The sequence below is a fragment of the Ananas comosus genome, linkage group 21, assembly GCF_001540865.1.
Source record: "Ananas comosus cultivar F153 linkage group 21, ASM154086v1, whole genome shotgun sequence".
Classification (NCBI taxonomy): Eukaryota; Viridiplantae; Streptophyta; class Magnoliopsida; order Poales; family Bromeliaceae; genus Ananas; species Ananas comosus.
In genome coordinates, this window is record NC_033641.1 from 7,647,122 (window position 1) to 7,719,210 (window position 72,089).

At 40.5% G+C, this 72,089-nt stretch overlaps 2 protein-coding genes and 2 long non-coding RNA genes across 5 annotated transcripts in view; all 4 read left to right on the top strand.

Moving 5' to 3' along the window:
- LOC109726330 (salutaridinol 7-O-acetyltransferase-like) lies at window positions 12,312–13,655 on the top strand. The gene has a single exon (XM_020255868.1). It carries the CDS (start codon window positions 12,312–12,314, stop codon window positions 13,653–13,655), a length of 1,344 nt encoding a protein of 447 aa, XP_020111457.1.
- Window positions 43,580–49,826, top strand: LOC109726228. Its single transcript, XR_002220456.1, has 4 exons — window positions 43,580–43,602; window positions 48,931–49,027; window positions 49,184–49,347; window positions 49,663–49,826. It is a non-coding gene; the product is annotated as an uncharacterized LOC109726228 (long non-coding RNA).
- Window positions 43,924–44,573, top strand: LOC109726229. Its single transcript, XR_002220458.1, has 3 exons — window positions 43,924–44,006; window positions 44,232–44,280; window positions 44,379–44,573. It is a non-coding gene; the product is annotated as an uncharacterized LOC109726229 (long non-coding RNA).
- LOC109726875 (E3 ubiquitin-protein ligase MIB2-like) overlaps window positions 69,106–72,089 on the top strand; it is a 3,721-nt gene continuing 737 nt past the window's right edge. The window contains exons 1-3 of one of the 2 annotated variants that reach the window (XM_020256706.1): window positions 69,106–69,436; window positions 69,718–70,460; window positions 71,179–72,089. The exon at window positions 71,179–72,089 is cut by the window's right edge and continues 737 nt beyond it. In XM_020256706.1, coding sequence (XP_020112295.1) covers window positions 69,747–70,460; window positions 71,179–72,089 — 1,625 coding nt within the window. In that variant the 5' untranslated portion in view covers window positions 69,106–69,436; window positions 69,718–69,746. The other variant, XM_020256708.1, reaches the window with a different exon arrangement.

Below are 72,089 nucleotides of genomic sequence, written 5' to 3' on the forward strand. Positions count from 1 at the left end.
CGGGAGCCCGATTGTAAGTGTCTATAAGCAATCGGAAGCGTTGTGAGGTGGGTTGTGCTTCACCGAAGTGATTAGGTCACTTCCATGCCAAAGAGTGAAGTATGATTTTGGTATTATTGTTGATGCATGTAATGGTAGTTTAATTGCAATTATGAATGCATGAGATAGATGCTAAGATACATATTGACTACCATTGGATAAAACTATAGGCATATGGACATATAGGATATGTATATATGTATGTCAAGATGTGAATATTGAACTTGGGTCGATAAACTCTAGGAAGATTAGAGAACTCGACAAGTGTAGCATAAAAATTATGAATCCAAGGTGTGGATGTAACGACCCAGCCCACTAGCAACAATAACTCGTTGGGCCCAACAACCGGCCCAAAATGCTTAAGCCCAGTTATTATTACTAGCGTGTAGGTCTCATATAAACTGATCGGAATCAGCATCCCATCTGATGTGGGACTATTGGGGGCGTTACAAACTCCCCCTGTTTAGACCCTGACGTCCTCGTCGGCTCCAAAGCAGATCACAGACAGACAGACCAGGACCATTACCAAGCGATGTGAGATTCTAGAGGTGGTTCCTATGGGTTCAAGAGGTGGCTCCCACCAAACCCGTTGGTGTAGCACTTTGTCCCACATAGCACTTAGTTCTCACACTTCCGGCTGGTATTCGGCTCTAATACCAATTGCAACGACCCAGCCCACTAGCAACAATAACTCGTTGGGCCCAACAACCGGCCCAAAATGCTTAAGCCCAGTTATTATTACTAGCGTGTAGGTCTCTTATAAACCCAATGACAACCCCTTTCCCATCCGATGTGGGACTATTGGAGTGTCACAGACTCCCCCCGTTAAGACCCTGACGTCCTCGTCAGTCCAATCACACACAGCCCAAGATCACCAGGCGATGTGAGACTCGTCTCGCTAGCCCGTCATCCAGACCCTGGCTCAGCCGAGACTCGCCACACATGTCCAACCGGTGAATCGGCTCTGATACCAAATATAGCGACCCAGCCCACTAGCAACAATAACTCGTTGGGCCCAACAACCGACCCAAAATGCTTAAGCCGAGTTATTATTACTAGTGTCTAAGTCTCTTATAAACCCAATGACAAACCCTTTCCCATCCGATGTGGGACTATTGGGGTGTCACATAGCGCTATCTTTGGTACTCCTTGCGGTAGCATCTCCATTGTCGTCGTCGTTGACGATGAAGTGAAGCTCTCTTTAGCTTTTATTTCTACAGATACAACTAATAAAATAGTTGATTAGTAAAGGAATTAATAGATAATTATCAGAAACACAAAAAATAAGATTAATCAAAAGGCATTTGAAAATCAAAAAATATATTTTTTTACTCTAAAAAGATTCAACTACTAAATAAATGTTCTAATATTATGTATTAGAAAAAGATAAATTCTCTAACTCAAGATTAAAATTAATAGTATTCGAAATGGCAAAATATCACTCACATGAATTAAAAAATATTATTTAATCAGAGAAAAAAGATTAATTAAAAGATTATTATTTTGGGTCGTGCCGGGCCAGAGGGTAGACAATTTGGGCCTGGCACGGCCTGGCCCGAAATTAAATTCGGGCCCTAGCCATTTTTGCCCCGAAAAATGTGGGCCGTGTCGGCACATTACACCCCTAAGTGCAAGTATGTAGACCGAGGGATCTGAAGCAAGTACAGATAATTAATATGTGGCAAGTAGTTTTAACTATAGTTAGTTAATTCAGATTCGGCAAAAATTCAGTATGGGTATAATTCGGATAAAATTCGTCTTTTATGTCACGCCCTGGATTACTATGTTCTCCAGTCTCGCCAACAGATCTGTGGTACACATAGAAATTTTTCGTGTATATGAAGTGATAGCCGTACCTACAAACAAATAGGAGCTACTACAAAAGTATAGAGCCACTAAAACTGAAACATATACATATATATATGCAAGGAAAATGCCCACTGTACATACAAGCTCCAAGCACTACCAACTCTCAGAGCAAAAACTAAAAAAACTCCACTGTATGTAAATGGCACAACCAAAAATACCTCTGATAGTAACTCCTCTAGTATGGTGCACGATAGATAGGGATTTAGCTCACAACTCCCTTATCTTGATCAGGAACAGAAGCAGTAGCAGTAGCCACAGTCGAAGGTTCTGCAAAAAGGTGGCAACAAATGGGTGTGAGAACTACTGCAAAACAGAGTAGTCCTTAGCGGGTACCGTCATCGATCCCAACGGCCTGTCCACTATGCTACAGTACAAGTATGAAACTGATAGATACAGGGTAGTAAAACAAGCTGAAAAAATCTACAGCTATATGTCACTATACTACCGCTATCCAAACCATACTTTCTGTAGACATAGACATACAGCACTAGCTACAACAGCCAGTCCAGCCTGCTCCCAAATTGCACCACACACCACCTACGGGGGTGGTCGGTCCAAGAAAACTGCCAAAACAGAACAGTTGCGACGTTAATGCAAGAAAAGCCTCACTCCGGAGCGGCACTCGTGGGTGCGACCCAACCGAGTATGCAAGTGTGTCTTTGTCGAACTCAATCAGGTTTACACAGGCTATAGTCAGTACACATGGGTCAAACTGGTCTAACACTAAGGCTCAAGTGCCTTCGACACAAACTGATACAAGATATGGGAATCTGGGTCCACCGTCAACGTCGACGGCACACGACAGTACAAAACAGCCTAACTCTATTGTAAAAACAAGCTCGGCCACTCAGCACGAGCATAATCTCAACCTACACTAATCTAAGTATCCACGATACACTAACAGCGGTGATACAACATAAAAATCAGCTCCTGAAACTAATTCTATTAACTTTTCAAAAAGTAAAGTGTGTAGGTTTAATAAGCTAGTTTTCTCCTAAGTCAAATCCCATGTCAATAGATACTAATCATCATAAACTAATTAAGCATGCTCCAAAACTTAGATTTTATCTATAACATGCAAATTTATAGTTTGAGCTATTAAACCAAACGATTATTGTCACGCCCCGGATTACACGTTCCCCGGGCACGCCGACAAATCCACCGTATACAAAGGAATTTTTTCTGTATACGAAGCGACAGCTGTACCTGTAAAACATACAATACTACAAACAGTGGTATAGAGCCGCTAGAAGAACTAGTAAAGTAAAAAAAAACCGAGTTCCATATATATACACTGAATTCCGGAGTACAAAACTACTCGCGCTGGCGAGTTAAAAGTCTGTATGTACATGAACCCAAACCAAAACATCTACCCGCAGTTGGGGTGCCTCTAGCTCTGCTCCTCGGGTACGGCTCTAACTCGCGACGCCTTTGCCTAGATCCTGATCAGCAACAGTAGCAGCCGAAGACGAAGGCTTTGCAAAAACGAGGTAACAACTGGGCGTGAGAACTACTGTAGAAACAAGTAGTCCTCAGTGGGTGCTGCCCTCAACAATCATCGGTCCACCCACTAAGTCTACAGAAGGTAACAAGGCTAGCAGGAAAAGCTAGAAAGAAATCTATAACTACATATCGCTACACTAGCATGATCTACACTAACCAACTGTAGTAAAAGTCACAACTGACTCAATCTCGCTAGGGACTGTGAACACACCCGTCCCGCCTGTCGGATCGAACCCACAACCTACTCCAGGAGTAGCTGGTGGAGAAAACTCTCTAGGAACTGTGAATACACCCATCCCGTCTAATTAGGTGACACCGTAGCTCAAGAGTAACCGGCGGAGAAGACTCTCTAGAGACTGTGAATACACCCGTCTCGTCTACTAGACTACACCGTATCTCAAGAGTAACCGGCGGAGAAAACTCTCTAAAGACTGTGAATACACCCGTCTCGCCTAATTAGACTACACCGTATCTCAAGAGTAGTCGGTTCCAGAAAAGGTCCAACAGGACGGCTAAGACTCCACTCACGTCACAACCTCACTAAAGGTAGGGAAAAAGTGTCACTCACTATCTCACCCGGACTGCCCAAAACGGACCCACCCTGCCTGCATCTAGCTGCGCCGTACACCACCCCGAGGGTAGTCGGCTCAAAAACTGTCCAACAGAAACTGCGACACTCATCGCACTGAAACCTCATTCCGGAATGGCATTCGGGGGCGCGACCTAACCGAGTTTACAAGTGTCTCTGTCAAGTTCGTACTGCTCTCACAGGCTAAGGTCAAGTAACCAACTCTAATTGGTCTAACAACTAACAGATCACGTGCCCTCGGCACAATCCGTCGCCAAAAAGGCGATACGGGTCCACCGTCAACCCCGACGGCCCCCAACAGTTCGGAACAGCCTGAAAGCTACTATAAAATTTCACTCGGTATCCCAGCACGAGCGTAAATACTTTTTAATCTACCTGGGATACTCACTATGATGATACTGCAACAGTATAAAATCATACAACGGCCCCTAGGGCTAAATCAGGTAGTTTAACATATGACGATTAATATCGCAAGTTTTCTCCTAAGTCTTATCCATGTCCAACATGTATGTATATCGATAGATAAATAAACTAAGCTCCAATTCAGATTATTACAAAAATAAATCAATGAACCGAGCAATTGCGACACACAAAAGAATTCCGCTAATACATGTTGACTATATAGGCACTTAGGAGTAAGCCGATGATTAACCCACCTCGGTCGCTAATCCCTGGCAGCACGGAACTCCCTCGGCTGCGGAACAACCTGCTGGATCGACTGAAAATGTCCGAGTTCCGAAATCGAGCTATCTCCAACTATAAACATCGAAAATCCTCAATTCAGTCCAAAATCCACAGCAGCAGAGTAAAATAGAGCTTCGACCAAGCTAACATTCACCAAATCCCACAAGTAAGGGCTTCATAGATTTCGCTCGAAGTCCTGAATCCAGCGAACTAAGTCTCGTCAAAATTCGATGCTCCTGCGTCGAGTACGAGCTGAAATACTAACAGTCGACGATGAATTTCAGCAAAACAGCATCACTTGAGTTCGAAGTAGTAAGAACTTGCCCAAAACAAATGGAAATGCTGAATTACCCACCTCGACAACGCCAAGCACCGATGCGACAGCAAGAACGGCAAAAACCCAAGCTCGCCCGGCCTCCTCGCGCTACCCCGGCGTCAAGAGTGTGCTCGAACGATCCCGCGGCGCGACGTCGGCGACAAACCTTCCAACCGAGCTTCTTCCTTACCTTCAACCGGATGACAATGAGAGAGAGATGAAGATAAAGCGAAAGGACTCCTCTCTCTCTCTACACAAAGCTATATAGAGAGAGTAAGAGCTGGTGACACAAACGAGGCTCGAAAAGACTAAAATGCCCATCTACCTACCCCGGTGTACTGGTACACGGGCCGGTGTACCGGTACAAAGGCTAACCCGAGAGCAACCTGTGCGTAGCCTGATGAAGTGTACCGGTACACCTCAATGGCTGTACCGGTACAGCAAGCAGAAAAACTGCTATTTTGCAGATTTTCTCACCAAATGCTACACTCGCGTCGCAGAGAGTCCGTTTTGCCCCTATTTCACGCCAACGCGACTCGGACTTGTCCTGACACTCTCGAGAGCTGTCGACAAGCCTTCACAGCCGAACACCAGGGATCTCACATCCTTCCCCACTACAAAAAGATTCGTCCTCGAAACTTAGCACAAACCTCAGCTCCGGGCATCGAACAGATAGGGATAGGACTCCCTCATCACCGTCTCAGGCTCCCAAGTCGCCTCCCGCTCTTCATGATTACTCCACTGCACTTTCACATATGGGATGACCCGATTGCGCAATTCTTTCGTCTCTCGAGCAAGAATCCGCAACGGTCGCTCCTCGTATCACAGATCCTCGCCAATCTCGAGTGGAGTAAAGTCAATCACATGAGAGGGGTCGAAAACGTATCTCCTCAATGCTAAGACGTGGAAGACATCGTGAATGCCAGCTAGTCGGGGAGATAGAGCAATCTTGTAGGCAACCGGTCCAACTCACTCCAATACCTCGAAAGGGCCAACAAACGGTGGATTGAGCTTTCCACGTACTCCAAATCGGCGAATCCCTCTGAACGGCGAGACTTTGAGGAAAACATGATCTCCAATCTGAAACTCTAAGTCTCACCTCCTGGTATCGGCGTAATTCCTCTGGCGGCTCTGGGCTGTCAAAAGGTATCGTCGAACAACTCTCACCTTTTCCTCAGCCTCTAGCAAAATCTCAGGCCCTAGTGTCCTCCTCTCTCCCACATCGCTCCAAAACAAAAGGGATCGACATCTGCGTCCATACAACGCCTCAAACGGAGCCATCTGGATGCTCGTTTGATAGCTGTTGTTGTACGCAAACTCAATCAATCCCAAATGTCGATACCACCCTCCTCCAAAGTCCAGGACATATGCTCTCAGCATGTCCTCTAGAGTTTATATGGTCCTCTCCGACTAACCATCTGTCTATGGGTGGAACGTCGTGCTGAAATGCAGCTGAGTGCCCAAGGCTGTCTGTAGACTCCTCCAAAACTGAGATACAAACCTCGGGTCTCTGTCTGACACAATCGACACTGGCACGCCATGCAGCCTGACGATCTTATTCAAGTATAGCTGCGCGAGTCTCTCTCTGGACCAAGTGGTCTGAACCGGTAAGAAGTGAGCAGACTTGGTCAGTCTGTCTACTATCACCCAAATCGTATCAAAGCCACCCTGTGCTTTAGGTAATCCCACGACAAAATCCATCGTAGTCTGCTCCCACTTTCACTCGAGCACTGGCAGACTCTGAAGCTTTCTAGCAGGCACCTGATGCTCGGCCTTCACCTGTTGGCAAGTCAAACACTGAGCCACATATCTGCCAATGTCTCTCATCATTCCATTCCACCAAAACTGTGCCTTTAAATTCTTATACATCTTGGTTCCCCCAGGGTGATCCATATAAGGTGAACAATGAGCCTCTCTTAAAATAGCCTCTCGGATCTCTGAATCCACAGGCACACACAGCCGGTCCCTGAACCGTAGCACTCCCGAACTGTCCACAACAATCCCTCAGCCTGTCCCCTGGCTAACTGCCCTCGAATCCTCAACAGGTACGGATCTCCACTCTGTTTCTCTTGGATCCTATCCAACAGAGTAGGCTGCAAAACCAGAGACATCAGTCTCGCAGTAGATCCAGGGGACACTACCTCAAGCCTCAGCCGTTGGAACTCCTCGAGTAATGGCCTCTGCTCAGTGATTATCAAATTCAGGCTCTGCACTGACTTCCTGCTCAACGCATCTGCCACTACATTCGCCCTGCCGGGATGATACTGAATACTAATGCCATAGTCCTTTAGTAACTCAAACCACCGGCGCTGCCTCAGATTCAATTCCTTTTAAGTGAACAGATACTTGAGACTTTTATGATCGGTGAAAATCTCGCCGTGCTCGCCATACAAGTAATGTTGCCACAGCTTCAAAGCAAAGAGTACCGCGACAAGCTCCAAATCATGCATAGGGTAATTCTTCTCATAATCCTTTAATGCCGTGAAGCATAAGCAATTACCCTACCATGCTGCATCAACACACAACCCAGTCCGCTGTGCGATGCATCACTATAGATCACGAATCCTTTCCCCATCACAGGAAGGGCAAGGATAGGAGCTAACGTCAACCTCAGTCTCAACTCATTAAAGCTCCTCTGACACTCCTCACTCCAGATGAATCTAATCCCTTTTCGCGTCAATCGAGTGAGGGGTGTAGAAAGCTTCGCAAAGCCTTCCACAAACCGACGGTAATATCTTGTCAGTCCCAGGAAACTCCGCATCTCAGTCACCGTCGTCGGTCTAGGCCAATCTCGAATCGCCTTAATCTTCTTCGGGTCCACTGCTACGCCCTCAGCTGAAATCACGTGGCCCAAGAAAGCAACCTCCCGCAACCAGAACTCACACTTCTTCAACTTGGCATACAACTTCTTCTCTCGCAGAAGCTGTAGCACAATTCTCAAGTGCTCCTCATGCTCAGCATCGCTCCGGGAGTAAATTAGGATATCGTCGATGGAGACTACCACAAACCTATCTAAGAACGGCTTGAACACTCTGTTCATCAAATCCATGAATGCGGCAGGGGCATTCGTCAATCCAAAAGACATCACTGTAAACTCATAATGCCCGTACCGAGTCCGAAAAGCCGTCTTGGGAACATCATCGGCCCTCACCCTCAACTGGTGGTAACCAGGCTGGAGATCAATCTTCGAAAAGACATAAGATCCCTGCACCTGATCAAACAAATCATCAATACGCGGCAAGGGATACTTATTCTTGATGGTCACTTTATTCAGCTCCCGGTAATCCACACACAACCTAAGTGAACCATCCTTCTACTTCACAAACAACACGAGCGCTCCCAAAGGCGAAAACACGGGGTCTCACAAACCTTCTATCATCAAATCCTGCAGCTGCGCCTTTAGCTCTCTCAGCTCTGCTGGCGTCATCCTATAAGGTACCTTCGAGATTGGTGCAGTTCCAGAAACTACATCAATCATAAACTCAATCTCCCTCTCCGGCGGCAACGTAGTCAACTCAGGGGAAAACACATCAGGAAACTCGCGGACTATAGGGATTCCTCGAGTCCCGGCGCCGCCGTAGGTACCTCCACAACTGTCGCTAGAAAAGCGATACACCCACTACTCAGCATCTGTCGAGCCCTCGCCGAAGATATCTATGTGGCAAACAACGAACTTCTGCAGCTTCCGAACGTAAACTCCTCCTGGCCTGGCTAGCAGAACGTCACCATCCTCGCTCCACAGTCTATCGTAGCATAGTACCGCGCCAGCCAATCCATACCGAGCACGATGTCGAAGTCCTGCAGCTGCCCTAACACCAACAGGTCTGCGGGCATAAACCACGAATCTAACTGCACCGGACACGACCAACAACACTCTGCAACCTGTAAAACATGGTCGGGGATATGCACCTCTCGTGCCAAAGATAATGACCCTAACTCTAGACCATGCAACAATGCAAATGCTCGGCTAACAAAAGAATGCGAAGCACTGGTACCAACTAAAGTACGAGTACAAATGCCGAAAATCAAAGTGATACCTGCCACTACATGATCGGCTGCTAAAGAGTCCTCCCGGCGGTAACTCGGTGGTGGATCAACAACGCCGACATGATTCATGGACTTCTGTCAATATACATGCAATGTGAGGACGACGACGTCATGCTAACAAAAGTGAGAATGAAGTTGTGCCGACGAGGAGCATAAAGATGTGTCGGTGAAGGTGATGACAACGATGTGCCGGTGCTAGCGAGGACAACGAAAATGTGCAATAAATCATAATAGAGGAGGTGTGGGAGGTATGGGAGAAATAAAAAAAAAATACTTGAGAAAGCAGTAACAAATGCATGGGTGACGGATATTACGTACAAAAATGAATAAAATGAATAAGTATATATAAATTTGGGATAAGAATAAGTAGGCTCGATATCTGAGAAACGCGTAGGTATTAAAATTATGATGAGATGATAGATATCAAGTGTCACTCGTCAGAAAAGAGATTTACAAGATTGGATATATATTTTAATCTAAAAATATCAAAATTTTAATTTATTTTTAATTCAAAATGTCACATCTAATTTTAAATTAAATTTATATTTATATTTTAAATTTTAAATCGTTATTTGTGGCATATGTTTATTATTTTTTTTTAACTTTAATTTATCTCTAAATAAATTTTATATATTTTTAAGTAATTTATACTATAATTATTTTTCATATGTATTTCATAAGATTTGAGAAAACGTGTGCATTATGTGAGAAAAGATTGGCACCTATGTCATAAAGAAAATATTTAAAAAGATATTACTAAAAAAATATATACTTTATATTTGAGAAACGTATAGGTAAAAATAAGAAAATACTAAAAAAAAAAATGGTATAACAGGCACATTAAACAAATTTAGGTGGGATCAAAATACCTGTGGCGAAGGTGATGAAGGCGACAATGTGCCGGCACCGGTAATAACGATGAGGAGGACGATGACCATCTACTGGTGCCGACAACGATGACAAATGAGAAAGGATTTATTAAAAAAAATATTTGAGAATATGTAAGAAAAATGTAGGTAAAAATGAAAAGGAATATTATTAAAAAAATAAATGCTTTATATTTGATGAACGTAGCATTCGTAAAGATGAGAAAATACCAAAAAAATATACTAAAATAGTATAAATGCACATTAAAAAAATAAAAAATTTTCAGGTGGAATCAAAATACTTCTCTAACTATGGCGAAGATGATGAAGGCGACAATGTGCAAGCTCCGTTGATGACGATGATCAGGAGGACGATGACCATCCGCTGGTGCCGGCAACGATGACAAATAAGAAAGGATATACTTAAAAAAAATATTTGAGAATATGTAAGAAAAATATAGATAAAAATAAAAAAGAATATTATTAAAAAAATAAATGCTTTATATTTGATGAACGTAGCATACGTAAAGATGAGAAAAGAGCAAAAAAATATACTAAATAGTATAAATGCACATTAAAAAAATAAAAAAATTTTAGGTGGAATCAAAATACCTCTCTAACTATAACGAAGGTGGCGAAAGTGACAATGTGCCGGTGTCAACGATGACGATGTGCTATGATGCACTGGTGCTAGCAATGGGGACATGAGAAAGGACTGGTGCTAGCAATGGGGACATGAGAAAGGACTGGTGCTAGCAATGGAGATATATGAGAAAGGATATTATTAAAAAATATTTGAGAAAAATATAGATGAAAATTAAAAGGATATTACTAAAAACAATATGTCTCAAAAAAAATATATTCTGTGTATGAATAAATATTATGATTAGATAAAGATTGGATAGTGTAAATATTATATGTAAAGATATGTAGATATTATCTGCAAGTGCATTAAGATGGGCTCTATATTTGAAAAATCCGTAAAATATTTTGGCGGGTATTACTTTTGAATATTTTGCTAAAAAAAATTAAAAAATGTAAAATTATATTTACTTAACAATTTAGTGTTGCTTAGGTGGGTATTAAATCTTTCTAGTAATATTCTACGTGATTGTAAGGTGGGCATTAAATCTTTCTAATAATATTCTATATCATTGGCGCAGGAAAAAATAATTGAGAAACATGTAAATAGGAGATAATGGATATTTTAATTTATAGCGCATTTGAGAAAACGTGTAAATAGGATAAATTTAATTTTATTTATTATGTGATTGGCACTATTACGTGTGAGAAATAAAAATATTTAAAAAACGCCGTAGATAGGATTTAACGGATATTTGAAGTTATGGTGGAAATTACGTTTAAGAAAATGCATGCGTAGATATTTGTAAAACGTGTAGATAAGAGATAATATAGATAGGAGATAACGGATATTGAGGGTCGTAGATATTTGTAAACCGCGTAGATAGAAAATAACGGATATTGAAGGTATTTTTGTCAAGAAAAGCAACAAGATACTTTTATTTTTAATCATTGGATGAGATGAAATAATAAAAACTTAAGATTTATATTTGAAAATAAATTATTATTTGAAAAATTATTTGAAACGAATAGTTGAAAATTACTGGACATTAAAATATTAGTAGAAAAGATAGAAATATTTTTGGAAAGAGAAAAAAATTTGTGACACCCCAATAGTCCCACATCGGATGGGAATGGGGTTGTCATTGGGTTTATAAGAGACTTAGACACTAATAATAATAACTGGGCTTAAGCATCTTGGGCCGGTTGTTGGGCCCAACGAGTTATTGTTGCTAGTGGGCTGGGTCGTTATATTTGGTATCAGAGCCGGTTCACCAGCTAGACATGTGTGGCGAGTCTCGGCTGAGCAAGGATCTGGATGACGGGCTAGCGAGATGAGACTCACATCGCCTGGTGATCTTGGGCTATGTGTGTGATTGGACTGACGAGGACGTCAGGGCCTTAACGGGGGGCCAATAGTCCCACATCGGATAGGAATGGGGCTTAAGCATTTTAGGCCGGTTGTTGGGCCCAACGAGTTATTGTTGCTAGTGGGGTGGGTCGTTATAAAATTTAAAACTCACGCTTTTATAAGTAGTATAGATATAGATAGATTATAATTTTTTTTTATTTTAAACTTATTTATTTATTTTAATTATTTGATTTAGATAATAGTCAACACGCCGTAACTACTAATTATAATAATATCAATCTCCCGCATAGTGTGGATTTCTAACTAATAACTATTATATTTTTAGATGCATATCTTCACCTACCCTGCATATATATTGTTATTATATCAAAAGAAACAGTGACCTAAAAAAGCTCCATGCTCTTGAGTTTCCGCACACCGCGCTTGCTAGTTAGCCCTTTTACGATGGCGATTACCGTAGACATCGTTTCCCGCGAGACCGTGAAGCCCTCCACTCCAACTCCTGCCCAACTTCGATCCTACAAGCTCAGCTGGATCGATCAGAACCACCCCATCTACCACCTCCCCGTCGTCTTCTTCTACTCCGCCACCCCCTCCTCCGCCCCCGCCGACGTCACAATTTTGAAATCTTCGTTGTCGACGGTGCTAGCCAGTTTCTATCCCCTCGCCGGCAGGCTGACCGGCAACTCCCTCGTCGACTGCGGGGATCAGGGGGTCGAGTTCTTCGAAGCCCTCGCACCCGACGCCGACCTCTCGGAGATTCTGAGCTCCGACGAACCCAATCTCGACGAGCTGAAGAAGTTCCTCCCTTGTAGCAAAGGCGAGGCCTCTTGCTGTGACTCCGAGCCGACAGTCATTCTCTCAGTGCAGGCCACCGTATTCCGATGCGGCGGCATTGCTGTCGGCGTCTGCGTCTCGCACAAGATCGCAGACGGCCGATCGCTCTTTTCATTTCTGCAAGGGTGGGCTGCGGCGGCGAGAGGTTCTTTCTCATCTGAGTATTCCCCGTCGTTCGACGGCGCTGCTGTTTTTCCGCCGAACGAGAATGCAGTTCCAAATGCGGCCGAACAACCGCTGGAGAAGCCGCCGCAGGTCCATAAGCGGTTCGTGCTCAGTGGGCCGAAAATTGCGGCGCTGAGGGAGAAGACGGCATCTTCGGCAACGCGATTCCTGGCGGTGGCAGCGCTGGTCTGGCGGTGTGCTGTGCGGATGCGACCCGTCGCCCGGGTAGCGGTGGCGGTGGTGGTGGCGGACACACGGTCGCGGATGGAGCTGCGGTCTCCGAACGGCTCCTTCGGCAACTGCTGTACGGCAATTCTCGTCGGCATTCCGATAGACGAGGTAGAGAATATTGCTAAATCGGACGTGAATGAGAACACAAAATATGTGCTCGAGGAGGAGATGGGAGCGGCGGTGAAGCGAGTCGACACGGAGTATGTGAGGCGGCTGCAGGGCGAGGACGGGTGGCAGAGGGAGTTGGAGCTGGGCTGGGAGGCGGTGCGGAAGTGCGGCGGGGCGACGGAGGCGGGGTTCGAGATGAACGTCTTCAGCAGCTGGCTGCGGCTGCCGGTGTACGGGGTGGACTTCGGGTGGGGCCCTGCAGCGTGGGCCTGCATGACGAGGGTGCGGCCCAGCACCACGGTGGTGATGCCGCGGCCGCCCGCCGCAGGGGACCCGCAGGGGATGGAGGTCTGGGCGTCGCTGGAGAAGGACGAGATGGCGGAACTCCAGCGGGAGCTGGACAAGTTGGTCCCCCTGAACACGGTCCACCACGTCACCCAGCCGTGAACCCGGATCCATGTTGGGCGTGCAGTTCTCTTTTTTTTCTCAATCATCTACTATCAATGCCGCGCTCGTGAGCTTCTTAGTTAGTGTTTCTTAAGTTATGTTTATTTTAAAATTCTATGGGCTTGTTTCAAAATAAAAATTAGCTTTTTGAAAATAAAATATTTTTTTTGAAAGATAGATAGCACGCTACCCGCTTCGTTTTATTTCATTTAGAAATAAATTTAGCTGAAAATGTGAATCAACGATTCTAACTTGGGTCTCTGGTACCAACCATCAAACCTTTTGCCACTTACTCTAGGGACGATCGGTTGAAATAAAATATCAAAGCCATCATCATCTATTTGTACCTATACATTAATCCTCATTGCTACATCCTACATGTACCCCACCTTTTTAATTTGGAAAAAAATAAGACCTATTTTTTTTTCATTTTCTTTTTTTTTCCTCATTTGATTATTGTGTTATAGAAATAATTTTATGATTCATTTTCGTAATATGCGACTTCTTTTGAATATGGTTTAATGATTATTATTATTTTTTATTATAGTTTTATTTTTAAAAAATATTTATCTATAATATAGACTATATTTACTATTTGCGTACTAAACTGATATTTTATTTTTTAACAAATTTTTACTTTAACAGTATCTACTCACCGTAATACGTGGGTCACAAGTCACAACACTAATTGAGCAGAAAATTATGATTTTAAAAAATTACACGGCATTGCTAACTTTATTTAATTTTCTTCCACAAATAAATTAGGGAAGGTCGCTGCATAATTTCTTTCCATCAAGGAAAGTCCTGAATTTAAATAATCTCATTAGACTCTTATTTAATTTTATTTAAATAATTTTATTATAATTTTCGCTCTATTTAATTTTTTTTTTTATCATCAATACATAAGAGACATTATAATGCAAATCGAATTGAAGACTATTATAAAAACCAAATCATAGATATAAATTGATCATATTAATTAAAATTAAAAAAATCATGCATAGTGTAATTTTTCGATTAGATATAATTAATTTCACCAGCTCCCTCAGTCCACATGCACAAACCTGCGATATTTACAAAACCATCGATCTGTAATACACACCAATCATTTGCAATCAACCAACAATATTCACCAAGTTATAATATACACATGCATCCTTGTAAGGACTGAGATTTTTACAGTGCAACTAAACTCTCTGTTAATGATGTTTATGTGTGTAATTTAATTACATAAGCACTCGTCAAGTTTCAGGAGAAAATGAGCTAAAATGGAGAAGTTACGCGATTATTAGTTTTCACTTAAGTGAATAGTAACTCCGATTTTTCGGAGAAGCCACGGAGTAAAGTTGGCTTTCGGCGCGTATCGAACTCCGTTCATAGCGATCTAATAGCTCGTTTTGAACGGTTCAGCTATTCTGGAACCAATGGCACTGACGGATTTCAGATCCGATGCATGATTTTCGAGAAAAAGGAGTTTTAAGAAAAACAGGGTTTCCGCTCTTTGCTATTCGTGCATTTTAAAACTCCTCGTGCTTTGTGCTTGTGACCTGGGGTTAGGTGAGAGTTGTTTCTGGTACCTACTGGTGGTAGGGAATTCAAATACGAGTTTGAATTAAAGGTTTTTGGGCTTTCACATAAGTCTATGTGTGACTTATGGATTAATTAGAGAGCGGAGGGATTCCGTCGCGAATCTGTGACCAAATCTGACGAAACAAGATTGTAGTTTTATTACCCTCGTCATGCTGAATGCGATGGCGCTGTCTGATCGAAAATCCGACGGACGGATTTTCGGAAAACGCAAAATGTTCGCTGAGGGGTCGAATTGGCAAAACCGATAATTTTGCAAAAGTCTTAATATTTTATGTGCCGAATTGCGTGAGATCGGACATGGAGGTGCATATGTGTAAAATACGCGTGCTGTGAGGGACTTGATAGAGAATATTACCCCTGGGAGGACTATTTTGCAAAATGCACTTACCTGTATAGTGGTTGCACTAGGGTTTCATGAGGAAACCCTAACTGTTGGCCTCCCTCTTCCTCCAACTGCGCCCCAGCCGTCACCTGCACCCCTCCTCGACCCCGCCGCACGCGCCCCGGCCGCCGGCGAGCAGCCCCGGTCGCCGGAAAAGCCACCCCGGCCACTTCTCCATCTTTCTCTTTTAACCGATCCACCACCCTCTCGGCCTGAGTACGCAAGGAAGTGCGCGAAGCCCGAGGATCCTTCACCTGTGGCAGAGGGCTACCTCCGGCGCCGATTTCCGCCGGCCTCCGTCGTACACCGCGCCGCCCGCACCCTCCTCGCTCTGCGCGGCCAGCCAGACCCGACCGAGACCGAGCGCAGCCCTAGTTGTGGCCCGCGCGCCGCCGCCCACCCTCGGTCCCGCCGCCCTCGTATGGCCTCCGGCGTGCCCCCGCGCGCCATCGCCGCCGCTCCCGTCGCCGCCGGCCGCCGCTCTCCCTCTCTGCGGCCGCCCAGACCGAGTGCGGGCCGAGCCGGGGCTAGCTCTGCCTCCGCGCGCCGCCGCCGTTCCCCGCCGGCCGATTTGCCCTTCCTCCACCTCCGGCGAGGTGCCGCCGACGCCCCGACCTTTCTCCGGCCGCCGCCATGGCCACCGCCACCTCTGGAGCCCGCATTGAACCCGCGCGGGCTCGGTTTGGTCCAGCACCGCCGCCGCCGTCTTCCGCCGCCGTCCGGCGTGAGCACCGGCTCCGCCTGGCCGGCCGCACTCGTCCGCCGCCGGCGCCCCCACCGCCGGAGCTCCCTGTCAACCGTGGTGAGCCCATGCTCTCCTCGGGTTGTACAACTAGGGCATCAATGCCCGCCGTCGTCGCCGCCTCCCGTCGCCTGTTGACGCGAGCCCCGGCCTCCTCTGACCTGGAGCACCTTCCCCTGGCCGGCCTGCCCGCCGTCCGGCCGCCGCCGGCCACCCCGAGCCCTGCCTAGCTTTGTAAGCTTGATTTCAGCCTTTCTGTGCATAGTCTCCAGTTCTGTTCACTGTTCCGGCGACCCGAGGCTGTTCCGATGCCTCCGGGGGTGAGCACGGTGATAGTCTGTCAGTCCTGATCACAGTGCTCACCTCAATTAGGGTCAGTGAGCCCCTGGTTAGCGAGATAAACATGTTTTTCATGCTGTGCGCGCTGTTCGCAGATTTTCGCGTCACTCCCGCGCTCTCCGCTGTGGCCGAAATTGCTCCAAAAGGTGAGCACGGCCTCCGGCAGGTCGAAACCTGTCAGTGGGTATCTTGGCTAGGCTGATTGACCTCTGGTTTGCATGGAAGGACCATAAAAGCGCTGAAATCGCATGAAATAATGCGATTTCGGGTATTCGGAAGGGCTTTTATGCAACTTTGTCCGTCATGGCTACTGTTGGCAGCAAGTATGGGCTGAGGATAACCTCCGGACTGATTGTCCAAGGCCCCGGACCTTTGCGAAGATCGAAAAGGGCATTCCGGTGCGTTTGTCGGCAAAATCCGCCGACGGAACGCGGTTTCGGTTCGGAATTATTCCGACGGTGTCTCAGGATGATTTATTGTGTCGCTGAGCCTAGTTGGCCGGTCACCCGTGTCATTTCGAGGGTTCGGAAATGACGGGTGAGCGACGGTGGGTTCCGGTGTCGAAATAGACACTTCCGGGAACCCGGTTCGGAACGATTATCCGACGATAATCGTTTTGGAGTGAGTTAAGGTCTTTGCTGCCAAGTCGCATGTAAATTGTATTTAGTGGCAGCGGGTGACTCGTAGTACGAGTCGGTGAGTTCCGGGACAGTCCGTGGGTCCCGGCAGAGTCTCGGTGCGGTTTTCGGGACTTCCGTTTTGTTCGGTAATCGGTTTTGGGAAACCGATCTCCGTGGTTTATTTGTGGGGTTATGCTTTTAGGATTTCTTAGTTGTGGGTTAGACACTAACCCAGTGGACCCTCCTTAGGTCCTGTTGACGTTCTTTTGCAGTTAGGAGACAGGCGCGACAATTGTACAGGTGGGTACTTCGATCCGACGTTGGTACAGTGGTGCATGCTCGGTGATGGTTTCTTACCCTTTCTCTTTTGTTATTATCCATGCATATATTATATGTTGAGCTTTGCACCTCTATCGTTTACATTACACCCATGCGGTTTGATTATACTCTACTCAGACGTTTTCATGCTTAGTATCATGTGTAAGAGTATAGTCTATCTGTATGTGATACCATGTTTCCGTGTTGCTCTACTTAGCTATTCTGCATACCCTGATTCATGTTTATAGTAGAGCGATTTCGTGATTATCTATGAGATCAGCGATCTAGTCGGTCGATTCTAGTATTCAGTATTTGTGACCTATTCGGTGAGTTCCTCAACCTTTGTTGTCTGATGACCGTTAAGGTCGGTATACCCTGAGGGGTGGGATTGTCGGTTAGTTGCCGACGGATGATTATACTTTACTCATATTCACTATTTGACATGTTTGTGACCTAGTCGGTCAGTGCATCATATCCTATACTTGTGACATGATTGGTCGAGTTTCATATCTTATACTTGTGACATGATTGGTCGAGTTTCATATCCTGTACTTGTGACGTGATTGATCGAGTTTCATATCCTAGTTGATCTGAGTGGTCAGTCCTTGTGGTTCATTGAGCAGTATTTGCATATGTCTGAGAGGATGTCGATGTTGTCCCATCCTAGTTGACCTGAGTGGTCGGTTCTTGTGCTTCTTTACAGTTGACGACCTATGCGGTCGATGGGCCCTGGGGGGCAGGATTGTCGGCTGGTTGCCGACGGTTGATCATTGAGCATATTGCATTGATCGCCCGATACTCGTCGCATTTCACGAACACTGGCGGTCTGATCCACCGCAAGGAGTGTTCTTTTTCGGAAAAGTGGTTGAATGGTGACAACCCGTGAGCCCTAGAGGGGTTATATGCACTGGAGAGTAATAGTGGCATTGGCTTGAGGTCTGCGGTGCTGACCAAGAGAGCATTGGTTTTAGATTGGGTACTTTTGGACTGATTGTCCCATTGACGCATACGTCTATAGTAGCAGTTGTTGCATGCATACTTACAGTTCTTTCTATATACTTGTCTTGCTACTATAGTTTGATACCCAGGTATGTTTTATATTCTTCTTACAGTAGTGGTAGTCGTTCTTATACATTCTGTTCATGTTTTATTGTTGCTACTGTATTTAGTATATCTGCTCATTACCTTATACATCTCTTTCGTTTACTATTGCTCCTACTGTATTCCCACTGACCCGTGTTGTTATATAGCTCTTCCTGATCCGGTGAGTACTCCTCGCCTTCTTCGGCTAGCGGTACCCACTGGGAGGGGAGACATGTTTACATGTTCTCACCTCCCCCACCATTTTTCAGGTATCGCGGGCGGCGAATAGTGGGACGAGACGTGAGGTACGCGTGTAGCGGTCGATAGAGTTTCCGACCCAGGTTATTTCGGTATAGTTATTACCCTTATTATTTCAGTTGGTATAGCTTAGATAGTTATATGGTTCAGTATTTTTATTACATTTGAAAATATGAATTTTCGTGAATGTAATAAACGGATTCTAGATTTTGTAAAATAAAAGTTTTCTACCCCTCGTGGTAGCGTTTTTAAAGAATAAAGGTTTCCGTGTAGGAAACAGTTTTCAAAAGGTTTTCTGTGGATTTTGCATCTTAGTTTTCAAAATCTGTTTCTGTGGTTGGAAACATTTTAACTGATAGGTGTGGATTATGCATAAATTGAATCTGTGGTGAATGGTGTATGAATATATATGACGGTTGGTTTTTGTCTGTATGTTATTTGTTGTGGTTGTGCCTGGATGACTTCTTGTACTTGTGCGACGCCGTGCAAATACAGGGGAGACTCTGTCCGTGTGAACAGTGGATTCTCTGTATTGTGGCGGATCTGGATACTCTGGGTCAGGTTTTCAAAAAAAAAAAATTCAGACGCTTTTCCGCTTGTTTTAAACTGAAAATGGACCCGGGGCGTGACAATCCTACAATATGAATAATCAGAATATTTGACAGAAATTAAAACTAGTTTTAGCATATGATATTCAACCAGCCAACACATAAAACCATAAATTCTACATCACACATGACATAATTCCAATATATAAATAAAAGCCAACTTGGAGAACTTTTACATCCAGAATAGAATCTTGTTTTGCATCCATCAATAATTGGTAAATTATTTTGCAGAATCATTTGGTTCCTCAAAGTTGAAATTTAAAAGTCATTTATATTCAGTTGGATTTGATCTTGTAAAAGTAAATGAATTTAATTCATCCGAACTCCTCTCCTCTTCATGCTCTCTGTTATCATTATCGGTGCTTTCGCTACATTGATCTGGATGTTCTTCCCCGTGACATGACCACCATTTATAATTTTTTAATATCCCATACAAGATAAGTGTAAGGAATGAGACTTTTTGACAGTGCTACTAAACTCTCTGTTGATGATGTTATTTGTGTAATTTAATTACATAAGTACTCGTCAAATTTTGGGCGAAATGAGCTAAAATGGAGAAGATACGCGACTTTTAGTTTTCACTTAAGTGAATAGTAACTCGGTTTTCCGGAGAAGCCACGGAGTAGAGTTGGCTTCTGGCGCGTATCGGACTCGTTCATAGCGATCCAATAGCTCGTTTTGAACGGTTCAGCTATTCTGGAACCAATGGCACTGAGCGGATTTCAGATCGATGCACGGTTTTCAAGAAAAAGGAGTTTTAAGAAAAGAGGGTTTCCGCTCTTTGCTATTCGTGCATTTTAAAACTCCTCGTGCTTTGTACAAGTGATCTGGAGATGGGTGAGAGTGTTTCAAAGTACCTACTGGTGGTAGGGAAATCAAATTACGGGTTTGAATTAAAGGATTTCAGGTTTCCACCAAGGCCTATGCATGATATCTGGATTAGTTGGGAGAGAGGTTGGATTTTGTCGCAAATCGGCAAGTAAATCGGATGAAACGAAATCGTAGTTTCGATGTCCTCGTCGTGCTGAACGCAATGGTACTGTCGGATCGAAAATCCGACAGACGGATCTCTGGTAATTGCGAAGTTTTCGTTAAGAGGCGAAGGTGACAATTCGGAAAATTCGCGAAAGCGCGACATTTATGTATCGAATCGCGTGAGATCGGACGTGGAGTATGTACGCGCAAATTGTACGCCCTGGCAGGGGCTGAGGTTTAAATATTCTGGGTTAGAAGGGTTTTCTGCAAATTGTCCTCTGTGTATATAATTAGCATCTAGGTTCTTTGCACGCAAACCCTAGATCTAGCCGACCTTGTCTCGCCATTGTGCCCTAACCAGCTTTCAGCAGGTCCCTGCCCAAACATTTGCCGCACCCGGCTCCGCGGCAGTTCCCACGGTCGCCGAAAAACTAGAACCGGCCACTCCTCCATCCTTCTCTCTCAACCAACCCATCAACCTCCTCCATTTCTGTCCGAGGCAACCCAGAGTGTCATCTCGGTCGGGCACCACCTCTGCAGCGGCCCCGACCTCCGCTCCCGCCAATGCCGGCCGCCGCCCATCCCACGCCGCCCCGTCGCGGCTGGAACGCCCTGGCCGAGCCTGGTCCCGCACCGCCTCCATGGCGCGCCGCCGGCTATGGACTTACTTTGCCGCCTTCCCCGGCGTCGTCACAGCCGGCCCTGCGCGCTCCTTGTGGCGCCCCCGGCGCCGCCTCTGCTCCCTGCGGCCACACGTCTCAGCCCAGACCGACACGGGTGGGCTCGAGGCCGAGCGCCGCGCCACTCCAACCGGCCGCCGTCATTCCTCACCCTCCGGCTACCTCCGGCGCGCGTCCCCGGCCATCCCCGACCACCGCCGGCCCCGCCCGAAACTCTGTAGCCGCCCAGACGCCATGCGGGCGGCTGAGTCTTCGTTGCCTCGCGCGTGCACCGCTATGGTGGGGAGCACCACTCCCCTCGGCCTCCGCCGCCGTTCTCGCCGCCCGACCTTGCTCCGGCCGCCGCCATGCCACCGCCACTCTGGAGCCGCATTGAACCGCGCGGCGTCGGTTTGGTCAGCACCGCCGCCGCCATCTTCCGCCGCCGTCCGGTGTGCAGCACCGGCTCCATCTCGCCGGCCGCACTCGTCCGCCGCCGACGCCCCACCGCCGGAGATCCCTGTCAACCGTGTGTGAGAGCCTATGCTCTCCTGGTTGTACATTCAGGGCATCAATGCCCGCCGTCGTCGCCGCCTCCCGTCGCCTGTTAACGCGCCCCGGCCTCCTCTGAACCTGGAGCACCTTCCCCTGGCGCGGTCTTCCCGCGTGTCCGGCCGCCGCCCGGCCACCCGAGCCCTGCCTGCTCAGAGCTTGTATTGCTATTATTGTGCACTGTGTGGGTTGTGGTGTACTTTTCGCAACCCGAATGGTTCTTTTTTGACCCTCGGGAAGTGAGCACGATGATCCTTTAGGTCGTGCTGAACATCGTGTGCTTACTTCCGTCGAGCCCTGAGATGCCTTAGTTGCTCGGGCAACGCCGATCTTCTCTGCGTGCGCGCTGCTTCGCTGACTTTCGCGTCGCGTGCGCGCACCCGCAGTCGCGAATGTGCTCCGAATGGTGAGCACGGTCTCCGCACGCTGAACCTATCAGGAGTGCGACGGTTGACCCAGCGAACACTCGATCTTTCGCAAGATCGGCTATAAAACTGCCGAAACGCATAAAAATGATAGATTTTGGGTTCTTGTTGTGCTTCCTTGCAAATAAGTTCGACTCGGTCGCTGTGGACAGCGTGTAATGCTGAGGGTAACCTCTGGACTAATCGTCCAAGCCCCAAGCCACTTCGCGGGGATCGAAAAGCCTTATTCGGGGCGTTTCGCCGGCGAAATTCGTCGACGGAACGCGATCTTAGTTCGCGTTTTTATCCGACGGTGCCTCGGGATCAGTTGTGATGTCGGCTAAGCCTTCTTGGCAGTCACCGTGTCGTTTCGGCTGGTTCAGAAACGACGGTGTGAGCGAACTGGTGGGTCCCGTGTCAAAAACGACACTTTCGGGAACCCGGTTCGAGACGTTTAGTCAACGATGTCTGTTCCGAGGCGAAGTGTGGTGTTTGCTGCCAATTGGGTTATTATAGAGTATTAGTGCCAGCGGTTGACTCCCAGTTGGAGTGGGAGTTCCGGGATAATTATGTGACCCCGACGGAGCCCGCGGCGCGATATTCGGGACTCCCGATGCGGCAATCGTCTTGGGAAACGATTCCCGTTGTTCCTTGTCTGGGATTTTATATTGGTTGTTGACATTAGGGTCTCCTTCTGATCTTGTGGACCTTCGTAGGTCCGGTTGCCTGTTTTCCCCCCGTCGTGAGATCTTGATCCAGACTTGTATAGGTGGGTACTTCGATCCGACGTCTTACAGTGGTGCACGCTCGTGATGCGTTTCTTACCTTTGTTCTCTCTGTTATTATCTGGCATATATATATATATATATTATATATAATATTATATTATATCTTGATATATAGTATTGAGCTTGCATCCCCTTGTTTTTATTATACTCTAATTATATGTTTCTTTGCTTAGTATCATGTGTAGGAGTACAGTGTTTATCCATATGTGCATCCCGGTGACCTGATGGTCGGTTCTTCGTACTTTATCCCGTTGACCTGGTGGTCGGTTGTTGCATTATGTATTGGGTTGTCTATTTCTTTGACTTTCTGTCGTTCGATTGACCTTTGAGGTCGTGTACCCTGAGGGGTAGGATTGTCGGCTGGTGCTGACGGTAGTTCTGGACTATATCGAATACACTCCTGTGGACCTATCGCGTCGGTTCTTGCCTTCGTACTTTTAGTTGACATCGAGCAGTATCTACATACTATCTTTATTTACTCTGCCTGATTGTTCTAGATGTAGTATCCTGTTATAGGGTAGAGTAGATGGCATTCGTATATACTTTACTTGTGACCTGGTTTGGTCGTTCTCCTATTTGCATCGGTGACCTGGTTGGTCGTTCGTTACTTTCCGGTACATTGACCTATTCTCGGTCGATTCACGTTGTTACTTGATGACCTACACGGTCGGTATGCCAGAGGGGCAGTGATTGTCGGCTGATTGCCGATGTTGGCTATTGATTCATATCCGCATTGATCGCCACAGTTCGAGTGCATTCACGTACACCAGCGGGTTTGATCCCCCAGGAGGGTGTTCTTTTCCGGAAAAGTGGTCGTACATCTACCGACCCTGAGCCCAGCCGGTGTCTCTTTGTGCTTAGGGGTTACATGCCAGGTGTGAGCCAGGTAGTGGCTTTTGCCTGAGGTCCTTAGACCGACACGGCGGTTTAGATTTGGTACTTTTGGACTTCTCGTCCGGTTGACGCAATATAGCTATAAGGCGTTGTTGCATATATACTTCTAGTTCTTTCTTTTACAGTTGTCTTACTACTATAGTTTGAGATCCTTGTATGCTTGCAGTTGTACCTTACAGTAGCGGTAGTTGTCTTTTCTATATATCTCATTCGTTCATGATCGTTGCTACTGTATTCCACTTACCCTTATATACTATTGTTCATCTTTCCTGATCCGGGAGTACTCCTCGCCTTCTTCGGCTTGGTACCCACTGGAGGGAGACATGTTTACATGTTCTCACCTCCCCCACTGTTTTTCAGGGTATTGCAGGCATTGGGTTTTGGGACGAGACGTGAGGTACGTTTGTAGCGTCGATTAGAGCTTCCGACCCAGGTTATCGGCTTAGTTTTATCCCTACTATTCTGTTGTTATAGCTAGTCAGTTTTTATGGTTCAGTATTTTTATTACATTGGAATATGTGGACTTTCATGAATGTAATAAAAGAATTTCTGGATTTGTTAAAATAAAAGATTTTTCTACCCCTCGTGGTAGCTTTTATAAAAGATAAAAGTTTTCGCGCATGGAACAGTTTTCAAAAGATTTTCGTGGACTTTTGTTTAAACATTGAATGTAAAACTACGGTGTGAATGGTGAATGTATGAATGTATGAATGTATAGTTATCTGTATATTCATTTAGTTGTGGTTGTATGCTGTTTGTACTTTTGTACTTGTGTGACGCCGTGCAAATACAGGGGAGACTCTGTCCGTGTGAACAGTGGATTCCCTGTATTTGTGGCGGATCTGGCATACTCTAGGGTCAGGTTTTCAAAAAAAAAAAAATTTAAACGCTTTTCCGCTGTGTTTCAAACAAAAAGGGGACCCCGGGGCGTGACAATAAGATGCCCAAATACAACTTGCCGAGTATGAAAAGCACCGTTGACACATTTATAACAGGGACACCGAATTTTATCTCCTCTCGCCGCATGTGCAAATACGAAGTCAAGAAAACTATTCACTCTGGTTATGTATTTCGAATGTTGTCTATTATCAACATCCATCCAAGTCTTATCCATCTTGATTCTTATATATATATATATATCTGCAGTATATTTGGATATTAAAAATATGATAATACTACTTGTAAAAAAAATATGCACTTATTTTTCTTCAGCAATCGCAATCGGTGCGAGTTATAAGTATCTTACCACTTATTAAAGGATCTTGGAACAATTTAATTATTTATATATATAAAAAATAAAAAATTAAACTACGACATCATATAATTATCATATGCATGTTAATGAGTCTTGCATTTTACCAAGTCAATAATCTTTTATTCATCTAAAATATTACATTTATTTATCGACTTATCAAGAAAAAAATAAAAAAGATAATAATAAACCCTATAATTGCTGACAGACGGAATTAAATCAAACTTCTATATATTAAGTAGACTAGGTGTAAATCAAGTAAAAAGAAAGTTAAGGGGTTAATTTCAAAACATGCCAAAGTTTATGGGATGTCTATATATTTTAACCAAAAATACACTTAAGCATGAGAGCAGTTTTACATGTTAGTTAGAGGACATCAAACATTCTAGAAGCTTAATGAAATACAAAATAAAATACTAATTTTAAAATCAACTATAGAATAGCTTAATCAATTAGCAAAAAAAAAAAAAAAAAAAAAAAAAAAATCAATTACAAAAGCTATAAAAGATTTTTTTTCACCTTCCTGATTGGAATATATTTTTTTTGTAATTTAGTGTCAAGATTAGTTGCATGATAATTAGGAAGGCTAACATATATAATAATGTGAATCTGAGTACAAGATTTCTTTTGTTTTATGATGTAGTAAAATTAGATATCAATAAGTTAACAAAACTTACCTAAACTTGATATTTATATATTTAATCTAAAATTTCAAATTTCAAATTTAAATTTAGAACTTTACATTTTTTAATTTGAGATTTGAAAATTTAAATTTAATTTTATATTTTTTAAATTTAAAAATTATATATTTAAATTTTAAATTTTAAATTTTTATAACATAAGGTCAAATATCATTATTTTTTATATATAACTACCCACTATTCTTCTTATTCCATCTTATCTATCCAAATGTTATTTTTCTTATTTCTGAAAACAACTCAATTTTCATCCAAATTGACCTATCCCAGATTTACACCTGAACTTATAACTATTCCTAAAAGAGCCAGTTTTTACTTATACCCAAACCAAAGAGTCAAACGTAGAATATGCACGTACTTCTAAAAAAAGATAAAAAATCAAGATGTGAGTAAAGCAAATTTTCATGGTGTAATAATATCTAAAGAAATCAACAGATACTACAAATATTGATAGATTTGCTGTCTCATAATAAAAAAATTATTTGATTTCTTCTAATAAATGAAATAAATGGACAAAATGACAGTCATCACCATTAAGAAGGATAATACGTAGCATCTATGCAACTATAACAACTAATTAATTAATTAATTACACAATTAAGTAGCGGCGAGCACCTTATTAAAACCTGAAGGAGCACCAAAATCTTAGCTTCTTTCTTGCTATACTAGTTAAGTAACCCGTGCTACGCAACGGAACTTTTTTTTTCAAATAATTTATAAATAATAAAATATTTTTGTTTATAAATTAAATTCTTTAAATGTGAAGAAAATCACAGAAGAGAAGCACAATTATAAAGTAAATATTTTAAGACAACATACTTGACTTTATGAAATAAGAAAATTTTAAGGCCTTTTTCATCACAAAGTATTGTGCTTTTACTATATATTTTTGTAATTCCCACAAGGGGGGAAAAGATCTGAACCATTAAGGCATTAGAAAAATAACTACTGCATTAGAAAAGCTTTTTTTAAAACAAATTGAGTACTACATGATGTACTCATGTAGCACATAGTTGGTGTATTACACAAACTGATGTATTAAGTGGGACTTCTTTATTGCCTAACCCTATCAACATGTCAATAAAACATGAAGGCGACACTCAAACAGATAACCGAGTAGATTTAGAAACATGAGCAACAAAATTTCTGCATTTTTTCAAAAGCAAGACTGAAATATTATTTTAACAATTGTTTATAAGGGAAAAACTACAATAAAAGAGGAATACTACCCAAAAAGTAATTCACGAAAATAAATAGATATAAATTCCAAACTATTTAGCTCAAATTTGGCCCACATTTGTTAACATACCATGAAAATATTTCGGTAGCAAATGGTTGCTTGCCAAGCAAGCCATCCAAATATTGCTAATCTTAGATACAAACCCAAACAAATTAACTAAAACCTTTTCAACCATGATAAAAGGGCCACACTGTTTGAGAAACGCTATCGTCACCAGCTCCTCAAAAAAAAAAAGCATGACATTCGACTTTCTTTTCTGTTTTTTTTTTGAGGCTGTGATGATAAAAAAAAAAAAAAAGACATGAGGTTTGGATGGTCTAGTTTCTAGGCAACCAACTCTTAATTTTCATTGTATCCTCCACAACTTATCTTAAAGTTTTTCTCTTATTGTATGGTCTGGACTTTCTTTGAGGTTTTGTTTTTGTTCTCTTTTCTTTGATTGTATGGTCTGGACTTCCTTTAATTTACTGCTGATGAAATCTTATTGTGACCAAATCTTATTGCTGATCAATGATAAACATAAACAGTTTCTTATGCTAAAGATCATATTCCAAATACACAATATGTTTTCCTTTTTCATTTTCTATGATGTCAATTTTAGCGTACTCTTTGAAAAATTATTGAAGGCCAATATTGAGGATAACTAACTGGATAAACTTTGATTTCTACAGTATGTTTCTCGGTGGCACAAGATCTACGATAGATTGGACAATACGCAACAGTTATTACACTCTAATTTCGTAAATTCACATACCAGCTGAAGGATTTCTTGAGAGGAACTGCTCAACAACACCCTCATTCTGAGCAACTGTTAAACTGCTCGAAGACATTGAGAAGAGCATTAGTATTTGGTCTTACAAAGTATAGGTATTCAAATATACTGGCAATTTAATTAGACAATGTCATTTGTTACTAAATCTATCCCAGCAAGTTAGAAAAGCCTTTATCAAAATAAAAGCTGCCAAAATGTTCAAACATCATCCCCAAAACCCAAAAATCCCCAAAATAAAAAAAAGGAAAATGCAAAAAAAAAGAATCAAGAAATTCTCACACGATGGAGTGGAACCTGAGAGCATCCAAAAATAGAAGATTATACAGCTCGGAAACTCGCACCGATAAATCCTCCAATCCACGATCTCAAACTGCAACCTCTGCCCAAGTTGAAGAAGAAGCCAAAAATCTGGAAGAAGAACAGAGAAACAACATAGAGGGGCAGCATCAGAGGAGAATGAGAAAGAGCACATGAGAAAGGGGAGGATTAAGTGAGGAGCCGGTGGAGGTATGGCCCTGATGAGATGGAGAGTCCTTGGGAGATATGGCCCTGATGCGATTAGGGGAGGGGAAGTATGGGGTGTTGTACGTAGGGTGAACCACAGGGAAGAGCCACAGGGAGGAGCCACGCCGGGCCGTACAGCTGAACACGTGCGGCGGAGGAAAAGACGCGGCCCACACTGCCGACGGCACAATGCTACTCCCCCGATTGTACAGAAAGTCGGAAAGTCGGACGGGACGGGGCAGACGGGCGACAGAAGGAGGGGAGGCGCCATACCGCACGGCGTCAGAGGGAACGCCGCACCGTACAGGGAGGCAGCTGCGTTCCCGAGGGATGACGGCGACCACAGCAGCGAAGGTGGAGAGGACGAAAAAGTCAGAGCGGGCCATCTAGGCGAAGACAAAGAGGAAGAAAAGAGAGCGGGGGAGGGGGGGGCGCTGTACGCGAGGGCGGAGAGCGCGAAACGCGAGGAGGGCTCCATTAGGGTTGCCCAGCGAAGGCGGAGAGGACGAAAGAGTCAGAGCGGACCATCCTGGCGAAGACAAAGAGGAAGAAAAGAGAGCGGGGGAGGGGGGGGCGCTGTACGCGAGGGCGGAGAGCGCGAAACGCGAGGAGGGCTCCATTAGGGTTGCCCAGCGAAGGCGGAGAGGACGAAAGAGTCAGAGCGGACCATCCCGGCGAAGACAAAGAAGAAGAAAGGAGAGCGAGGGGGGGCGGGGCGCCGCCGTACGCAAGTGCGGAGAGCACGAAACGCGGGGAGGGCTCCGTTAGGTTGCTAAATAGAAGTTTGTATAAATAACCACCCAGCATTGCATTGTATAAAAAAGAAAGATTTATAACAATATTTTTCTTATCTGCAAAAGTCACCAACTCGAGGAATTTTTTTTCTCTTCAAACTTTTTTGTTCTTTTCTCCAAGTAGTTTGTATGTGGTGAAAATATAGATCCTATTTGAACTAGATACGTGTATAGATGATTTTTAGATAGTTTAATTTTATAATTTTATCTTTTAAAAAAACTCAATAAGTAATAAATATTATCGCAAATCATATTAACTCAAAACAGAAAAAAGTTGATTACATGACATCCTGTTTAACTTATTACAAATACAATAAAAATTAAAATTCTAAAATACCTAAACGTTTTATTCCGGATGAACAATAAAAAATGAATGCTATATATTAATTAATTTTATGTAAGAGTACAAATGCATGCTTCCAAGAAAATAAAAAAAAGTCAATGCATTCTTCTAAGAAAATTATAGATGCATGCTTCCAAGAAAACAAAAAGAAATTAATCAAGACTGTCACGCCCCGGGGTCTCCTTTTAGTTTGAAACACAGCGGAAAAGCGTTTAAATTTTTTTTTTAAAAAAAAAAAAACCTGACCCCAGAGTATGCCAGATCCGCCACAAATATAGGGAATCCACTGTTCACACGGACAGAGTCTCCCCTGTATTTGCACGGCGTCGCACAAGTACAAAAGTACAAACAGTATACAACCACAACTAAATGAATATACAGATAGCTATACATTCACCATTCACACCGTAGTTTTACATTCGATGTTTAAACAAAGGTCCACGAAAAATCTTTTGAAAACTGTTCCATACGCGAAAACTTTTATCTTTTATAAAAGCTACCACGAGGGGTAGAAAACCTTTTATTTTACCAAATCCAGAAATCCTTTTATTACATTCATGAAAGTCCACATATTTCAATGTAATAAAAATACTGAACCATATAAACTGACTAAGCTATAACAACAGAATAGTAGGGATAAAACTAAACTGATAATCTGGGTCGGAAGCTCTATCGACCGCTACGAACGTACCTCACGTCTCGTCCCAAAACTCAACGCCTGCAATACCTGAAAAATGGTGGGGGAGGTGAGAACATGTAAACATGTCTACCCTCCCAGTGGGTACCGCAAGCCGACGAGGGCGAGGAGTACTCACCGGATCAGAAAGATAAACAATAGTATATACGTAAGTGGAATACAGTAGCAACGATCACAACGAAAGAGATATAGATATGCAAGAACAACTACCGCTACTGTAAATAGAACGACAAGCGTACATACAGGGATATCCGACTATAATAGCAAGACAAGGGTGCGAAGGAACTAAACTGCATAACGGCTACCGCTACTGTAACTGGAACAGAAAGCAAACCTGGATAAACACTGTAGTGGCAAGACGACTATAAAGCAAGACTGTAAGTATGCATCAACCGGTCGCATATATCAAAATACCCAATCTAACCCTGCCATGTTGGTCCGGAGACCTCAGGCTCGTGCCATATCCACTCAACCTGCATATAACCCAATCTAGCCTTTGGGCTCACGGGTCGGACGTACGACCACTTTTTCGGAAAAGAACAATCCCTGCTGTGGATCAGACCACTAGTGTTCGTGAAATGCTAACGAGTGGTGGCGATCGATGCTGATATGCTCAATAGCCAACCGTCGCCGACCAGCCAACAATCACTGCCCCTCTCGGCATACCGACCGTGTAGGTCATCAAGTAACAACGTGAACCGACCGAGATAGGTCAAAGTACGGAAAGTAACGAACGACCAAACAGGTCACCGATGCAAACAGGAGAACCGACCAACCAGGTCACAAGTATAGTATATACGAATGCCATCTACTCTATCCCTATACAGGATACTATACATAGAACAACCAGGCAGAGTAAATAAAGATAGTATGTTGATACTGCTCGATGTCAACTAAAAGTACGAACGCAAGAACCGACCGATAGGTCACAGGAGTGTATTCAATAAGTCCAGAACTACCGTCAGCACCAGCCGACAATCCTACCCCTCAGGGTACACCGACCTCAAAGGTCATCGACGACGGGACTCATGAAGCTGACTGACTAGGTCACAAACATACCAAACAGTGGAACTGAGTAAACTATAATCATCCATCGGCGTTAGCCGACAATCCCACCCCTTAGGGTATATCGACCTCATGGGTCATCGAACGGAGTACAAGAACTGACCAACCAGGTCATCGAAAACGAAGTACGAGGACCGACCACTCGGGTCACTGGAATCATATGTGGCTAAACTACTCTACTCCTACACATGATATCAGGCATAGAAACATATGAGTAGAGTATAACAGAAACAACAGGGATGCAAGCTCAATATCTAATATGATAATAACAGCAGAAGAATAGAGATAGAAGAAATGTCACCGAGCGTGCACCACTGTACCGACTTCGGATTGAAGTGCCCACCTGTACAAATGCTGCGCCTGTCTCCTGACTGCAAAAGGACGTCAACTGGACCTAAGGAAGGTCCACCCGGTTAGTGTCTAACCCACAGCTAATAACCATTAAATCCACAACCTACAAGCAAACCCATGGAGATCGGTTTCCCAAACCGATCGCCGTAATACGCCGGAAGTCCCGTAATCGCACGGGGACTCTGCCGGGAGCCACGAACTGTCCCGGAACATACCGACTCGAGCTACGAGTCACCTGCTGCCACTAAACATAAATAATCGTGCATCATGGCAGCGAACACAACTCCTCGTGTCGAAACAATTATCGTCGGATAATCGTTTCGATTCGGGTTCCCGGAAGTGTCTAATTCGACACCGGAACCCACCGTCGCTCACCCGTCATTTCCGAACTCTCGAAATGACGCAAGTGACCAGCCAACAAGGCTCAGCGACTACGCAAAAGCTCACGAAGCACCGTCGGAATAATTCCGAACCGAACCCGCGTTCCGTCGGCGGATTTCGCCGAAAAACGCATCGGAAATGCATTTTCGATCTTCGCAAGGGTCTGGGGCCTTGGACAATCAATTCAGAGGTTATCCTCAACCAACACTTGCTGCCAACAGCAGCTACGACGAACCAAAATGCATAAAAGCCCTCCTGAATACCTGAAATCGCATTATTTCATGCGATTTCGGCGCTTTTATGGTCCGACAACGCAAACCAGAGGTCAAACAGCCAAGACGAGACTCTCGCTGACTAGTCTTGGTGTGCCGGAGGCCGTGCTCACCTTTCGAAGCACTGCTGGCCACTGTGGCACGCGCACGGGCGATGCAAAATTAGTGAAACAGCGCGCACAGTAGGAAAAGCATGCTTATCTCGCTAACCAGGGGCTCGTTGACCCTAAGTGAGGTGAGCACTGTGATCAGGACTGATTGACGATCACCGTGCTCACCTCCGGAGGCATCGGAACAGCCTCAGGTCGCCGGAACAGTGAGTAGAACAGGAAACACTGCGCAGAAAGGCTGAAAACAAGCTTACCGGCCAGGGGAGAGCTAGGGTTGGCCGCCGGTGGCTGGACGGCGGGCGGCCCGGCCAGGGGAGGGTGCGGCCGGTCGGTGGAGTCCGGGGCACCTGCTGGCCGGCGGCGGGAGGCGGCCAGTTGCGCGGCGGAGGAGATCAACTCGATCTCTTGCTCTCGGGTTCAATGCTTCCCGGCGGCGTGGCGGCGGTCGGAGGAGGTCGGGGCGGCGACGGTACGTCGGCGGAGGTCGAGGAGGAGGTGGTGCGCCCCACTGTGGGCGGCGGCGACGCGCGGAGGCCACTAGGGCTCCGCCTCGGCCCGCACCAGGTCTGGGCGGCCGCAGGAGCCGCGAGCGACGGCCGGCGGCCTCGGGGACGGCGAGGATCGCGTGCGGGAGGTCCCCGGAGGTGCCAGGAGGGCGGCGCGGCCAGACCAGAAAGGCGGCATCGCGAGGGGAGGGAGGTTCCACAGCCTCGGCCAGATCTGCTCAGATCTGGCCGCAACTTGCCGTGGCGGCGGCGGCGGCGCTCGGGGCGACAGGGACGGCGCCGGGGGGGGAGATTCTGCCAGAGGATGGTGGTGCTCGGGCTCACAAGCTTCCCCGAGCACAGCAGCCAACAAGGTGCAAGTCGGGGCCCGGAGGAAAATCGAGAGGAGGCCGGGGTGGCTCTTCCGGCGGCCGGACGAGCTCGCCGGCGGCCGGGACGCGCGCACAAGTTGGGCGGGGACCAGCTGAGGTCGGCTAGGGCTAGGTAGGGAGCACGGTTGCAGGGTCTAGGGTTCCTCATGGATGAAACCCTAGGAATACAATATAAACAACGGCCACTTTGCACCAAAGTCCTCCGAAACAGAAAATTTGCAACAGAGACCTTCACAGCGCGAGTAAATCGCGTGTACGCACCTCCACGTCCGACCTCGTGCGATTCGGTACATAAAATATGGGGACTTTTGCGAAGTTTCCGATTTGCCACAATCGACCCCTCTCCGAACATCATGCAAAATCCGGCAATCCGTTCATCGGATTTCCGAACGGATTGCACCATCGCGTTCAGCACGACGAAGGCAATGAAACTAGAATTTGTTTCGATCGATTTTGTTGCCGATTCGCGACAAAACCCAACGCTCTCTAATTAACACATAAATTACACATATACCAATGTGTAAACCCAACAAAACCCATTTCGCATCAGAAATGGACTTCCCTACTACAAGTAGGGACCCAAAACAACCTTCACCCTACTCCAGGTCGTAAGCACGGAACACAAGGAGTTTCACAATGCACGAAAGGCAAGGAACGAAAATCATCTTTTTGATAAAACTCCTTTTTCTCAAAAACCGTGCATCAGATCTGAAATCCGTCAGTGCCATTGGTTCCAAAATAGTTGAACCGGTCAAAACGAGCTATTGGACTGATATGAACGGAGTCCGATACGCGCCAGAAGCCAACTCTACTCTGTGGCTTCTCCGGAAAACCGGAGTTACTATTCACTTAAGTGAAAACTAAAAGTCGCGTATCTTCTCCATTTTAGCTCATTTTCGTCCGAAACTTGACGAGTGCTTATGTAATTAAATTACACACATAAACATCATCAACAGAGAGTTTAGTAGCACTATCAAAAATCTCAGTCCTTACAAAGGCATACTTCCAAGAAAATATATTACAAATGCTTAAGAAAAATACAAATCCATGCTTCCAAGAAAACAAACAAAAAAAAAAATTAATGCTCACGTGCCTAGACCTAGAGAGAGAGACAGATGGAGGAAGAGAGAGATAGAGAGGATACCTACGGACGGACGCTTGGAAGAAGGAGGCCACATTGCTACTGTCGTTCTCACGCGCACAGTTGAATTCCGAGGTGTCGATCGCGAGGTTGCCGCTAGTCGGTGAGACGATGTGATGATCAGATTTACAGGAGAAGCAAATCTAAAGAAAAATCTCACAAATATGAAGAAGGCGATAGGAGTTGTGGGCGGAGCAAGGATCGAAATCACAAAAGAAACCGTCGAAGGTTGATGACGCGCGGAAGGGTTGAAGTAGGGTTTTCTAATTAGCTTAGGGTTTTTTTTGTTTCGCGCCAGAGGATAATGTGAAAAGGCATTATATGACTTATAATATAAGAAAACGTCAATTAAGAAAAAAAATTAATTAGGGTATCTTTTTGTGGTCATATTTTATTTAGTCATATATATAAATACTATTAGTGAAAAAAAGTGCAAAATAACCACAAATACAAGGCAATTTTTTTCACATATTTTCGCCGGTGTACTTTTTGTGGCCGAATTTTACAACTTGCCACATATTACATCTAGAATTTATGGCTATATTTATTACCACAACAGACTTTTTTTTTAAGTGGCAAACAAATAAATATAGCCACAAAAAACGTAGAAAATTGTGGCAATAATTTCAACACAGTAATTTTTTATGGTTTTATGGCCCAAACTTATCAATGGCCACTATAGTGCGTCGAATTAGTGGTGATCATTAAACAGTCCCTGCCATATATATGAGAAATTTTCGGTTAAGATTTATAGTAAGGATAAGTTGAAAGATGCCACAAAAAAGGTGTATATTGTGGGGTTCATAAATTCACCACAAATAGTTTGCCACAAAAAGCCATCTTTCTTGTAGTGTGTACCTATCCACTATGTCTCCAACATATAAACCTCACATACATAATAGTATATTATTACAAAATAGTATATTTTATTTATAAGTAGATAAAACCAGGGACAAATTAGTTCAATAATTTTAGGTAAACTAAAGAAGAATATATTTTACATAATTCGTAAATATATATTGCCCAAAATAATATTGACAATTAAAATATTTATAATAATTTCATAATTTTAAGTGACACATTGGAAGTTATCCCAACTGACAAAATTTATGTTGGATCAGAGCAAGTAATTTTAGCTAAATTGTCAAGGAAAAGACTCTGTTGAGCTAAATGGTCACTCCCACCCTTGGCCTTACACCCTTCATGTCTCGCCCTATAATTAAGCTCCTTACTCGCCTATGTTGAAGGTCGTCAAAGAAAAAGAACAACAGGTCGACTTCGGTCATGTTGGTGATGGCAAGCATTAGTTTAGATTATTCCTTAACATAAATGTTTCCGTATGTTTGAGCCGTCAAAGTTACCTTCACGCAAGCTATTCGACACTACAACAAAAACGGTATATAGCGACACTTTTAAACGTCGGTACAGGTTATAAAAAAGTGATGCTGGCTAAATTACAGACACTTTCTAAAAGTATTGCTATATGTGGGGTCGGTAGATATATACTGACAGTTAAAGAGTGTCGGTATAACCTAAAAAGAGTGCTGCTAATTTACCGATATTTATTTAAGCATTTAGTAACCACCGGAACTCTACCTCGTTTGCTGCGATGGCGGAGGAGGATGAGAGAGAAGGCTCTTTGTCTAGGATTTCAGTTGATTGACTGAAGGAAGAATGGGAGATGGTAATCAATTTTTCTTTTCTTTTTTTTTTCTTTTCTGTTTGTAATCGGACCGAATGGACTGGATGGGGAGGGTTGAGTAGAGTAACATTTTATTTTTTTGTTAAATTGGGCTTTATATTTAAGCATTAGTAAATTTTTTTTAAAAGTTTTGGCATAAATGGGATACTTACACAAAAGTGTCTTAAACATGTGTCCCTATAACCTAGTTCTGTTGTAGTGCGATTTGCTCTAGGTAGAACTATGTCTTGAGCTTGCGCACGATGTCCTCCCATATCTTTAGCTCACATTAACCCTTCTCTACCTCTGCTGACCACTATTGCCACCACAGTATCACTCGTCGATGAGATACATAGAAGCAGTTTGGATTTTATCCTCGACCTCCAACCTTAGCGTGTTGAGGTAGCACTCCATGTACCATAGAAAGTTGTCAATTTCCTTCTCATCGTACGTGCCCCTTAGGCATTGGGGCTTAGGAATGTGGATATTTGGGGTGTGCACCTTTTGTGTCTCAATGCCCTGAGCCACCTTCTCGAGGATCATCACTCATATCTTGAGGTTCTTAACCTTGTAGACCTTGGTGACAAGTCCTCTACCAGCACTTTCCAATCATCCTCTTGACGTACTGTCACGCCCCGGATTACACGTTTCCTCGGGCACGCCAACAGACCCGCCGTATACGAAGGAATTTTTTCTGTATACAAAGCGAAGCTGTACAGAAACTATAATCAAATAACACTACAACCAGTAGTATAGAGCTGCTAGCAAGAAAAAGAGCAGGTAGAACCAAAAGCGAGTTCCATATACATACATAGTATCCAGGTACAAAAGGACTCGCCCCAGCGAGTTATAACATCTGTATGTACATGAACTCAAACAAAAGTAACACTACCTGCAGCAGGGATCCTCTATCTCAGCAACTCGTCGAGTAGGGCTCTAGCTCGCAATGCCCTTGCCACGATCAACCTCAGAAGATGCAGCAGCCGGAACCGATGGCTCTACAAAACAAAAGATAACAACTGGGCGTGAGAACTACTGTAAAAATAAGTAGTCCTCAGTGGGTGCCGCCCTAAACAACATCAGTCCACCCACTAAGTCTACAGAAGAAAGCAAAGATAGTAGAAAAAGCAGGAAGACAATCTACAGCTACATGTCACTGCACTATCATGCTCTACACTAACCAACTGTAGTAAAAGTAAATCCTGACTCAATCTCATCAGGGACTGTGATACACCCATCCCGCCTGTCGAAGCTACACTAACAACCGCCACGCTGGATAGTTAGTGGAGAGCAAGTCTAACCAGGACACAACGACACCAACGCAAAAGCACTAAGCCGGACTCCGGAATGGCACTCGTGGGCGCGACCCAAACGAGTATGCAAGCGTATCTCTGTCGAGCTCAATCCGGCTCTCACAGGCTAAAGTCAAAAAACAGGGTCCAACTGGTCTAACAACTAACAAGTCACGTGCCCTCGGCACAATCTGATGCTAACTCGGCAAACTGGGTTCACCGTCAATCCCGACGGTACCCAACTATCCGGAACGGTCTGAACACTACTGTAAAACTACACTCGGCATCCCAGCACGAGCGTAACAGAGATCTAAACTATCTGGGGTACCGACCACGCCGATATTGCGGCGATACAAAATAACAACGGCTCCTAGAGCTAAATCAGGTAGTTTAAGCATATGACAGGTTATAATCACAGTTTTCTCCTAAGTCATATCCAAGTCCGACATGTGCAAGTAAATATAGGCAAATGACGAGGCTCCAAATTCAGATTTTATGAACAACTATACTAAATCAATGAATTGACGAATTGCAACCTACAACATACTACCTCGCACACATGCCGACTATATAATTGCACTTAGAAGCTAAACTGACGTTTAACCCACCTCAAAAGCTAAACCCGATCTGGCGCGACGTCGAGAACGACAGAATCGCACCCTCACCCGGCCTCCTCGCGATACGACGATGACGAATGCACACTCGAACGGCACCGCGGCGCGACGTCGGCGACACTCGAACTCCTACCGAGCTCCTCCACAATCGGTCAAGCTAGAGAGAGAGAAGGAAGGAAGCAGGGGAAATACACCCTCTCAGCTCTCCTCACACCTGAATAAAGCTGGGGGAAAAGGGTGATACGAATGAGGCATGGCAAAGACCAATTTGCCCCTCACCTACCCTGGTGTACCGGTACACGGGCATTTGTACCGGTAAAAATGGCAACCCGAGAGCAGCTGCGCAGGTTCTGGCAAAGTAAACCGGTACACCTCGATGGCTGTACCGGTACAGGAAGTGTACCGGTTACAACTCGGTGGTTGTACCGGTACAACAGGTAGAAAACAGCCTTTTTCCAATTTGCAATGCTCACACCCTGCTCTCGTGTCGCAATGAGTCCGTTTAGCGTCTAATTCGCACCAACGCGACTCTGACTTGTTCCAACACTCTTCAGAGCTGTCGACAAGCCTCAACAACTGAACTCCAGGGATACCACACGTACTCATCCTAAGACTAAGTATAAGAGATAAAGAGAGTTTGAGGAATGCTCTTCGCATTGTATACTTGAAAATAGAAGATTACAAGAAGTCTGAGTAATGGGAATAGAGGCCATATGTATTTAGAACAAATGGAAAAATGCCAAAAAATGCAAAATTACTAGCCAAAAGGGGAGGCTACAAACCCTCAAGAGTCCCTATTAAATGCATCTTTTAGAAACCTTAAAAGGCTCTTGACTCTTCGGCATCCACCTCCACAATCTCAAGATTCATAGAAATGATTCTAGAAGATTCCAAAAAAAACCTCCGATAGTTTTCTCCTTCTGAGTTCGTGTGATTGCAAAAGAAAAACTTGAAGAAAATTCGAAGTCCCTGATAAGCCGTTCATCAAGAGTTGAGCATCTAGAAATAAAATAAAGCACCCACTGGAGCAGTCTGGAAGGTTTTCAGATGCCTATAGAATGATTTAGATGCCTAAATATTTATTCCTTCATGAATCGTTGCTCTTGGATAGACCATGTGCTAGAATTGGGCATTCGATTGGACGATTTGAAAGGTTTTAGAAGCCAAAATGCTTTTTCGGGCATCCAGAATGTCTGAGAGAAACTAGATTTCCATTTCTTCAAAAACTCTATTCCGATCCGAATTGATTCTGACTCATTTCAAACTCCACCTAAACTTCTTCAAACCCATTTTAATCGTGTTTAACATAACTTTAATCCTCATTTTGTCAATTTGTCTAAAGCTTGGTGCACTAAACTGAGTTTCAGTGCATTAGAGTAAATAAAAGCGAAGTGCAAAATTAAAATTTTGCATATTCAACCATTCTCATTTTTCACTAATTTTTACTATTTCATAAAATTAACCAAAGACCATTTTATCTATTCTAGAGAATAACAGCTTTATAAACCAAATATAATTTTATTTTTATTATGGCCATCCTAAGCTAGCAAGCTCTTCCAAAGAAAAAAAAATGTATACACCAATAGTAAGTCACTTTGGGAGAGGTACCGGTTACAAGGTACCTCAAAAAAGAGTATTTTTGTCTTTTAATACATGGGCAATTTAGTCATTTTACCTCTACTATATCTTCAAAATTTTTATTTTCTCTTTATTTCCTTTTTCTCTCTCTATCTTTCCTTTCATAATTTGGCATTTCATATAAGAAAATTTTCAAATTATTTGACAATATGATCTTTTAATTTTTCTTTTCTCTTTGTTTATTTGTTTAATATTTCAAATGAGTTTAATTTTAAGAAACTATGTATTAAAATTTCTTTCCATACCTATTGCTTTCTAAATCTTTTTTTAATAAAATAAGAATGAAATTTAGATTATTTTGTGATTTAATTTGTTACTTAATTTTTTTCTAGTTCGATCTGAGAATTTTCAAATTTTATCAGATTGTAGGATATTAATTTTTTTTATTTTTGATAGTAATAACTTGTTGAAATTTGCGATGGCTAATGGGTCAGAAAACATTAAATTTTTTTAGTTTTGTTAGTAAGAACTTTTAAATTCCTATAGTAATAACCCTATATTTCTAATAAATTATCTACATTAAATTTTTTAAATAGTAATAAAGAATTAGTATCTAAATTAGAAAAATTATTAAATTTTTTTAAACATATTAAATATGTTGAATTTAAATATTTGCCCACATTTAATTTTTTAAAATTAGTATACAAAATTAATGACTAAGATGAATTCATAATTTTGTTAAACATATTAAATATGTTAAATTTAAATATTTACTAACATTACAAATGTTTTTAAATAGTCATACAAAATTAATGTCTAAAGTAGAACAACTCTAAATTTTTTTTAACATATTAAATACATTTAAATTATAAATTTTTTAACCTACATTCAAAATTTTTTAAATAAATGATACAAAATTAATGTCTAAACTATAGATGTAGTGTTCCTGAGTTTTGGCTAGGATTGGCATCAGTATTAGTGACTGGTCGACATCTCTGGGGAGTGTCGGACTGAGTCGGAGTCAATTCTGCGCGAAATAGATGCAGAATTGGACTCGGCGCACTCAAATAAGCAAAACTGGAGTTTTGCCAGATTCGGGCGCCCAGAACATGGTTTAGGTCGCCCAAAACTGAGTGTTGAGTTTAACTGAAACTGGAAGCCAATTCGGATCCTATGTTCCGGGCGCCCAGAACTGGGTCCGGAAATTTCACATCGTGAATATCGTTTGCTTCGACGCGTGGCAGGGTGATAGGTGAGTTCCGCCGGAGCTATTTACGGGTGCAGCACACCGCGAGCGGAGAGTCCGAGGAGCACGGTTTGTGCAGTCTGGATGTTCTGGTCGCCCAGAACATGGTTCCGGGCGCCCAGAAACGCCCGTTTCTGCAGGGACACCAGTTTGCAGCTGCTTCTCTTGGGGCTCATTTATCCTCCCAGCAGTCTATAAATAGCTGAGAAGCGTCCCTGGTGAGCTCTTTTCCTCTCTTCTTCACAGGGAACCTATAAATTGCATTTCCAACCCTCAAATCTACTCAAATTGCTTCAAGATCCACAACTCCAAGCTTGATAGGTGCTGATTCTGCAGTTCTTCAGCGACGACCTTCAGTGTTTTGGCTCGTGCGCGACGTAGGAAGGTCGGATTTTGACGAAACTTGGTTTGCTGGATTCTAGACTTCCTAAGGAATCCACGAAGCCCTGACTTGCAGATTTTGGTGAAGGTTAGCTCAGTCGAACTCATGTTTTCCTCTGCTGCTATTGTTATAGGCAGAATAGCAAGTTTTTGAGTTTTCTTGGGGTGAACTTGGGAAGCAGGGACTTTGTGGAGTTGAGACACATTCCTTATCAACCAGTACTAGAATTGGGACCATCTTCACCTGATTTGGAGATTGTTAGGTGAGGTTTGGTTGGTAAACCTGTTTTAACCCTGTTTACATGATTTTGGCTAGTTGGAGCCTGTTTGAGCTCGACAGAGATACGCTGCATACTCGGTTGGGTAGCTCCCACGAGTGCCACTCCGGAGGCGGGCGCTGTGCTTTTGCGTTGGTGTCGTGCATGCCAGTTAGACTTGCTCTCCACAGACTGATTAGTTTGGAGGTAGCTGGATAGTCTCAACTGAGCGGGACGGGTGTATTCACAGTCCCAGGGACGGGTATGTTTACAGTCCCCGTGAGATTGGGTCGGTGTTGACATTTACTACAGATGGTCAGTGTAGAACAGAATAGTATAGTGGCATATAGCTGTAGAGTAGTTCAGCTTTTCTTTACTATTTCTGTTTATTCCTATAGATTTAGTGGGTGGACCGATGTGTTGAGAGCGGTACCCACTGAGGACTACTTGTTTTACAGTAGTTCTCACGCCCTGTTGTTATATCTTTTTGCAGAGCCATCGTCTTCGGCTGCTGCTATTGCTTATCAGGATCGAGGCAAGGGCGTCGCGAGTTGGAGCCCAACCCGACGAGCCGAGCTAGAGGTGCCCCTACATCAGATAGTTGTTTTGTTGGAGTTCATGTACATATCTATCTTTAACTCGCCAGTGCGAGTAGTTTTGTATCTTGGATTTTGGCATATGTATATGGAACTCAGTTTGTTTTTCTTCTGATTTTTCTAGCAGCTCTATACTACTGTTTGTAGTGTTGTTTGATTTATAGTTTCTGTACAGCTATCGCTTTGTATACAGAAAAAATTTCTTTGTATACGGCGGATTTGTCGGCGTGCCCGGGGAACGAGTAATCCGGGGCGTGACAATAGAAATTTAAAAGTTTCTTAAATATATTAAATATTTTGAATTAAAATATTTACTAACATTACAATTTTTTAAAATAGTAATACAAAATTTCTATAATTTAAATTTCACTTTAAATTTTAAATATTTAATATTTAAAATTTAAATTCATCGTATTTAGAAATAGAACTATTTCTAAAATTTCTATAATTTAAATTAATGCATAATTTTAGTAACACTAAAACATTTAAAGTAGATGCCTAAATTAATGCCTAATTAATGCATAAATTTGGTTAATCAATTAATTTCCTAAATTAGTGCAAATTAATGCGTAAATTTAGGACCTCAATTAAAAGTTTCTTTAAATGTTGTATTATTTAATTACCAAACTAACTTTGAAAAAAATAATTCTTTTACCTGCTAAATATTAAAATTATATTTTTACCCTCTATTAATCAATCTTTTTTATTTTTTTTAAAAAAAGTACTGAATCATTTCTCTAAATGTTATACCGGAATCAAATGGGATGTTATAAAATACTTATTTGTGTTGTAATTGGCTTGATTATTTAATACTTACACTATCACCCATTTACTATACATTTATAGTTATTAATTAGTTAATTACTAGCAATCTCGTGTAAAAAATTTATGTCACATATATATTAAAATTAAATTATTTTTATTTAAATTAATTTATTTATTACTAATTTTTACTTAAATTAATTTAATTAAAAATCAAGCTAATAAACTTTTATAAAAAAAAATTCTATTTAAATTTTATAATTAAAATATTTTATATCTATTAATCTATATGAATCCTCAATGATTTTGCCACGTGGCAAGTTTTCCTCCACCCTCACTAATCTTTTTTTTGAATTAATTTTTACTCATGGCTTTTCCCCTCCCCTTCTCTCTATTCAATGACATATAATCAATGTGCTTTTAATTTATATGTTACTGAGTTTTTCCTCTTTAATATAAGTTCTTTCTTCTCCCTCAAACAATTCCTAACATGCAAAATTAAAAGAGGAGAGGTTAGTTTTGATTTCATAATTGATGTGGCAGTTCTAACCATTTTATGCTCAAAAGGGTGCAAAATCATGCAAACTTCTATGAGATTTTCATCACCATCGTTATCATGCTCGCAACATTATCATCTCCATCTTCGTACGACCTTTGTAGATTTTTTCTTTAAATGGTGATTCTAGGCAATTATCAATTTCAATGGTTATATTGGTTAGTTCAATTCATACATTTTCCTACCCAAAAAATAAAAGACACTTGAATTTTTATTTTTCAAATTCCTTTCTTCATCCTCTTCAATATTTTTTTATTTTTTATTCAAGTATGCAGGTAAAACTAGTTACTACAGTTTGTGAGTTAAATGTCTTGATTTATTCAAAGAAATTTTATTGTTCCCCTGGGATTGTGACCTACGATAAGAATTTAATATGCAAACACAATACTGAAGAAGTATTCATCAACAGTTGCTACAATCTTTACCGGCATAGCATCTGCTGCATTGTTTGGTCATACTCTAACCATAAATTTTGTCTTTGGGATATCGATAGTATTTATATCGATGCACCAGGAAAGGACTACTGCACTTTAATGCCAATGACCTTGATCTTTTTGTCCTTTTTCGCCTGATTGTATTCATGATGATGCTTTTCTTGTCAGTTCTTTTCGCCACTTGCTAAAGTCAAAGAAGACACGCCAGATAGTAAAATTGAGATGATGGGTGCCCAGGATCTCGGGTTTGTTGTCTTATTATTGATTCTATTGTTGAAAATTATGTGGTCCTTGGCATCTCTTTCATATCGAGGTTTTGTATATGTTCTTTGAGTTGGTTATGTTGGATGCTTCGTGGTAGTCTGTCGACGTTCATGGGTTTATACTTTACACATGAGTATCAGTATTCATTTTATCCAATGTCTTTGTTATGAAGCTGCATAATATTTAAGAATGCTTATATTTTACAGGTCAAAAGAAGCATCCTTCATTAATATGACAGCTGGTGCTGGTGAAGATGTAAGTATCTTTCTACTGCTGAGGAAGTGAGGATTCATAGCAGAAGCTTTTTGATGAAAAAAATTAATGAAGTTTTTTTTTCTGTTCTCAAAATTCAGGCTAGCCATCGTGTGGTACCAGATGAGAGAAAGCCACTTCTTCCCACCTAATTTTACTATCATGGCAAGTTTCTGACCCCACTTTTAGGAAGATCATCTTTTAAATGAATAAATTTACACGATCTTTGTAATTTGTAAAGTGATTATCCATGGTGATATGCTAGGTTTAAATGCTTTTTTTTTTTTGTTGATCTTCCCCACTAGGGAGAGCTGCTACAAGAACTAAGCTGATCATTTACTAGTAGAGTGTTAATTTGGAGAATTATTTTTTTCACTGCCCATGAAGTAAGCTTATTATAAGTCTTAACTGTTGAATATGTAGATCACATTGGTCTTAATAGAACTTCCTCTGCACTTGCTCTTTCTCATTTTCAGTATATCTTGTCTATATTTTATGACAGTATTCGTAAAGTTCAATCATAATAATCAAGCTCTGAGTTGTTCGAATAGTTCTCTTTTTTAAATCTTCCGAGTTGATGCTGTTCTCTTTTTGAAATCTTCCGAGTTGATGCTGTGAAACCTTCTCTCTTAATTAAAAGTTCAATCATAATAATTGAGCTCTGAGTTGTTCGAATAGTTCTCTTAATTAAAAGTTCAATCATAATGATCCCCGCTACTGTCACGCCCCGGGGCCGATTTTAAAAGCCTTTTTAAAACAGAGTTGCGGAAAACGTGCCCTCTTTTTTTTTCTTTTTTTTTTTTTTTTCCACTGTATCTGCTCCTCAACCTAAAACCCGAGCTGCTCTCCTGCTAGATCGATCAGACCATATCGCTAGCGGTGGGACCAACATAAAGAAAGGGCGGAAATCATCAGTAAATTTATTTACCAAGTCAATCTACAAACTTACAACACTAAAGGCAATACGTACTAATCTACTAGGATACTATCAAATATACCAAGTCAATCGACTAGAATACATACGAACTTACATACACTTGACACCACGACCAAAGAAAATATGTACTCTAACCTCAAAAGCTAGACACCAAAACCAAGACACCTCTAAACCAAAAGAACATCAATACGTAGCACCTAAAGATGGGGAGCTCCATCAGCCAAAAGTTTTATCTCAAAGGCACACCCTTTGTCAAAATTTTTCCAAAAGCTTACCAAAAATACTTACTTACTAATCTCAAATTTTTGTTTTCGAAGGCACACCCCTCGTGAAAATTTATCCTACAAACAACATAACACGTAACGTAGTAGGTCGCGAATTCCTCACGAATCTCCGTACGTAGTAAGATTCCTAACAATCGACATACCTTAACGTATAGTACGGAACCAACAACTAACCATTTACATCCAACACCAACACTAGGACAACATAGCAACCATGCGGCACGTTTATGTTTCCTCTGAGACAGGCTCACCTGTCTCCTTGAAACATAAACACCGCCCAGACATGCAGCGCACCCGGTCCAACTTTAACTACTAAATTCTACAACTACATATTTCGTTTCTTTCTTTTCTTACATTACAAATAAACCTCGTTTACACTACATTTTTCTTTACTACGTTCATGATCATCGCCGGATAATCGTACGAATCCGGGTTCCCGGAAGTGTCTATTTCGACACCGGAACCCTCCGTCGCTCACCTATCATCATCGAACCCACAAAATGATGATGGTGACCAGCCAACAAGGCTCAGCGACAAAACACGAAGCAACCAAACACCGTCGGAAAGAATTCGAACCGAAACCGCGTTCTTTCGGCGAATTTCGCCGAAAAACGCACCGAAATCGACCTACCGATTTCCGCGAAAGCTAACGGACCATGGACAATCAGTCCAGCGGTCAATACAAACTCCCACACACTGCCCACAGTAGCCACGCAAAGCACAAATGCATAAAAGACCCTCTAATTACATAAAATATCATCATTTTATGTAATTTGAGCGATCAAGCGGCTCGTTCACGTAAACCGAGGATTCCCAAGGTCCACAGAGACACGTACTGATAGGTCTCGACGTACCAGAGTCCGTGCTCATGATCCGGAGCACAGCGGCTCGCTGTGGGAAGCGCGGGAGCAACCCGAAGGTTCAGCGAATAGCGCGCAGTCAGGGAAGATCGCGCCGAACAGAACTAACCGGACACTTCTGATCCACGGGAAGGTGAGCATTGTGATCAGCACTGACCAACGATCACCGTGCTCACCTCCGGAGGCATCAGGACAGCCTCGGATCGCCGGATATGCGTGCGCAAGCCCAAAACAGCAGCCAAAAAGGCTGAAACGGAGCGACATCGCCAAAACAGCGGAACGGAGTCTCCCCGACAGGAACTAAGGTGAGCACGATGATCAGAAACTTTCCAGGATCATCGTGCTCCCTTCCGTAGAGATCGGGGAAGCTCGGGAAGCCCAGAGCAAGAAACCCACTCAAATAAGCCCTATTTCGGGCTTGGCCGGAGCAACCTTGCTCCGGCCGGCTTCCGGCGGCACGGCGGAGTGCGCGGCGGCCAGGGACGGGTGCGGGGGAGGTGAGGAGTACCGTGCTCACCTCGGTTGACGGCAGGGTGCGGCGGCGGCGTCGGGGAAGCAAGCTCAGCCCGCACGAGCTCCGGCTCGGGTTCCACGGGCAATGGCGGCCACGGCGGCTGCCGAGGAGCTCTGGGACGGCGGAGGAGGGTTGCAGGAGGTCAGGGGAAAGTCTGGAGTGCGGCCTCGAGAGGCGGCGGCGCGGGGAAGGAGCCGCGGGCTTGCCTCGGACCGAGCGGGTCTGGGGCGGCCACGGCTGGCCGAGACGGCGGCGGCGGCCCGCAGCGGCGGCGGGGACCGGTGGGGAGGGATGCTGGGGATCCGGGAATGCGGCGCGGGTGGTCCACGGTAGCGGCGGCGGAGAGGAGAGGCCGCACACAGCTCTCGGCCTTGGCTCGGCTGGGCGGCTGCAGCCGGCCGAGGCGGCGGCGGCGGCATGCTGGGGCGGCGACGACCGGCGGGAAAGGGTGCCGGGGCTCCGTGGACGGCGGCGGGAGAGTTTCCAGGCGGCGGCGGCGCGCTGGTGGCTGCGGCTGGAGCGGCTGCGGCGGCACAGGCGACGGCGGCGGTCGGCGGGGATGCGTTGCCGGAGCACGGTGAAGTCCAGGGGGAGGGTCTGCAGGAGACGCAGCCCCGGGCCTTCACACANGGCGTGCGCGGCGGCCAGGAACGGGTGCGGGGGAGGTGAAGAGTGAGGTGCTCACCTCAGTTGGCGACTGGAAGCGGCGGCGGCAGCTGTGGAACAAACCGAGCCCGCACGGCTAGGGCACGGGTTCCACAGGCAATGGCGGCCACGGCGGCGGCCGGGGCCGGTCGGGGACGGCGGAGGAGGGTTGCAGGAGGTCGGAGGGATATCTTGGGTGCGGCCCCGAGCGGCGGCGGCGCGAGGGAAGGGCTGCAAGCTTGCCTCGGCCTGGCTCGGTCTGGGAAGCTGCAGGCGGCTGGAGCGGCCGCGGCGGCGCTCCGGGCGACTCGGGGCGGCGGTGGCCGGCGGGGGAGACTCCGACGAGGTCGGGACGACGCCGGCTACGGACCCAGAGGCACTGCAGCCTCGGCCAGGCTCTAACCCGAGGGAAATAGAGAGAGGGATGGAAAGAAAGATGGGTGGTGGCTCGGCGGCGGCCGGGGCTCAGCCGGCGGCGGCCGGGGGTGCGCGGTTAGGGCGGGCGAGCAAGGTGAAGGTAGCAGGGGCGACTAGGGTAGCTGGGGGCTGGCTAGGGTTAGGGTTAGGGGAACAAAACCCTAGGAGCTATAAATACCAAGGTGCAACTTTGCAAATAAGTCCACCAAACCTCAGTATTTATTACTGAGTCCTTCACAGTGCGTGTAAAACGCCCGAACACCCCTCCACGTGCGATCCCACGCGAAACGGTACATAAAATATCGCGACTTTCGCGAAAATACCGTTTTGCTAACACCGACCTCTCCTTGATCAACACGTGATCTCCGCAGATCCGTCCGTCAGATTTGCGAACGGATCGCACCAGTGCGATCAGCACGACGGAGACAACAAAGCTACGATTTCGTTTCGTCTCGATCGACCACGGATTCACGACAAAATCCAACCTTTCGTTCCAATCGAAAGAAACACACAAAAATACATATAAAACATATATTTTTTGATTTTCTCGAAATCCGTGCGTCAAACTCAAAATCCGTCAGCGCCATTGGTTCCAGAACAGCTGACCCGGTCGAAACGAGCTATTGGACTGCTATGAACAGAGTCCGGTACGAGCCAGAAGCCAACTTCTCACCGCGGCTTCTCCGGAAAATCGAGTTACTATTCACTTTAAGTGAAACTTGGAAATCGCGTAGAATTTCCGTTTTAACTCGTTTTCGCCCGAAACTTGACGAGTGCTTTTGTAATTAAATTATACACAAAAACATCGTCAACTGAGAGTTTAGCTACACTGCAAAAATCTCAGTCCTTACAGCTACCCTTTCAGCTCCATCAAGGAAAACCATTATGAATTAACAAACTTGTAAATTCAATAAAGCTGTCTGACTAATAACTTTTTCCTTGTATGTTTAACGAATCTGAGTTTTTCTTTTTCTTTTTCACATTATTGTCAAGCAGATTGAATTTTCTACTCCAGGAACATGCCATGGCTTTGCTCTTTGGATTGATTGGCTAATCGATGAAAGAAATTCCATTTCTATATCAACCGGACCAGGTTAGCATCAATAACTACAAAATCAATCAATGTGGAGCATTTTGATCTTGGTAAATTGCATCTTATTTAGTATTCTTACAGACCAAGATTTGATCGTGTGTTAACTTTTTTAATCTGTTCTAAACCTTTTTCATGCTCCAATGTGGTTGGTATCAGTTAATAGACACCGGAAACAAGGGGTACAGCTTATCAGCAAGCCAGTGGTGGTCAATGTAGCTTCATGCTACACCGAAATAGAGGCCTCCTTCGATCCTTCGACTGGCGAACTCTTCGTTAAACCCTCATTCTCATACCCATCATAGAATTAATCCTTGCGACAGGTACAAGCTATTATTGCATAATCCTTTTATTGTGGTCGAATTCTCATGAAATTTTTCTGCGTCTATTTAGAGTGCAAAATATACATTCTTTTAGATATCCACAAAATTCTAGGTAACTAGCATAAGGTTGTTGTACAATTGAAGTAATTATTAACTAGTTATTTAATTGGAAACTTCAATTGTAGATAGGAGAAGAAAGAGTAGAGTATGTGTAAAGGAAATAGAGATAAAGTGATTAAAATAGAAATTTGATATGATGATTTTTATTTGGTAATTTCATATACTAATTTTATGACTTCTTTTTGGTTGATCCAGATCAGCTGGAGCTGCGGAAATTGAAGTGGGAAGCAAGACATGCGGTGTTTGTTATTTTTTTGCTACATTTTGAACAAGTATTTTTTGTTAGAACTTATGTTTGAAATTTAATTTGAATTCTGAGATTGTAATTTGAGAGTTGAGACTATTTGTTATACAAATTATTAATGCTTTTTGGTTACTAATATTTTTTAATATTTCAATTCATTGTAGTATTTAGTTGTTAATCAAGTATTTTAATATTAATTTAATTGCCGCTATAAGCTTTATTAATCAATCATTTAGTATGTTTTTTGCGGCAATTATAATTAATTGTAGCGGCATTTATAATAGTTGTTATTGTATATTATTTAGCGGCATTTATAATAGTTGTTATTGCATACTATTTAGCGGCATTTATAATAGTCGTTATTGTATAATATTTAGCGGCATTTATTTAGATTTTTACCAACCGCCGGAATAAATGCCGCTAAAACTTTTAGCGACCCTGCCAATAGCGGCAATTGTTAAAATTGCCACAAAATATTTTAGCGGTAATTATAATTGCCACTAATTTAAAAAATAATCGCCGCTAAAACATAGTTTTGTTGTAGTGCTTCTATTATTTATCCACCGCATCGCGCGGGTTACTACACTAGTTAACAGTATTGTGTGAGTGCTTAACTAGTCACATTATGATGTGGCAGGCGTTCCTCTATATATCACATAGTGCAGGCATGCAAGCTAATTGTAACTTTATATTTATCTTAAAATTTAAATTAATTTTAACATATATGATCAACAATATCTAAATACCTAGAGACTTTAATTTCAATTGAAAAAAATTTAAAAAAAAAACAGCATCTAAAGAGCTTGTGTGCTAAAAGCAGATAATCTTGAAAACTAAAGAAATACTGTGCTTAAAAACTAAAGGCTAAATTGCACTGTTGATCCTCAAACTATGAGCAATGTGATATTTTTGCTCTTAAATTTAAATTTGTTAAAATTTTGGTTTAAATTTTTTAAATTGTTACAATCAAATTCCAAAGTAAAATTCATTTGATTGAATGGTGATTTGTAGCTGATGCAGCAATGATGTAGTAGTACTATGATTGATTACGTAAAAGTAACTAAGATATTATATTCCTGTCATATGACGAGAGATCATCATTAAGCCAAAAAATAATACTGTGAAACTTAATTACAATAATATAAAATGTTTGAGCGAGAACCTACAATAAAACTAAGGTTCGAGGATTAAAGTGTCGTGTGCCTTATAGTTTGAGTACCAAAAGTGCAATTTAGCCAAAACTAAATTTCCAGAGTAATGCTATACTAGCGAAGGTACCCACGCGATGCGGCGGATCGATTCTATAGAAGTAGATGATCAATTTTCATAGAAGCAGTAAATCGAAAATTAGTCGACAGTAACAAAAATGAACAAATGAGAAAAAATAAACAACAGTAACAAAAATGAACAAATGAGAAAAAACAAACAGTTAGCAATAATTGGTGGTACACAAATATACCAACAGTTAAGAACCAATAGTCAGTAGTAATAATGAACAAAGCAGCATTAGCAGTAAGCAAAAACATATAGTTGAGGAGAATTAAACAATGGAGCAATTGAAGAAACCCCAAACCAGATCTAAAACATCAAAACCAATCTAGTAACTTTACATTAGGTAGAGAGCGATGCGTATCTGGAAGCTTCTGAGTGTTCTTGTTACCCAGTCATCACTTCGATCAACGGCACTGCCTGCGCCAAGATTGTCGTCCTCCACCTCTACCACCATCACGCCTGTGCCGCTGGCTCATCCACCTCGTCTTCCTCCGCCGTACGATCCAACCCCTATTGCTTCGGACCCTGTGCCCTCGCGCGTTGCACTCGCCCCACCCACCAAAGGTTCCTCACTGATGGCGGCAAGGATGGGTCTGGCGACTTCTTTTTTGGCGATGGCAATAGCAACGACAGCCCCTTCGGTAGCAGCGGGGCGGCGGAGGGTGGGGCTCTAGCAACGACGAAGTGGGCATGTAGGAGCGTGCCAAATCTAGAGAGAGTGAGAGAGAGAGAGAGAGAGAGAGAAGAAATACCAAAATCAAAGACAACCATAGGAACTCATTAATTAGAAGACGACATATGGGAAGGTGAGATAACTGGTGGGAAGGCGAAGCGGCGGCATCGTAAAATTGTATAGTAAAGAGACTAAAAATAAGAAGGATGTGAACACATTAATTATAAAATAACGGATAAGAATGTGAAAAGGCAGCAACACTTCATAATAACAAAATAAAACTTTTGAAAGTGAAACCTATTGTAATATATAATTTAAATGAGAATATGAAAAGATGGATCAAAATAAATTCGTATACATATGAAGGTATTGACACTATTATTATTTTATTTAATTGAATCCACAAACGTAAAACGGATCAAAGCTATTTTGTAAAAGAATTTCTCTTTTTTATATTATGAATTTTATATTCACAATTCACTCTTGATGTGTTAAAAATAAAATTATATTGTTCATATAGGGTTGTGGATTTTAATTAGGTTTTTTAAAACTTTTTTTAAAAAAACCAAAAGCGCCTTTTGCAATGTTCATGCCGGTTACCTTGCATTTAATGCACGATTAATATGTTTCTCAATAGTATTAACTTATTTAATAAAGTCTAAAATTCATTAGTTTCATACATCCTCTTAACTTCTTATTTTCTTATTCGCTAATTCAGTGTCTCTTTCAATAACCAATCCTCATTAGCATTAGTCATTAGCATTAACGTATTCCCCTAAAATAAGGAGGGTATGCCATGTCAGCTCAGTATTGAGCTTTTATATAGTTTTATAAATTTATAAATTATAGATATACACCTAGGGGAGCAAAACAGGCCAGGCGGCGGCACGACTCCGGGCCATCTGTGCCGGGTCCGCCCGTCCCGGCTTTCTTGACCATGCTAGGCCGACCATTCGGGCCCCGTAGTCCCAGCATAGCTCGGCCCGTGTCCAAGGACACTGGCAGAACTTGGAGGTTTGGGCCCAACGATCTGCAAATTATGTAACTGTATAGTATTTGAAGGATGAGCTCAACAAACTATTCTAGTAGGAAAAATATTTTTCAAATAGCAAATAGTTCTTTATATCAAATGTATAGTATTTATGCAACTGCTTCGAGTAGTAAGCGACCATATTCTTCACAATTACAAAGCAGCAGCAGTAGTAGCTGTGTTACAATTTTAGTAAAAAATATAATTTTATCTTTAGTAAGAAAACAAAAACAAACTGATTTTAGTGTCTTTTTTTTAACTAATTTCAGTTTTACTTGCAATCCGATTTTTTAAATCTTTTCAACAATGATAAATCAGATAAATTAGATATTTTAGCGCGATGAAAGACATATGGAAGTACATATCCTGTACTTTCCATCATAGCACGTGATTTGCTAACCGTGCAGGTTTCAATAGTAGCATCGGAGTCTGCTTTTAGTGTGGGTGGAAGAATACTGAATGCTTATATAACCCGGCTTAAGGAGGATGTGGCTCGAGATTTTAGTCTGCTTAAAAGATTGATGAGTTACAGAATTAAGAATACAAAACAAAGAATGTCATAAGTCTATATCTTTAGATAAAACAGAATCAACTACCTAAAAATACACCAACACCGTATATCTTTAGATAAAACAGAATCAACTACCTAAAAATATACCAACACCTGTGGCATGCTAGAGTGCAACCTCCCTGATCTCCTTACTACCGCCTATTACTCGTTGCTCCTCTCCTTTTCTATTTAATACCTCTTTTTATTATGTGCCTTTTTTTTTAAGTAAAAATGATGTAATGAAGAGAAAAATTATGTTGAATTTTTTTTTTCTTTGTTTGCTAGTTGGCTATGTAAATCATGTCATTTTATTTTAAATATATTTTTTGATTTTTTTAATTTTTTTTTACTTTCCTCTAATGTAATTACGCAATATGATTAATTCAAAATTTATATATTTTTTGTAATTATTTTTTTTTGAATATCAATTTCTCTTCAAATAATAAAAAACTATGAAAAAAATATTAATTTTATATTAAAGTTGGTTGTTAGATCAAAATAACGTAAGTTAAAAAAATTTATATTAAAAAATCTATATAATTGAAAAGTTAAAATTATTGATCTCTAAATTTTAAATTTTATATGATATTAAAAATTAATGGTATAAAAAATTTAAATTTATTGTTGGTATTTTAGTTTTTTTAAAAATTTTATCAAATTTTTAAAAGAGTTGTAAAAAAGTTGGGCACAATTGTGTAAATAAAAAACTATAAGTCAAGGTTATAATTTAAAAATTAGTTGTCTTTTTTTGTAAAAAAATAATTTTATTAAAAAAATACAATTAAAGACGGTTGCGAAGAAATAAAAAAATCTTTTTACTGGGCGGGCCCGGCCCGACATGTGCCGGGTGGGCCAAGGGGCGGGGCCGGGCCGGGCCGGGCCTTCTTATTTGAGAAAATGAGCCAGCACGGCCTGGCCCGAATTTGTAACCGAGTCGAGCCTAGGGATGCAAACTGGGCGGATCTGGGGGCGGGAGCCCCGCCCCGCCTCCCGCCCCGACTAGCAAAATCCTGCCCCGTCTCCCACCCCGAATTCGTGACGGGTTAAAAATTATATCTCATAATCCGCCCCGCCTCGTAACCCGCATCCCGCCGGCGCCCCGAATCCGCCCCGCCAACTAATATTTTTTATAAAATTACAATATTATTAATATTTTGTAAAATATAAATTAATAATTTTTAATAATATTATATATATAATTAACAACATCAATTATAAAAATTAAAAATATCAATCACAATTCGAAACAAAATTCAAAAGTTTCAAATACATGAGAAATGAGAGCACTAATTTATTTATATTTTGAACTTTTTTATAAATACATTATTTTTTAGGAATATTTTTTAAAATATAAAAAGTTTTCAAGACGGATTCGGAGCGGATCATGGCTGGGCGGATTCGGCACGGGTCAAAATTTCTCCCGTTTTCTACTCCGAATCTATCTCGGATCATAAAATTTACCCCGCTTCCTGTCCCGAATTCATTTATTTCCTCCTGTTTACTGCCCCATGCAGGACGAATCGGAACGGGAGCTCCACCAACTCGGATCCGTTTGCATTCCTAGTCGAGCCAGCCATTGGCCTGAATCTTCCTCGGGTAATGTAGCTGCGCTCGCGTGGCACAGCCCACATTACACCCTTATATACACCCCAATAGGGGTGTATTTCTTACGTTCCACCTGTTTAATGGGTGACTTACATTTCACCCATCCAATGGGTGGAATAATTTCACTAGTCAGACTAGTGAAATTATTCCACTAGTGAAATTATTCCACCCATTAGATGGGTGGGATATAACTTGTACACCCCAATTGGAGTGCAAAGTAGTATTTTTCAGTATCCAAAATTTAGCACTTTCTACTAGTTCATTTGGTTCTTGTACAACGTACATATAGCAAAGTTTTGTGGCCTCTATAATTGGATTTTAGAAATGCAGTGTATGAAAAGTTGTAGGTAATAGTTTCTAGGGTTTTTTTTTTTTGGCAAATGCATGGTGAGTGGTTGAGTGCAGCCATTATAACACACTTTTACTAAAATTCATCGCCATCTTTCAGTGACCAATTATTTCGATAAGAATGCAATGATTCACTTACTAGTAGTAATAACTTGTTTAGCTCCAAGGACTGGCTGAAAATACTTAACTCAAGCTGCCAATACTAGAGTTATGAAATCTTATATATCCAACACAAATACCAATATGGAAAGTGTTGGCATTCGGTTAAATCAAATCGGGTACGCCCATAAGCGGGTTCGATCCGACGGATATTATGTTATCTAATTGAATTGAGATTAATCTCACTTTCAAATTGGAAAGCTAGTTAGAGATAAATCCTAGTAATATTAGGATAACAATAAATAACCGATTTGGTCTTATCTCTAACACTATTAGGATTTTGGAATCCCTTATAAATATACAAGCGATCCCATATAACAAAAGATACAAGAGCGGAAAAAGAAAAAAGAATAAGAAAACGAAAGAGAAAAACCACATCCTCCATCAACCTATTATTCTAAGAGGTACTTGAACGGTGGATTTGTGATCGTGCTCGTTTGTAGTTCGATCCATCGCGAGTTTGGAACGTAAGAAGATTTAGTCTAGGACGATCAAAGGTCACGTGAATCAACCTTGACGATCCGAGCTCATCGAGTTGGAACGCGAATCGCTTCCGCAAAAAGGTACGAACGAATACTTCCGTTGCGTTCTACAGAAAGGGTGTTTTGTATTATAGACATCGCGTGCTCTTCTCTTATATTCTCCACCTCCTAACAGATTGAGTTCTTTTGATTTTAATTCCTTTTCCGAAGAAAGATTTAGTAAAATGATCAGAAATGGTGGATAACGCTTTACTCATATAAATGACAATCAAAAAGGAACTTCCTGTAGAATTTTCTTCCTAATATTAGTGCATTTTAGTGTTCAAAGAAAGTGGGAATGGTTCCATCATGGTAAAAGAAATATAGAATTAGAGAAATGATTGGGTACTTTTTTTTTTTAAAAAAAAAAAGATCTTAACCGTTAATTAATAGAGGGTAAAAATATAACTTTAATACTTAGCAGGTAAAAGGATTATTTTAATATATATATATATATATATATATATATATACGAATACAAAGTAAATTAACCTTCCACTTAACTCGATGTTCCACTCCGTCAGCCTGGAGGGTTTGGTTGTTTTTTTTTTCAGAAGACGACACTAAGCCTTCACAAGGTTCGTTAGAACGCACTTACTTTAAAACGATCGTAAACAGTGTACGACGCGAAAACAAAGAGGTTTTAAAAAGATAAGACGAGAACAGCCTAGCAACTGCGATTGGTAATTAGAGTTTTCAAGCTTGACAATATTTATATATTAGTTAAGTGAATTTCGTGTATCTATGTTACGGGTGCTCAAAGCTAACACTGAGATGGGTTGGTCGGAGTACGATGAAACTTGTACTGAGCCGGATGGATCGGAGTGCGGTAAAGCTTATATTGAGCCGAGGTGTACTGGAGGTCAATGTTATGTCCTACGACCGAGTAAATTCGATTATCGAGATTGGTTTATTGGATGTTTCACTACTACTAACAAGCATCGAGAAAATAGAGATTACGTGGTGGAAACCAAACTGAGCAAAAGGTTTCAAGCGACTGACTAGTCTATATAATTTCGTTCAGAAATTTCAAATAATAACTGATCTAAGTTAATTATATAGTAGTCGGTGCAGTGGAGAATGATTGGTAGAGATAACGTTCACCGTTTCTCAAATATCAACTATATGTGATCTAGAATTTTAACTTCGGATGAACGAAGTGTAAAGTTCGATTCAGGTAAAACTAACCACCGTTATAACGAAAAGTTTGATTCAAGTAAAGGTTTTAATTGTAGATACTTCTAATCCGTTAGTATTAATTCTCTCAATTAAGATACTCATTACGAAGATATATATAAAAAAAACCAACGGCAAGTAAGTGCGCATAAGTTGCCGAGTCTAAATCAAAAAAAATTTTAACACTAGACGTTATTGTCCAGTAAAACCCTCTCCATGGCCAATGGTCCATGGAGTTTTTTCCTATAAAAAAGGAAAATTATGTATTCGTTAAATCAGTAAAATGTAGATGATATAAAAGTTTTAAAAATAAAAAAGAAACAAAAGAAAAAGAGAGAGATAGAAAAGAAAGTATTAAACCGTAAAGTATATCCTTTTTAAAGTTTACTAAACTGTTATACTAGTAACTTAAATTTGAAATTTATAATTATACTTTAAGGAAATTAAATTTAAAGTGAAAATTTAAATTTTAAATTATAATATAAGTTTAAATATAAAATTTTTAAATTCAAAGTATATTTATGAAACTTTATACCATTTGTTCTTATTAACAAACTTAAGATCAGAAGATCAAATCCAAACCAAAATCTAAAGCCTTTTAACCAGTCAAAACTTAAACCTATACCTAAAAACTTTAGACAGCTCAAACCTTTATTCAAAACACTAACAATCACTCTAAGCTTAAGTTTAAGGATTGATAAAAAAAAGAGTGTTTATTAAGATTAGAAAAATTAAATATACAAATTTTAATATAAATTTTATAAATAATCGAGATTGTCAATTTAATAGTAAGACAAATTTTATAAATAATAGAAATGGCCAAAGCCAAGCTATCCAATTTTAATCTATGAATTATCTTATCCAGTTTCAGACTAGTCAGTTTAGTTAGCCAAGTTAGATCAAAAATTTAGTAACTTAAATTTTAAATTTATCATTATACTTTAAGGAGATCTCTTTAGATCGACATCTTTAGAATGAGAGATTCAAAAAATACGTAATGCAAAATTTGACTACGCTTATTTGACATAAAATTTAGAACCATCTTTAAATCAAAAATTTATCATTATACTTTAAGGAGATTAAATTTAAAGTGAAAATTTAAAATTCATAAATTAAAAATTTTAAATTTAAGTAGCATAAATCTTTATTTTGATAAAGATTTTAAAGATATTAAATTTAATTACGTATTAAACGCTTTGTGATTTTGTAAATTTCATCTAAGGATTTAATTACGGATTATTAACGTATTTAAACCAATTAGTTAATTAAAGGATTTAATCACGATTAATTACGTATTTAAATCCTGGAGTTAATTATAAAAAAAATTTATAACATAATAAATTAATGGTTTGATTAGAACTTNTATTTATATGAAACTTAAATTTTTAAAATATAAATTTGAATATAATATTAAATTTTAAATTTAAAAGTGAAATTTAAATTAAAGGAATTTCATATAATATTTAAAGTTTAAATTCAATGATCATATTGTCAAATCATTTGAAATTTTTTCTATATGAAATGCCAAATTATGAAAGAAAAGATAGAGAGAGAAAAAGAAAATAAAGAAAAAATAAAAATTTTGAAAATATAGTAGATGTAAAATGACTAAATTGCTTATGTATTAAAAGGAAAAAATATCCTTTTTTGAGGTACCTGGTAACCGGTACCTCTCCCAAAATGACCTGTTATTGCAGATCACAATTTTAAAAAAAACTAAATCTGAGCCGTTGAATACGCGTGAATGAACGGCAACCAAAAAAAATATATATAGAAGCATTACTCATAGAATTAACTCTCTTAATTATGATTGCCTAATCTTCATAGATGTTAATTTTGGAAATGAACTTAGTTTGAAAAGCAATATTGCCACCAATCAAAATGGACTTAGCTTGAAATGTGAAGCAAGTAGGCTTCAATTTTAAGATCTAGTGTATATCAACTATAAACTCTTTGCCACTTGCAATAGAGATGGTTAGTAAGAGGTGACGTGGCTGATGATATATTAATTGAATCTAGTCAATAATAAACTTTAAAGACTTGCTTTAATATATCTGATCAGTCAGCGAACTTTGGAAAACGAGTCAAACCAAAGGTGGTGCATTAGAGATAAAAGAGCTACGAACAATCATCATCACTTTGTAGGTTATTTGGTTAGAGCTATTAGCTTAAATGAGCCAGCATCCTGTATTGTAACTGGAGGTCATGTGGAGCCGAGTTATATTCGAAATGGCGTGAGGCTAGGTAGGCCGAGTCATGTTCAAAGTAGCATGAGGCTGGTTGGGTAGAGTCACAATCGAAACTCGTGGGCATTGTATCTATGTGCTTTAAGTGAATTGATTATATATTTATAACAGTTCGAACTTTTGAGATTAATGGTTAGCGTCAACGATCCGACAAGAGCAGAATAGAAAAATTTTGGAGAAACAAAAGCGCAGCATGTGACAAATGCTAGCAAAATTTCATTCACGCAAGATTGCTTGGAACACTTCCGAATCACAGCAGAAGACTTTTTTTTTTGTTGGTTTGGGAGGTCCGACTGCCTCACCTTGTAGCTCAATTCACCTTCCAATTAAATGAAACATAAGCATATAATATATATATATATATATATATATATATATATATATATATATATATATATATATATATATATATAAAAAGCCTGGTGCTCACGACATAGGTGTTAATCGATTAATGGGTAAACATCAAATATATATATCCCTGTGGTTTCTCACTTTCTCACTTTACTACCCAATAGTTTAAAATGTATCAATTTAGTACTCTATGATTTTTTTTCTCTTTTCGTCAACTCCTTAGTTAACATTTCGTTAAATCATATACAAAAAATTCAAATAACTCACCGAGGTTTATCAAATATTCACTTTAGTACCCTTTAGTTTTAACTTTGTCATTGATTCAATAAAAAAATTTAATAGAGGAGATAATAAAAAAAATAAAATAAAATTACAAAGTACTATATTGTTATACTTTAAATCACAAAATATTAAAGTGAGAAAGTACGAAACCACGGAAGTGGTACCACATAAGTGGTATTTGAAATTAATCCTTGGTTAATTGATGCTTCACTACAACACAAGAGCTTGGAGGCCCAAGCTCATATAATGCAAGAGAGTGGTTGTGGGCTTGTCTCCCCACCCACTTCCATTACTATTTATGTTACTTTTGCTGCTGTTTCTTTTTTAATTCCTTTTTTTTTTGGTTTAGTCCAGTCCGCATGCACAGCTAACTTTCATTTCAGCAACCACTTATTAAGCACTCATTTAAATAAAGAAAGGAAATTAAAAAAAAAGGGTTATATAGGACGCCTTTTGTTAGGAAACCTTTTCAAAAACCTGCATATAATATATTATTATTATTATATTATTATTATAATTATGCATGATTCCACATGGGACACCTAACTTATGTTTCAGGGCTTTCCACACAGCCTGTGTGGGACACAGTTGCTATTGCCAAATCAGTTTGATAGAAATCGAAACAACTTACTATTTAGAGTAGTTTGGTTTAAGATTTATAATATTTGATTTTATATTAGAAACGACGAGTATGTTACTATCTTACCAATTCACTTGGGTAAGAGATTGTTAAAAACTAATATTTTTATTAATGTAGTACTATAATTATCATAATGAGAATATTTCTTAGCCCATGATAATCTAAAATTTCTGCCATCTAACAGTCTAGAACGATTCCACTACTTCACTAACGGCCTTTCATAAGTATCCAATTTAAGCTAACGATAAATTTAAATATTTTCAATAGACAATATGAATAGTTATCGAAATATTATGAACTACGAGGCAAACAGACCCTCAACATTAATATACCTCGTCACATGCACGAAACATAGATGATCATACATATCAATTATGATACAAAATATGATAGAACAACTAAACGAAAAAAAAAAAAGAAAAAAAAAAAGAAACTTTAACCTATTAAATGATAGATGGCAAAAATCAAACATGTACATGGTCTCTTACAATTGGGGGTTCAAAATCCGTATTATTGTTTGCTATTTATTATTGTCTAAAATAGGCCTAATTTTTTGTCGTGTAACAATTGATTCACGAGACTACTAAGTTGATTTCGAGAAGCCCAACAAGCGGAGCTGCAATTCACAATAGGCTTAGCGGCAAGGGGCCGAACAATAAACCTAATGTCTAGAGAAATTGACTCAAATCGAAGCATATGAGCATTATGGTTAAGCTCTTAAGTGCGGTGGGCATGCGTCTTTTCTATCAGCATGTGTTTTTGGATAGTTGATTAGCATTTACGATCCACAAGTAATATCAGAGCTAGTAGCGTGAGTTCGATTTTTACATATTGTATTAACAATACGAGAGTAGGGAGAATTTTTGTAATTACTGTGACTAAGCTCTTATGCACGATAGATATATGTGCCCTTTATATCCATACGTACTTTTGGGATAGTTAGTTAGTGCATCCACAATTACTATCATCTCCACTACCAACCTGACCTAAATCCAATGAGAATCTCTAGATTTTGATCCTAAATCTCGAACCAATAGCTTAATCTGTAAAATTCAAATCCAAATCTTGCCAATTGACACTAGAGAAGTTAGTCAGCCTTGTTAGACTCATTAAATAATTTAAAACAATCACTTATCTTCAAATGCTTTATATCATATTATTTAAGATGATTTTAGAGTAGAAGATTCTGCTCCCTAGCGCAAGTGGTAAAGAGTCTTGGTGTTTGGTACCCGAGGTCTCAACTTCGAATCCTAGTTGATTCACATTTTTAGTAAGTTTATTTCTAAAAAAATAAACGAATGCCATTATTATTAATTTTTCCTATTTAATCTACATTCACATTTTAGACCGATCAAAATATCTCAAATTCAGATGTAAGAAGAGTGTTGAATATATAATATTAAATTAAAGACCGTTCTTCAATAGTTTAAGCATTTAAAGAATATAAATACATACATATATTAAGAAGAGTGTTGAATATATAATATTAAATCAAAGAACCGTTCTTCAATAGTTTAAGCTTTTAAAGAATATATATACATACATATACGAACTTGGAGTTGTTCTCCTCTCTCCCATTCTAACTATGAGAAATTATTGCATGCACCATTTTTATAAATATATTATATGAACTGATTTATTTTTTTAATAACAAATATAGTATAATTAAGGCATGAATTAATGGTAGCTAGCCACATCTCCAATAAAAATTTTTGATGCACCCATTGCATCATAAACCAACTCTAAAATATGTATCAAATATGAATTTCTATATTACAATAAATTATTTAAGTATTTTATATTACATATATTATATTATATTATAGTTTATATTATTAATTATTAAATATTTTATTAATCATCTAATATTATGAACGATTTTTGCAGCATTAGTATTCACCAGACGCAAGCAAAGATTCTTCATCTCTGTTAGAATTATGTGTGTACCGTATTAAATATTCTCTGCATCAGGTGTATATGTGTACATACATCGCATGCTTAAAACCTTTCAATAGAGATTTTAAAGGTAATTCATCAAACATTAGACTTTGTAGATCAGATATACTTAATTAAATTTTGATGTCAAAATATTAGTCATCTAATAAAAGTTGGCAGCGCATGGAATATTGATATACACCAAACGCATGTAATCGTTTCTTCTTTCTCCAATCAATTTTAATAAAGTAAAGACACCCTCACATGTTCTTCAATTTGAAATAAGTTCTCCAACTATAACTTTTTAATTAAAAAATTTATTTACAGATTATCTATCAAAACTATTAAGTTTGATTAAATATTAATAATAAAGATTATTCTTAAAAATGTACATAAGACTACATAATAGATTTTTTTATATTTCTTAAGTTACAATATTTTCAATCTTAAAATTTAAATAATTATTTATTTTAATTAATTGAAATATTATCTATCCACCACGAAGTGTTGCTCTATATACTAGTAACAATTATTATTATTTTACATTATTACGAGACAAGGCAAATCTTTTAACAAAGCTACTCATTGTGATTGGAAGAAGCCATAGGGTAACACTCGAGAGTTAATTCATGGATTTCCACGTGATCTCATGTGGCTTATAATTAATTAAAACACATGTCTATATATGATAATGAGTGGGGGGCATGCACTGAATTTGTAAAATAAATACATGTTGATCTCCTCCTCTTTTTTTTTTTTTTGGTTGATTGATCCAATGACAAATATATATATTTTTTTTTTCATTCGTATAACTCAAGAAAAAGTCCATAACTTTATAGGATTTATTAACTCAAGCCTAGCTATCAACAATAAATTAGATGCAATGAGATTATTGGTTATTTTATGATGTAGATTTTCCATCGTACATTTGATCTGAAGTTATGAGAAGAGTATAATACAAGCTAGCTACCAATCACCTACTAGCTAGAATTTATACATTTCTGAGTTGTTTATTTTCTTTTGGATTCTCCAGGGTTTTGGGATGGAGATTAGATATTGCCAAAATAATATTTGCCATTATCAAAGTGTATAATTTGTATCTAATTATATTTTTAACTTTTTTGCTCTGATAATAGTAGATATTACGCTGGCAATATCAGTTCTTTTTTTGAATGCCGCTATTAATATGAAACAATTATTGTTCTCCAAATGTTTGAGCTGTTTATATAACAATATTTTCCAATGAAATAATTTTGTTCATTAACAGCTTAAGCTGTTATAAAATAATATTTTTTGATTAATTTATATTCAGCACTTCCAATTACGTCCGAACTAGACACATTTTTATAGTTCTAAGGTATAGACTTGAATTAAATGCCAGAAAATTAATAATACTATGAGTCTTGCAAGACTCAAATTTAAAACTGCCGCTCTAAATATCATATTAAATTATATAAAATAATTATTGTTCTCGAAAAACTAGAATATTGTTTTTAATTTATATATTCAATGGTCACAACTCTAGATTATCCAAGTTCATATTACAAAATTGCGTGCGAATAAACACAGCAAAAAAGAAAATCAAACAAAGATAATTTTAAAAAATTTGAGATCTAATCTCAAAATACCATGCAAACATGATCCCTCATATTGTTTAATATTAAAAGAAGAAAAGGAAGATCTAATCTTCACCTTTACGCGAGTAGATCTTCACCGCAATCTAATGATTGTGGAATTGGATCTCTTGAAACCACACAAGCGTCTGTCTCTACAGGTATTCACATGAGATTACTGATCTGATCGATATCCTCATCGGGGTGCTAGCTCTTTTGCAAAGAACGTCTTTTTTTCTAGAGGATTAAAGAAAAAAAGAGATACGAGAAAAGAGATGACGGTTAGGATTTTCTAAAAACTCCTTTATCTTATAAAGAGGGATATAACTTCTTTTATAATAATATAATTACTATTAAGGATAAGAATTTATTTTTATCCTTTTCTTAATTAGTTTAATTAATTAAATACTAATTTAAATCAACTTGAACTCAATCCTAATTTGATCAAATCAAATTAATAATACAATATTTGCACATAAGTNTTTCTAAAAACTCCTTTATCTTATAAAGAGGGATATAACTTCTTTTATAATAATATAATTACTATTAAGGATAAGAATTTATTTTTATCCTTTTCTTAATTAGTTTAATTAATTAAATACTAATTTAAATCAACTTGAACTCAATCCTAATTTGATCAAATCAAATTAATAATACAATATTTGCACATAAGTTCTCTCACAACTTACTAACTGTTAGTAAGTTCTCTCTTGCAATATTTGCACTTTAATATCATTAATTTGTAACAATTATATATTAATCCAGCTATCAACATATTGATAATTATGTCCTCCGACGACTCAAAAATCGCGATCCAACTATTTGATAAGTCGCAGTCTCTTATGTGAGTGACCCATAGGTTCTATTCTATCTAGTTTTGATCACCATCACTAATATCATTAAAACTCTTTTTAGTGGGTCGGAACAATTCCAACTCAGCCCATGAGAATTATCGATCATGCAGATAATTTTCATAAGTCTCACAATGTCATGCCTCGTGACCCGGCAATTTGGTCGGATCCGGGCACGTCAATCAGACGCCAAACGGAGAGCACCTCCTCTATTCGCCCAAGGCTAAACAACAGCAATCATGTACAAGAGTTGCCCAGAAAAACTCATTAAACATACATGATCAGTACGAAGCACCACAAATGCTAACAAGTAAGGACAAGAACCACAAGTACACATACAAGTGAATAAAGAGAGATAATTCTAGCTATTACAAGCATTCAACCGTTAATCCACACTGATTACATTTACATCTCCCAAAATGTAATACAAGTTCATCTCCAAAATACATAAGTAACTCTCCGACATCTCACCAAAATATACATCATCATCTATGTACACGAGGGTACTCTAAATGCAAGTAGGGAAAGCTACTAACTAAATTAGGGCGCTATGCCCTTACTTGTTAGCACTTGTGGTGCTTCGTACTGATCATGTATATTTAATAAGTTTTCCTGGGCAACTCTTGTACATGATTGCTGTTGTTTAGCCTTGGGCGGACAGGGAAAGTGCTGTCCGTTCGGCATCTGATCGACGTACCCAAATCCGACCAAATTGGCAGGTCGCAGGGCGTGACACACAATCCACCAATGATGCCTAACAGTATGTAGTGGGATTATAATAGAATGGAATACTGAATCTCTTTGTGTAGTTATCGTGTGATACAATTTTGTTATCATGAGTCCCGACTAGACGGAGGTCTATGGAATAGCTTGTCAAACCCCATCGTCTGTCATATGTCAAATTTATTCAACTCGAATTTTTAATATCGGCAAATTTTTTCGCTATTAACTCTGCCCTAACCAAGATTTTCTAAAGTCGGTCTTATAAATTAGATAGAGCTAATGTTCATATCTACCAAGGGAGATAAATTTCATAAAGTGCACACCTCATTCGTACAATGAACTTATTGCAGCCAATATGTACCACAAGAACCCGAATGATTAGAGACTAAATATATGTACAGTCAAACTATAATAACCTCATTGTAAATAGCTGAGGTACCGTAAGTCAAAAGATCAGTCACACTACTGTAATATTAAGTCACTGACGAGTGAGTAGACATTCAAGTGACTTCTCGCTTTGGTCACGCTCAGTATTCTTGTTCTCTAACAATCATCTGCATATTCGCTCTAGTGTCCCGACACTGTTGACTCGAGACTCGTCTATCTAAAAAGGAAAATGACTTATGCACCAATCTCACCGGATCAATTACCGTCCTCGTGATAATTCATCGATCGGGAATATTTAGAAATTAACTATCAATAACACATATCTCAAATTCTCAACTCTTTAGAATACGTGTCATCATCTTATTAATTTCTTGAACGATTCATGAACACATACACAACATAAATAAAAATAAGAATCCAAATTTATTTATAATATTTTAAATCAAATATAAATTTATCTCTTAAAAAGAATAAATATATAGGCCTAGTTGGCTTTTAGGGCATGTATCTAACAGTTAAAGCATTTATTCTTTGTTAGAGGGGGCTTAGAAATTCAACCTAAGATTTAAGAGGTAGGAGTGCATTTATTGTTTTGGTTAGGAGTAGATCGAAATATAAATATATATATTATTGCTTTGATATTTGACACAGTAATATGGATGATATTCAAATATATTAACTCCTTCAATGAGCATCATATGGAGAATATTAAAATAAATTAATTCATTACAGGGATGTCAGCTGAATCAACATCTCCAAGATGTATTAAAAGTAGGATTTTACGGTGATCTAACAACAATTTCTGATTTCGTAGCATTTTACGGTGAGTTATAATTTAATTCTACTGTAAAATTACTTAGATTGTTTAAATCACAACAGAATTTTGTGCTTTATTTCTAGGCTAAAATACATAAAACTTTCTTGTCAAAAACCGATTTTTTACTTTCCCCCTCTGTCATTTAAAAACTTACACTTCACCTCCTTGTAAAATAAAAAACATTCACTTCACCCCCTACTATTACTAATCCGTTAGGCTTCTGTTTATAAAATATTATTATATATTTTTTTATGCCAAAAATGCCCTCAGTCTTTTTTTCTGTGAATATGATGAGGGGCAAAATGGTGAGGGACAAAATAGTCATTTTATCATCACAATTCACACCGTACCTCCTGTGAACATTTTTCGTTTTATAAGGGGCAAAGTGTAGATTTTTAAATGATAGGAGGTAAAATAAAAAATCTGATTTTGACAGAAAAATTTTCTGTAATTTAGCCTTATTTCTATCAAAAAGATACTTGAATATTAATACACATCCAAATTTCATTATCTGTCCTATATTGAATTTTGTTTTCCTTTTTTGTTTTGTGGAAAATGTTTATAGAAAATATTTGGTTATGCGAATCCAAACTCATTCCACGACAATATTAGTACATGCTAGTACCTACTTCAAATAGATGCTGCTTGTAGCACTATATATATCCATATCTATCGAAGCATTTGGTATAACAGAATGTCTTTTTGAGCTTCTATTGTAATTAGAATCTAAAATAAAATTCTAAACTTCAAAAGCAGTAATTCTAATCCCTAATACTTTTAATTCTACTTGCGAGAAAACTCTTTTTTGGCAAAAAAAAAAAAAAAAAAAAAAAAAAAAAAACACTATAGTATAGTCCTTCTAATAGCATTACCATTCAAAAAGTTCTTCATCGCGAAACACTAAACTCTACGGCATGGCTATATATACAAGCATTTGGAATATTTCTATTCATTAGTCCATAGATGACCTGGAACACTAAATTCATCGAATACTTCTAATAACTAGCAGAATGTTTACCGATCCTTGTGGAGCAAATGGTAAAGGACTTAGTAGTTGGTACCCGAAATCTCAAGTTTGAATCATAGTTGATTCACATTAATTTTCAGCTAAGTTTATTTCTAAATGAAATAAATAAAGCGGATAGCGTGCTATCTATATCTCTCAATAAAAATAAAATAAAAAAAAAAAGCTAAATGTTTAGTCCCTGAGTGTTACTCACTGTTGTTATCCAACACCACCCACACACCCTCATCATCCCCAGGGATCTAATGATATCTAGCACGCTTATCCAAGTACAAGAGCTACAGCATGCCCTGCACTCATTTGTGCGCAAGCAAAAGCTGTACCAATTCTTCTTTCTTTGGGTAAACTGCATGAGTAGTCCCTCTACCATCACTATGATGCACCTTGGTCTTTATCCTTTTCAGTTGAATACTTCTGTGTTCTTTAAACTTTCGTGTAGATCATTTGATCGTGCTTAAGAATGTGTTTACGAACAAGTTATCATGTAGTTGCTTAATATGCTATAGACTTTCAAGCCGTTTTTTTCTCGTAATAAGGTAAATCAATTCACAAGTGAAATACATTTTTCGTGAAATATGTTATTGAAAAAAATCATCAATGTTGGAATCTTACAACGAGTTAAGAGGAAAATTAGTAGCTACAATGATATTAAAAAAAAAATCATAATGCCTAAGTTGTCACCAAATAACTTGTTCGAGCATCAAATCAGGCCCTATGAAAAATTTCTTTATGTCACCAACGACTTTGCATTTAAACCATCGGCTTTAAGATATTGACAATTACCATTTGTAAGCAAATTACATTGCACCTCTGAAATAATTTAACTTTTACAAGGAAAATCACTTACTATGTGATTGTAGACATATATTTCATACAATTCTCAACTTGTCCCTAGCGTAAATGGCAAAGGACTTGATGGTTGGTATCCGAGATCCCAAGTTCGAATCCTGGTTGATTCACATTTCCGGCTAAGTTTATTTTTGAATGAAATAAGCGAAGCGGGTAGCATGATGCCTATCTCTCAAAAAAAAAAAAAAAAAAAAAAAAAAAAAAAAAGTCCTTCCCAACTTTAATAAGTCCATGAACTAAGTCACAAACATTCCAGTCTTCAATTTCTCTCCTTTCTTTTTGAAGGCTGACCACCTTTACTCCTCTAGCCTTTCAAAGAAGACTCAGCACTGTTCAACTGCAGAGACAGATATAATAAAGTCTCTCCATTATCACCTCTGTATACCTCCTCTTTATCTTCTCTCTCCCTCATCCTCTTGGCCCACACAAAGATTCCTTATGCTCCTTCTCCACCATGTAGCCTTTTCCTCTCTCTCTCTCTCTCTCTCTCTCTCTCTCTCTCTAGGTACCAGCTTTAGTTGGATATATCATATATAGGAGTAGGACCACCACCACCCTCTCTAGCCCACTTCTCCCTGTTCACCTTTTTCATTCAGATGGCTACCACTCTTCTAATTTAGTTGCTGTGGCTCCTCTCTTTCTCTCTCTCTCTCTCTCCTAACATGTAATAAAGGTATATATGCTCTTCTGGGTCACCATCTTTTAAGCTTTAATACCATCCTCAGATGCCATGTGCTCTGATGAATCTTCTTTTGCTGAGCCTTGTCCTCTAACTGTAGGCTTTCATTTTCATTTTTTTTTTCTTTACCAATATTTTCATTTTTTATAAAAAAATAAAATTAAATTAAAAATAGCTGTTAATTTGATGCTTTATTGCTTTTATATGCTCAAATGGGTAACTCCGATATGCAATGCCATGCGTTTTAATATACTCTATAAATACTTGATATTCAGCTGTAATTCTTTATGGTCGAGCCTCTCCAATGGCGCAGCAGTCCTGCTTCTTCCCCCTGCGGTGGGAGAGCACGGGGGACCAGTGGTGGTACGCGTCGCCGATCGACTGGGCGGCGGCGAACGGCCACTACGAGCTGGTGCGCGAGCTCATCCTCCTCGACGCCAACCTCCTCATCAAGCTCACCTCGCTCCGCCGCATCCGCCGCCTCGAGACCGTCTGGGACGACGACGACGGCGGCGCGCGCTTCGCCGGCGTCGCCAAATGCCGCGCGGCCGTCGCGCGCAGCCTCTTCCACGAATGCGAGGGCAAGAGCCAGAAGAATTCCCTGATCAGGGCAGGCTACGGCGGGTGGCTCCTCTACACCGCGGCTTCGGCCGGGGACGTCGGGTTCGCCCGCCGGCTGCTCGACAAAAATCCCCTGCTGGTTTTCGGGGAAGGGGAGTACGGCATTACCGATATATTCTACGCGGCCGCGAGGGGGAAGAATTCCGAACTTTTCAGGCTCCTGCTCGAATTCGCCGTCTCGCCGCGGTGCTCGACGGCGGACGACGGATCGGGCGGCAGCGCCGGTGATTCGGATTTCAGGCGGGAGGTGGTGAACAGGGCAGCGCACGCGGCGGCTAGAGGGGGAAGTCTGGAGGTGCTGAGAGAGCTACTTGAGAAATGTCCGGACGTCTTGGAGTTCAGGGATGTTCAGGGATGTACCGTCTTGCATGCCGCCTCCGGCTGCGGCCAGACTGAGGTGAGATGGCATATTACGATTGTTGTTTTTCATGATACAGAAGCATCGCCTCTGAACTCACAATAGACATGGTGAATTTTAGATGTCTTAGTTTCTTATTAAAGTACATAATTTGTGTGAAATATGACTTCTTATTAGATGCAATGTGTTCTCTGCCAACTTAAACTTTTAGAGAATAATTTTTATTTCACATTATTTAACATAGTATCAGAACATAAAGTTCTGAATTCGAGTCACGCTAGACTGCTAGCAATATTAATTTCTTCCTATTTAATTCAAGTCCACATCACGGACCTAGCGAAAGATCACCGTTCTCTACCCACTTAAACTTTTAGAGAATAACGGTTGTTTCGTATTATTTAACACACGGTCGCTTTGTTCCTTCTAAACTCTCATGATCTACTAGTTCTACTGAATCTAAAGGAACTAGCAAGTTGGTTTACTTTTAGGTCTCATTATATTGATCACTTGTTCTTGACCTTTTAAATGACCAAATCATAATTAAATGTCATGTAGAAGGAGCATAAAAAGCTCCAGGATTCAGATTTACAGATCGGATATTTGATGGTAGTAATTACTTGGAAGTCCGATATTATAATACAACTCTATTTAAAGAACATGTGCGGCCACCTTCATGCTCAGTAACTGCATAGAGATATACAGGATCGAACATACAATGTCCTATAACTATTGTTTCCGATTCAAACATACTGTGCAGGTTGTCAAGTATCTAGTGGCTTCTTTTGACATGATAAACGCTAGAGACAATCAGGGCAACACAGCGCTACATGTAGCATCCTTTCGCGGACACTTATCAGTTGTCGAGGCCTTAATTGCGGCGTCTCCCTCATTGTTACTGTTGAAAAATGATGCCGGGGATACTTTTCTTCATATGGCAGCGGCCGGCTTTAGAACCCCTGGGTTTCGGAGGCTCGACCGCCAAATGGAACTCATGAAGCAACTCATCTGTGGAAAATTTATCGATTTAAACGAAATTATCAATATCAAGAATCACGAGGGGAGGACCATCTTTCACGTGGCTGTGATTGATAATTTACACCCGAACCTCGTCGAACTCTTAATGAGCATCCGATCGATTGACCTCAATGTTCGCGATAATGATGGAATGACCCCATTAGATCTGCTTAGACAACACCCTCGGTCGGCATCATCTGAGATACTGATCAAGCAGTTGATCTCTGCGGGCGGAATCTCAAATTTCAGGAACCAAATTGCGAAATCGGCCATCGCTTCGCAACTAAGGATGCAAGGAAGTGGGAACAGTCCTGGTACTTCTTTTAAGATTTCAGATGCAGAGATTATTTTCTACACGGGTATAGTCGAGAAAATGGAAACAAGTGGAAGGCCTAGTTCGTGCTCAAGTACTACTAACAAGAGTGAACTTGCCCATCTTAGCACAAATGGCGAAGGACATAAGATTTTGGAAAAAGGTGAGAATTCGGTAAATAAAGCAGCGAATCGACTGAAGATTCTGCTAAGGTGGCCTCATCGAAAGGAAACGAAAATTGGGGCGCCAAAAAAACCGGGAGATAATGACTCGTTGGATTCATTGAAGAGATTTAGCCAAAGTGTGGATAATAACACCCCTACTCCCTTACGACAGCGTTT

Coding starts and splice junctions, on each gene's coding strand:
- LOC109726330 (XM_020255868.1), top strand. CDS start 12,312: ATGGCGATTACCGTAGACATCGTTTCCCGCGAGACCGTGAAGCCCTCC.